The sequence below is a fragment of the Tursiops truncatus genome, chromosome 3 (assembly GCF_011762595.2).
Source record: "Tursiops truncatus isolate mTurTru1 chromosome 3, mTurTru1.mat.Y, whole genome shotgun sequence".
Classification (NCBI taxonomy): Eukaryota; Metazoa; Chordata; class Mammalia; order Artiodactyla; family Delphinidae; genus Tursiops; species Tursiops truncatus.
The window spans coordinates 126,904,703-126,968,810 of record NC_047036.1 but is presented as its reverse complement, the minus strand read 5'-3'; the positions used below and the strand labels follow the sequence as shown (position 1 = coordinate 126,968,810).

The following is a 64,108-nucleotide window of genomic DNA, read 5'->3' as shown; positions in this document are numbered from 1 at the left end:
GACATCAGTCTTAGCAATATCTTTCTAGATATGTCTCTTCAGGCAAGGGAAACAAAAGCAAAAATAAATGGGACTACATAAAACTAAAAAGCTTCTGCACAACAAAGGAAACAATCAATAAAAGGAAAAGACAACCAACTAAATGGGAGAAAATACTTGGAAATGATATATTCATTAAGGGATTAATATCCAAAATATATAAAGAACTCATACAACTCAACAACAAAACCCAAACAACCCATTTAAAAAATAGGCAGAGGAGCTGAATAGACATTTTTCCAAAGAAGACATACAAATGACCAATAGGCACATGGAAAGATGCACAACATCACTAATTATAAGGAAAATACAAATCAAAACCACAAGGAGATATCACCTTACACTGGTAAGAATGACTGTTATCAAAAGGACAAGAAATAACAAGTGTTGGTGAAGAATTAGAGAAAAGGGAACTCCTGTGCACTGTTGGTGGGAATGTAAATTGGTGCAGCCACTATGGAAAACAGTATGCAGATTCTTCAGAATTCTCCAAGATTCTTCAGATTCTACAAGAACAGACCTACCATATGATTCATGTATCCCACTTCTGGGCATTTATCCAAATAACATAAAAACACCAATTTAAAAAGGTAAACGAACCCCTGTGTTCACTGTGTTACTATTTACAAGAGCCAAGATATGGAAACAGTGGATAAAGAATAAGTGGTATATATATATATACAACGGAATACTACCAAGCCACCAAAAAAGAGAAAATCTTGCCATTTGTGACAATATGGATGGAACTTGAGGGTATTACGCTAAGTGAAATAAGTCAGACAGGGACTTCCCTGGTGGCGCAGTGGTTAAGAATCTGCTTGCCGATGCAGGGGACAGGGTTCAAGCCCTGGTCCAGGAAGATCCCACATGCCGTGGAGCAGCTAAGGCTATGAGCCACAACTGCAGTCCAGAGCCTGCGAGCCACAACTATAGAGCCCACGTGCCACAACTACTGAAACCCACATGCCTAGAGCCTGTGCTCCGCAACAAGAGAAGCCACCGCAATGAGAAGCTCATGCACTGCAACAAAGAGTAGCCCCCGCTCGCCGCCAACTAGAGAAAGTCAGCGCACAGCAGCGAAGACCCAACACAGCCAACAATTAATTAATCTGTTAAAAAGAAATAAGTCAAAGACAAATACCCTATGATTTCACTTATATGTGGAATATTAAAAACTAATAAACAAACAAAAACAAAATAAATGAACAAACCAAACTGGACAGAAACAAACACATAGATATAGAGAACAGAGCAGTAGTTTCCAGAGGGGGAGGGATGGGGGAGGGCAAAATGGGTAAAGGGCGTCAACTGTATGGTGATGGATGGAAACTAAACTTATGGTGGTGAGCATACTGTAGTGTATAGAGAAGTAGAAATTTAATATTGTACACATGAAACATATAATGTTATAATATTGTACACATGAAACATATAATGTTATAAATCAGAATTACCTCAATTCAAAAATAGTAATAAAAATAAATAAAAGGGGAGTTATTAGAAATCCTACACGTAACAACAGGAAACAAAAGCACCTAGAAACAAACTTTTAAAATGTGCTATATCTATGTGAAGAAAAAGTCTAGTAAGAGGCATAAATTAAGATTTCCATAAATAGAGTCATAATGCATGCTTTAGATGGGAAAACTCAGATTGTAAATATGACCATTTTGCCCAATATAATCTATCAATCTAACTTAATCTCAATAAAAATACCCAACTAGATTTCAGTGGGGGCTTGAGGGGGTTAGGAGATTCTTAAAGTTATCTAGAAGGATTAATGGAGGGGGGAAATAAAATCATGAAAAAGGTAAAGTGGCCCTTTCTTATCAGATATTAAATATACTACATAATTAAAACAATTTGGTACTAGCATTAGAAAAGACTAACCAATGGAAAAGGAGAATACAAAAAAACATATCCAAGCCTACAGAGAAATTTGATTAATATGAGGGAAACCTTTCAAATAAAATGAGGAAAAGATAGATTATTCAATATATGGTGTTGGGAAAACTAGCTAGCCATTTAGAAAATGTATTAGCAACAGTAATAACTTATTGGTGCTTACCAGATGCTGAGCACTGTTCTAAATGCTGTACACCTGTTAATTCATTTAATCTTCCTAACAATGCTCTGACATTGGTATTACTATCATACTCATTTTACAGATGAGGAATGTAAGGCACAGAAAGGTTAAGTGACTTGGCCATGCCACACAACTAGTAAGTGGCAAACCCAGAATTCTATTAAGAATTAAAAATTAGATATTTAAAGGCAAAAATTAATAGCCATTAAAAATATACATCTTTATTTTTCCAAAGAAGACATACAGATGGCCAGCAGGCACATGAAAAGATGTTCAACATTGCTAATCATCAGAGAAATGCAAGTCAAAACCACAATCAGGGACTTCCCTGGGGGCGCAGTGGATAAGACTCAACACTCCCAATGCAGGGAGCCCAGATTCGATCCTTGGTCAGGGAACTAGATCCCACATGCATGCCACAACTAAGAGTTCGCATGCCACAACTAAGGAGCTCACACACCACAACTAAGGAGCCCACGAGTCACAATTAAGGAGCCCGCCTGCTGCAACTAAGACCCAGCGCAACCAAATAAATAAATGCTTTTTAAAAAAACCACAATGAGGTATCACATCACACCTGTCAGAATGGCTATCATCAATAAGACCAAAAATAACAAGTGTTGGGGGTGTGTGGAGAAAAGGGAACCTTTGTACACTGTTGGTGGGGATGTAAATTGGTGCAGCCACTATAGAAGACAGTACGGAGCTTCCTCAAAAAACTAAAAGCAGAATTACCATATGATCCAGCAATTCCACTCCTGGGTATATATCTGAAGAAAACAAAAACACTAATTTGAAAAAATACATACACCCCAATGTTCATAGCAGCATTATTTACAAATACCAAGAGATGGAAGCAACCTAAGTGCACATCAGCAGATGAATGGACAAAGAAGATTTGGTGTATATACAATGGACTATTAGTCATAAAAGAGAAGGAAAATTTGCAACAGCATGGATCGACCTGGAGGGTATTATGCTTAGTGCAATAAGTCAGACAGAGAAAGACAAATTCTGTATGTTATCACTTATATGTGGAATCTAAAAAATAAAACAAACGAATGACTATAACAAACTGTGAGGAAAGAGACTCCACAGATACAGGGAACAAACTAGTGGATACCAATGGCGAGAGGGGAAGGGGGAGGGATGAGACAGGGATAGGGGATTAAGAGGTACAAACTACTATGTATAAAATAAATAATATACTGTACAGCACAGGGAAATATGGCCATTATTTTATAATAACTTTAGAGGCTAATCTATAGAAATTTTGAATCACTATGTTGTACACCTGGAACTAATATAATATTGTAAATCAACTACACATCAATTTAAAAACAAAGCCACTCGACCCCCACGCAGCGAAGGCGGCAGCCAGATTACCCTCTGTTGAGCCACACCTGCGTCCTGCGAGTCAGCAGCACCTTATTGGCCGGGCAGCCTCCATTGTGAGGTAGTTCTGGTTTCCTCCTTACCAAAGACAGACAAGCCCTGAGCCTGGCCCTACATCCAGGCACCAGAACCTCCAGTCCAATGCTGTCTTCTTCCTCCCAGTCACACAGTTCACTTTGCCCTAAAGCACTAAGGGCTAAACTGGGAGGGGCTGAAAGCCCGGGCGAGTCCCAGCGTGTGGCGGGGGCAATCACAAGGAGCCCTGAGAATCATCCCGAGATGAGACTCTCGTAAGTCCCCAAAGCCAAGTGAGGCATATAATCGACATCAGCGTCCCCCTCTCACCAGCGCCAGGGCCAGGCACCCTTGGGAATTAGGAGCCAGCATCTCCGTGCTGCAGCCTTGGTTCCTCTGGAGAAAAACCCATGGGAGGCTGGTTCAAGGCTGTTACAGTCCTTAACCCTGAGCCACCACCACCTACCCACCATGCAGAAGATCTCATTGCTTGCAAGGGACAACAACAGCGAGCCCAAGTCCTTGGATGATGGGGCCAAGTCACTCTCGGAGAGTAGAAGTAGCATCACTTCAGAGAGTGTCCGTCCTGAAGAGGAAGCCAATGGATTATCGTAAGTGGCTGCACGGCCCTCCTCTATCTGAGGTCAGGCACGGCTGCCTTCACAGAGCTGGGCCACAACTTCCTACGTCTCTCTTCTTAACACATTTATTCCCATTGAACAGGAGACACGAGGATTAAAGACGAAACCTTCAGAATCTAAGAAGTTTGACCCATGTGGCTCTGGGTATTACACCTGTTTCACAGGTTTTGCAAAATCGCAGAGTCATCCCCAACATGAGCTGCTTCTTTTTTTTAAAATTAAGTAATTTATTTATTTAACCTGTGCCAGGTCTTAGTTGCGGCGCTCCGGGATCTTAGTTGTGGCATGCGGACTTCTTAGTTGTGGCATGTAAACTCTTAGTTGCAGCATGTGGGATCTAGTTCCCTGACCAGGGATGAAACCGGGGCCCTCTGCGTTGGGAGAGTGGCGTCTTACCCCTGGGCCACCAGGGAAGTCCCCAACGTGAGCTTCTCAATTCCCACAACAATTTTCTATCTCAGGCTGACTTAGTTTCAAGCTGCTTGCCTCTCTGTCGACTTCTGCTATCATTCATACTCTCTCTCCCTCTCCCTCTCTCCCTCTCTCCCCGCCCACCAGCCTCCCTCTCCCTTCCTCATACAAACCCATCCAGGAAATAGAAGTTCACCTCCTAGACCCATGTCCCTACTTTTACTCCCATAAACTCAGACACGTGGCTCTTTTCCCCAGGGCTGTATTGCCAATCAGACTATTATTTAGTAATCAGATCAGATAATATCCATGGTATAGAGAGATTGTAAATGACAATACCCAGTGTTGAAAGGATGTCAGGAAACGCCCTCTGTCATGTCCTTTTGGGAAGAATTAAGCTAGTACCTTTCTAGATGGCAATGTTGTAATATATGTCGAATCCTAACACATATTTATATAAAACATACAAATACTTATTTGGCCTATGCTTTCTTTTAAAGTACACACACACACACACACAACTGGCCGTAGTGGCTGCTTCTGGCTACGAGAATTGGGAGACTGAGAGGCAGAGATAGAAGAGACATTTATGTTCACTACATAAGGTTTTTTTGGGTTCTTTTTTAGTTTGTTTTGCCTTTTGAATTTCATACTGTGTTACTTAGGGCTTTTTTTTTTTTTTTTTTTTTTTGGCTGCGTTGGGTCTTCGTTGCTGCACGTGGGCTTTCTCTAGTTGCAGCGAGCCGGGGCTACTCTTCGTTGCAGTGCGCGTGCTTCTCATTGCAGTGGCTTCTCTTGTTGCAGAGCACGGGCTCTAGGTGCGTGGGCTTCAGTAGTTGTGGCACGCGGGCTCAGTAGTGGTGGCGCACAGGCTTAGTCGCTCTGTGGCATGTGGAATCTTCCCGGACCAGGGATCAAACCTGTGTCCCCTGCATTGACAGGTGGATTCTTAACCACTGCGCCACCAGGGAAGTCCCCTACTTAGGGCTTTTTAAGCGTAAGTAAATATAAATAAATAAATCCTTTGATCAGTTATACCACTTCCAGGAATTTTTCCTAAGGAGATAATAATGCAGGTATGAATGATAATTTTATTGAAGCCAGATATTAACCTCAGATCTGGTTGTAATACTGACAATTGAGAAACAACGAGAGATTATTTAAAGTATGATACACATAGTATCATATGTGATACACATCACTCCTAATACAGCCATTAGGAGTGATGAAGGAAATCTATGGTTGTGTGAAAATATGTAGGACATACTAGTCATAAAGAAAATTAAAATACAGTATTATAATGGTTCTCCTTGTGTACAATCTGTGTGCATTTGTAGACAAGTAAGGATGCCTAGAGGAATGTTAAAGTGTTAAAAGTAGTCTTTTCCAATTGGTGGAATTTGAGTATTTCCTTTTATAATGACAATGTATCATTTTTCAAGGAAAAAAAAATAGGAACTTTTTTTAAGTCCTTGGGAGCTCCCAACATGTGTTTTACTTCTCATAGCCCTGATCTATGATGCTGTTAACTGAGGTGCAATGTTTTCTCCAAACCCTTATCTCACCCTTCCCAAGAGATTTGATCAGGTTGGGCAAGACGCTGCTGTAGGAAAGAAATGAGAGATGGAGGGATGGAGAACAGGAAGGGGGCACATCTTTTGGAGAAATTACTATCAAAGAATTGACAAAAGATTGTTTTAAATAGGGTGGGTTTTTTTTTTTTGACTTTGACATATTTTTCAAAAATTGCAGTTACCAAGAAATATAAATTTCTGTTGGAAGTGAAGGGACAGCTTGTACCACCACCCCCCCCTTTGCTTAGGTGAAAGGTCTGAACTCACAGAGATGCAGGAAGTCACTGTCTTCTCTCAGCCCCAGCCCTCTCCCTGGGCAATACTGAAATGCCAAAACCTGACCCAGCCCTGACACCCTAACCAACAGGACAAGACCAGGAGGCGTGAGCCCTGACTCGCCATGTGACCTTGGTCAGTTTATTTCCACCCTCCGGGCTGCCTCCAGACAGTCCAAAGGCTGCACAAGGAGGTGCCTCCAATGACCTCCTCCAGGTACCTTTTGTTACAGGAGGAGGGGGCCCCACTACCTGCTTAAACCAGCCCTTGCTTGCCTTTTTTCTATCACCCCAGCTCTGCCTCCTCTTTAGGAAGCCGTTTCAAACAGGTGAGCACCATAAGGCCAAACCAAAGGTGGTGGTGGTGATGAGGATGATGATGATAATGAAGTTGATGGTGATGATGCCTCACATCTGTGAAGCCCTTCACAATTCCAAGATTCATTACGTCATTACCTCTTCTGATTCTTATTATATCCTTGGGAGGTAGGCAGGTCAAGATGAACAAACAGAAGATGTAAGCAGCTGAGGGGCCTTCCCAAAATAGTGATCAAACACAGTCGGTTAATGGCAGAGCTAGGACTCAGAATCCAGTGGTCCTACCGCAGTTCAGTCCTTTGCAGACAACTTTTCATTTCAATTCCTTTTTGATTCTCTTCTCAAGATCCTGTTCCACATTTCCCCTCCCTAGTCGACTGGTGGTGCCTGAGCAGGCGCTGCCAGCACTGGTGTGGAGAACATTTAGAACCCTGATATCTAGCACCCTGCCAGGCACATAGTAAGTGTTCTATATGCACGTTTAGCAACTGTTATTAAATTGTATCCAGTGCATAGCATGGAATAAGTTTGCAGTGAATATTGTTGAGTAAATGGATGAAAGAGTGAACTAGAACCAATAAATACTCCATATGTGGTGGCAGACGGTTGTTTCTCTAGTGAATGAATTAATAAATGACTGGGCAGCGATAATTACCTGTAAATTGAGAAAATTCTTCTTATTTTTTCCATGTCTATCTAAATGCCAAACATCTAGTAGGTCTCAACACATTTTGAGTGCAAGTATCACGAAAGAAATCGTTGAATGCATTGATGAATAAACTGGTACTAGGGAGTTATCCAGAATAGTAGCAATGGTTATTAACTTTTTCTTTAGAGCCTAGTGTGTGTTAAATATTTGTTGAGTCACCTGAACAAGCACCAGCCCTTGATCAGAGGTTCCAGAACAGATCCTGGGAACTGAGAGTTAAACCAGAGTCTCCTTCATCTGGTTTTGTCTTCCCACCACAGGGTGCCTGGAGAGGCTGAAAGAAGCCTGAGCAGTTGCGTCTCCTTTCCCTCCGCTAACATACCCTTTTGTTGCCTTATGCTCCCCCTACAGGATTATGCAAACCTTGATTCACTTATTGAAATGCAACATTGGCACGGGGCTCCTGGGACTTCCTCTGGCCGTGAAAAATGCCGGCTTATTGGTAAGATGGACCTGTGCAATGGGGACCAGGTCTACCCATTTGGGGGAAAGGGTTGGTGGGTCCCTAAGGCCTTAGTACTGTTTATCAATGGGCAATAAGCCTATTGCTTAGGGAGTCACCCTTTGGAATAGGAAATGAGCCTATTGGCATCAGTCCACTGGAGCCAACCCAGAGCTAAGTGGAGCATGCCTGGAGGAGACAAGCCATTCTTTTTTTTTTTTTTTTCCAGTTTTATTGAGATATAATTGACATACAGCTTTGTATAAATTTAAGGTGTACCGCATAATGACTTGACATACGTATACTACAAAATGATTGCCACAATAAATTTAGTTAACATCCATCTCCCCATAGAGTTACAAAAATAGATGTTTTTTCCTTGTGATGAAAACTTTTAGGATCTACTCTCTTTGCAACTCTCAAATATACCATATAGCAGTGTTAACTACAGTCATTGTGTTGTACAATACACCCCCAGTACCTTTTATCTCGTAACTGGAAGTTTGTACCTTTTGACCACCTCCATCCAGTTCCCCTTCCCCACTATTGGTCTTAAAGACTCACCATACTCGCATACTGATGCAGAATCTACTTTGCCACAGTTCTCCCAGCTCCCTAGGATTATATCCTTGTTATTTCATTCATTTATATCAGCAGCCTGGCCCCGCCAGGCATTTGAGTGTGTGACTCCTGTTTGTGATTGATGGTGAGAAAGTGGCTTGGAAGATGAGGATAACGAATTCTCTACCAATCCCCTGACACTTCCTGTGCCCTCCCACCTCTGTCTTCTTGCTTATGCTGTTACCTCCTCCCTTATTTCTGTCTTTTTTTTTTTTTTTTTTTTTTTTTTTTTGCGGTACGCGGGCCTCTCACTGTTGTGGCCTCTCCCGTTGTGGAGCACAGGCTCCGGATGCGCAGGCTCAGCAGCCATGGCTCACGGGCCCAGCCGCTCCGCGGCATGTGGGATCCTCCCAGACCGGGGCACGAACCCGTGTCCCCTGCATCGGCAGGCGGACTCTCAACCACTGCGCCACCAGGGAAGCCCTTATTTCTGTCTTTTGAACTCCACCTCCTCTGTAAAATTTGACTGTTTCCGATTAAAATTCCTTCACCTTGTGTTTTTCTAGAACTTATATCTACCTAACCTGGAATCCTCCCAGCACTTACAAAGATGAAACATGCTTATTTTGAAAAATACCTATCTTCCTCACTTACCTGAAAGCTCTGAGGGCAGGTACTCTCTAATTCATCTTTACACCTCCCCACAATACCTGCTATAGAGACTGGCACACTTGAAGTCCCAGTTTGTGTCCATGGAATTGAATAGATAGATTATTGCCATTTAGTGGAAACGAATTTCTCCTTCTCTCCAGGCCTGCAAAGTGGCCCTCATGTCTAAAAAAGTCACATTGAGACCCTGGCTACTGACATGACTTCCAATCTGAATCAGTTGCAACCCAGAGATGGGAAGTTCCCCTTTAGAATTCTCAGGGTTCTAGAACTTCTGAAGAGCATTATTACCACATGGCCCTCAACCAAATTCTCTTTGCCAGTGTGGTCTTTGCTTTTTAAGATAACTCTTTTATCCTTTGATTTTTGGTTCCAAAGACTTATTAGGTGATTTCTTTACCCTCCATCTCCCATCAGAACCTGTAATCATGATTCATTTGAGAAATATATATTGAGCACCTACTATTCTTAAGCCCTGGGAATATAGATATAAACAAGACAAAAGAGTCTCTGCTATAGGGAGGCTACATCCTGGTGCAATCTAGTGGTGCTCTTCATCTCTCAAATTTCTTTGTGATATTAGCACAGGTCACATCTATAAAGTCACAGGTGTCCAGCACAAAGAGGGTGAGAGAGTCCCTCTTTGCTCTGTGCTGTTGTGATCACATCTGGGAGATAATGATGAATGATGAGCCCTGCTTTTTAATCTCATCACACATAAAAAAAATGGAGACCGTGAGGAGGAGACTTGTTCATTAGCTTGACTCTAGTCATCATTTCTCTGTGTATGTATATCAAATCATGTTGTTCACCTTAAATGCATATAATTTTTAGTTATAAAAATAAAAGGGACATGGAAAGTAGACATACGAGAGCAGTGATTCTCAACTGAGGGTAATTTTGCACCCCCCTTACCCAAAGACATTTACAATGTCTGGAGACATTCTTGGTTGCCACAACTTGGAGAGGAGGGGGAGGGAGTGCTTCTGAAATCCAGTGGGTGGAGGCCAGTGGTGCTGCTAAATATCCCACAATGTATAGGACAGCCCCCTGCAGCAACAAAAATCAGCTGGCCCAAAATATCAGTAGTGCCCCTTTTGATAACTTTGTACTAAAGGAAGGAAGCCGATCCCTAAAAGGAACCTTGGTCTTCAAGAATCTTGGAGGAGGTAAGGGCTGGGATGTGAGAAGGAATGAGAGATCTAGAAGCGGAACTAAAGGCCGATGAGGAAAGGCATGGGCTGTCTGGGAGGTAGTGAGCTCTCTGTTACTGGAAGTATTGTAGCACAGGTTGGGCAGCCACTTTTCAGTGATGCCAAGAAGGGTATTCAGGCCAGAGCATCTGGGGGCACAAGGACATTCAGGCAGGAGCTCTCATCCCTAAATCTCTATTATGAGAGGGACCCTAGCACCCAGGCAGGGAGAGGGCCAGGTATGGGAGCAATCCACCTGTGGCTCACTGTGCCCACATCTCCTTTCCCCTCCAGGTCGGTCCTTTCAGCCTGCTTGCCATCGGGATCCTCACTGTGCACTGCATGGTCATCCTGTTGAACTGTGCTCATTGCCTAAGTCAGAGGTGAGAGTCCTGCTTCTCTGTCACTTGGTGCCGGGTTCCATCTCAGGGTGTGCTAAGTTTCCCTGGATCGCTGACCCAATTAGCTGGCCCCCTCTCCAGGCCACCACCCCTGCTCCTCTAGATACTGCAAAGGCGGTGGAGGGAGTGATTAAAATCCCAGCCGGGAACTCCTAGGTCTGGACCCAACTCTGCTGCTAGCTAGCTGGACAACTTTGCGAATCTCCTGAACTCTCTGAGCCCAAATATCCCTATCTAGAGAAATCAAAAGGGATGAAGGATGCAAATGTGTCATACATATTCATGAATATGCGAGATACTTAAGATGTCTTTCTTTTCCTCTTAATCTCCCCACTCCCATCTCCCCCCAACTCCAATACATACACCTTCGAAGGGGAATTTCTTCCAGGTAAACCCTTCTTGGGACAAGTTAGTAACAGTAAAAAAACATAGTTAAAAAAAAAAAAAAAAAACATAGTTAACAATGAGATGAATAGCTCACAGGGATATTAGGGATATCCCTAATACAGGGGTCATTCACTTCAATCCCTAATAAAGTATACATATAACACTCAACGTTTATATATTTAAAACTGTAATGCAAAACAAAATTCCAGAAGGAAAAGACAAATGCAGTGAAAACAAACAATGCTGAAAATTTCATATTTATAAACTAGCAATTCATGGTGATTAGCAATTCTTTACAGCTGATAGGATTATGGCTTTCTGTCCACAGGGCTCAGCTTCTCCCAAGGCAGGCAAATCTAAATATGTCCTCATAGATGTGGAGAAAGTCCTCATGAGTCAAAGTAGGGATATTAAATGAAGCTCCTCATAAAGTCAAATTATCATAACCCAAATAGGTGCATCTGGAGTATATATCAATCACACCTAACTTGTGTGGTACTTTCCAGCCCACGAAACACTGTTAAGAGCATTTACTCATTCAGCAATTAAATTTATTGCACAATTACATTGTGCCAGGTACATGGCAAGAGCTTTGCAAGTCTTCTTTTATTTATTCCTTACAGTAAAATTTTATGGTAGGCACTATTTTTCCCATTTTATAGATGATTAAACTGAAGCTTAGGTGAGTTAAATGCCTTGCTCAAGGTCACACAGCTAGGAAGAGGCAGAGCCAGTATTCTAAGACCTGTCTGACTCTACCCCTTAACCTATCTGCAAATCTTTTTCTTCCCTCAAGCCTGCCAGGACCATTTTATCACCGTGCAGGTTTCCAACATCTCTGTCATTTATGACAACCTTTTCCTGATTTTTGCTTTTGATTATTTGTTTTTCCTTTTTTTTTTTTTCTCTAACAGAGGTTATAGACCCATGGCCTAAGAGCTGACAATGGTTTTCAGATATATTTGGGAGGACTTCTACTGGGTTTTTAAAATTATTTATTTATTTATTTGGCTGTGCTGGGTCTTAGTTGCAACAGGCGGGCTCCTCAGTTGCGGCCCATGGGCTCCTTAGTTGTGGCATGTGAATTCCCAGTTACAGCATGCATGTGGGACCCAGTTTCCCGATGAGGGATCGAACCCAGGCCCCCTGCATTGGGAGCACAGAGTCCTAACTACTGCACCACCAGGGAAGTCCCTTGGTTTTTTGTTTTTTGCCAGTGTTTAAAAACCTGTAGATTTCACATAAAAAAAATCTGTACCTTCTTGCCAGTCAGACACTCTGCCACCTCTGCGGCTTCATTCCTTCATCATTCAGCTGGAGCCACATCCTGATCAACTCCTTTTGGAGCAAGACCTGTACCAGAGCCTAGGATACTGTCTCCACTATCCCCTATTCTGTCTCATATCCAGCACTTCTCACCACATTACTGATACCTTTCTGATCCCCATTGCTTTTGAATTTGCAATCCTCAGAGTAATGTATTTGCCAGTCCTATGCAATGTGACCTCGTCTATATTTCATATGCCAAGCACACTGAGTAATAATAAAAACAGAAGCATCATGCCGTGTCCTCAGTGCGTCACCATATTCATCTCTTACTGGCTCCTCCCCAAAACCCAGACTGTATGTAAAAAAACTGAAGCCTGGAAGTATCAAGAGACTTGCTCAAGGTCTCCCAGCCATCTAAGGGGGTGTGTTGGGACTTAAACCCTAGTCCCTGACAAGCCTGGGGCCCTTTCCCTCTCCAAGCTACTCCCCTGAGTCATGCAATTAACTCCAGGAACCTGGGCAACTTGCTCCCACTTGCTCTGTTGACAGTCCTCAGCAGGGCCTTCCTGTCCCTTAGGAAGGGCCACCTAGGGAAGGAGGGATGAAGGAAGAGGGATAGGCTGGAACTGGGGTGTCACATCCTATAGGGGTGCTGGGCAGGAGGCTAAAGATTACCTTTGCATGGTGTCTGGTCCAGGGCAAGCATCCCAAATGTTCCAACACCCTCAACAGTGGGAAGAAGGGAATGTAAGTCCAGAAAAGACAGAACCACTGTCTTGGCCATACTCATACCCCGTCCCCCTCCCTTCTCCTCCCTCTAACCAGGTGTGCACACCTCACAACTTTCGTATCCTCTCTGCCCTTGTTTGCAGACCTAATCAATTCACAGCTACTGTCTACCTAAATAATAATAATAATATCCACTTAAATATTAGTGTTAAAAAAGAGAACTACACAAAAAAGGCAGAATTCTGAAACTTTTAAAAGTATACCATTATAAAAATAGTATAAAAATTATACTAGTATAATTTGCTAGAAAATTACCAGAATGTCCCATATTAATACATGAATATATAATAATTACTCACTTTAGAAGTACATTGTACTTTAAAAAAAAATGTTTTAAGTTATTCATTGCTTGTCCTTTCCCTAGACTGCAAAAGACTTTTGTGAACTATGGAGAGGCCATGATGTACAGCCTCGAAACCTGCCCAAGTGCCTGGCTGAGGACCCACTCAGTGTGGGGAAGGTAGTAGTCATAGATGTCACAGTAGTAGTAGTAATAACAACAACAATAATAATAATCCTCACCTGTTTTTTCTTTATTTCTAGTAACACAAGTTTTAAATGAATATGTTCTTGTTGAAAACTATTGAACAATATAGAGAATCTCCCCTGGTAGCTCCATCCCCCATCCCACTCTTCACCCAAGAAGTAATCACTGATATCTAGTTAGTTAACATTCCTCTAGACTTTTTCTCTGCATGTACTTTTTCTCTGTATATATGTGTACAAATGGAAATATATATTTTGTTTTGTATTTTCTTGTATATTAATTGGAATATTTTTTGCAAATTTGCTCTTTCATCTAATAATATGATTAATTTCTTTCCACATTGGGACATAGAGATTGACCTCATTATTTTGCAAGGCTCACGATGTTTCCCCAGTATAGATGGATCCTGTGGTTTTTTTTTTTTTTTTTTTGGTACGCGGGCCTCTCACTGTCGTGGCCCCTCCCATTGCAGAGCGCAGGTCCCGGACGCGCAGGCTCAGTGGCCACGGCCCACGGGCCCAGCCGCTCCGCGGCATGGGGGTTCCCCCCGGACCAGGGCACGAACCCGTGCCCCCCACATCGGCAGGCGGACCCCCAACCACTGCGCCACCAGGGAAGCCCGATCCTGTGGTTTTATTTAGTCCTTCCCTTAATGGTGAACATTTAGGTTGTAACCCTCGCTGGATAAAAAGTTTATGGTGTACAGAATGCTCTTCTCTGTCTGATCTCCTCTGATCATCTCTATGACCTTGTGAGGTAGGCAGGTATATCTTTATTGGGAGGAAATATGGTGATAAAGGCTCACAGAGACAGAATAATGTGTCCAAGGTCACAGGTATAGATACTGGTGAAGCAGAGTTTTGACCAAGCACCTAACATGTTAGGCTTTCCCAGCAGAGCCCCTCAGGAGTTAGTCCCTCACCTGCCAAGATCCTTCCTGCAGCTCCTCTCTTGGGAATGTCAGTAGGTCACTGATCTCCCAATCAGGAGTCACTCTGATTGTCAGACAGGAAAGGCACGGGGCAGTAATAATAGAGATCTCGCAATTGTCCATCCTTTCTCACGAAGATTTATCAGCTTCTGATGACACCCTGAATAAAACTTTCAGGCAGGAAGGCTCCTTGGAGATCACTATATCCATGCCTATTCAAGTAGAGGAAAATGAAGACAGATAGAATAGTAAGGCTGCTCAAGTTACCCAGGGATCAGAGCAAGGACTGAAATCCAGAACATTCAGCTCTCATCCACAATACTGTGCCATTTCTCTGGAGACCCAGCAGCTGAGAAAGAATTGGGAAACTATTTTATTTAAACGAATGATTTGTAATTTTTAGTATGCTAAGAAATACCTGGGGAGTTTGATTAAAAATTACCTATTCCACATAAGCAACAGTCATCAATTGATGCTCATTGTGAAAGGTCATTGGAAAACTATAAAGCAAGAATACAGTGGCATCACCTGACCCCATGTAGTCATCGACTCATGTCTAGACATGGGACAAGTGGACATGATGTGTCTTATAATAGGATACAGTAGGGAGTACAGAGAACCACCTCTGAAATACCCTTGCCAGAAAGATAAATGAAGAACCTCAGTCTTATCAAACCACTAGATCTAATATCAGTTTACAGGAAACACAGGGGATAGAAGAACAAGATAAATGACATTATGAATTCATCATCTGAATCTAGAAAGTGAAACATACTACAGGGCAATTTTCTGGTATCTTCAACACCAACAAAAAAAATTAAAGTTGCAAGAGAAAAAATAAATAAGGCAAGGAGAATATAGCAGATTAAAAAACTTGAGACTTAATTACAAAATGCAATGAATAGACTTGTTTAGAAACCAACTGTGAAATAGACATTTTTGAAAAAATTGGAAAAATCTGACTATGGATGGAATATTAAGTGATATAAGAAATTATAGTTAGTTTTGTAAGGGGTGATTAAGGACATGATGGTTATATTTTATTTAAATTCTTGCCCATTAAAGCTGCATACTGAATTATTTACGGGTGGAATGACTTGACATCTCCAGTTCGCTTCAAATACACCAACAAAATAAGTTGTGTGCAGTGGGGGTGAAGGAATAGATGGAAGAGGATTGGCAAAAAGTTAATTGTTGAACCTGGGATGAGCACACGAGGAGTCATGGAATTATTATCATTGTTTTCATGTATGTTTGAAAATCTCAACAATAAAGAGAAAAAACATCCCTATTCTGAAGTCTCACATGACACTGCCAAGCTTCTGACTCAATAGGCTGATATGAGAGCCAGGACTCTGTATTCTTACCATAAACCTCAGATGATTCTGATGCAATGGTTACTACAACCCAGTCTTGAAAAACATGGATCTAAACCTTAGAACCTAAGCAGAGGAACATATTTTTGTTCTCTTAAAAAATAAATGCAGGGCTTCCCTGGTGGCGCAGTGTTTAAGAATCTGCCTGCCAATGCAGGGGACATGGGTTCAAGCCCTGGTCCGGGAGAATCCCACATGCCGCGGAGCAACTAAGCCCATGCACCACAACTACTGAGCCCACACGCCTAGAGCCCATGCTCCAGAACAAGAGAAGCCACCGCAATGAGAAGCCTGCGCACCGCAACTAGAGAAAGCCCGCTCACAGCAAGGAAGACCTAACGCAGTGAAAACTAAATAAAATTAATAAATTTATTAAAGTAAATAAATAAATGCATCTCCAAATACGGGACAATTTAAGAATCCAAAAGAATAACGACAATAACAGAGTTTAATATATTAAATAGAGAATAATTAGTTGAATTTCCTATGATAAAAAAAGAGGAAAGGAGAATATATCTTTCTTAGACGTTAGCTAATAAACTTAGATGAAATGACAGAACTAGAAAATCACCACCTTGCGACCACCAGTGAAATAACTGATTCAGCAAGGATCGTCAATGAATGTTAAAACCCTTGGGTTGAGGAGGATAGGCTATTCGTGGCATCTCAAAGTTCTTACCTCCAGGTTGCAATGTAGGAAATGTACACTTTCAATAGAGAGGCTTAGCATTCGCCATCACAGTGGACATCCTGTGCCTCCCAATGTGATGACACACAAGTACACAGTATCACCTGTGTGTGTGCTTGCTTCTCTGACTCATGAGGAAACAGTCACTTAAGTCCACGATGTGGGACATTCTACAAGACAGATGGCTTAGACTCTTCCCAAAAAGCCAATGCCATGGGAAACAAAAAAGGTGTATATGTACAGGGCAGCTCTACCTGAAAAAAAATACTAAACAAACATAGCCGAATGCCATATATGAAGCATGATTAGATTCTGAATCAAAAAAAGTTTTAAAACAGCTATAAAAGATACTTTGGAGAGAATTGGGTTATTTAAAATATAGACTATATATCTGAGTATATTGAAGTTGATTTTCTGGACATCATAGTCCTAAGGGAGGACTATGTTATGGTCTTTAGGGTTGACGTGTTATAATATCTGCAATTAATTTTCAAGTAGTCCTGAAAAAATGCACGTGTGTGTGTGTGTGTGTGTGTGTGTGTGTGTGTGTGTGGATAAACACATTCATCCATACATATTTAATGCAGTTAGGGCTAAATTTTAGCAATCAGTATATCTAGTTAAAGAGTATATGGATGTTAATTATACTAGTCTTTCAACTTTTACTGTGGACTTCAAATTTTTCAAAATTAAAAAATGAGGAAATACTAAAAATAGTAAAAGAAATAATTGTCTCAAAAAATGCATTTAAAAATAATTTGTTTCTCCCTCTGTCTGCCTCTTGTTTTCCTTCTCAGGTACACTGTCAGCTTTTTATTAATCATCACCCAATTGGGCTTCTGCAGTGTTTATTTTATGTTTATGGCAGACAATTTACAACAGGTAAAGAGGCCCCTTCTGGGCAGAGGGGGGGGAAAGCAGACCTCCTGCTGCTAGGGTTGCATTGCAAAATTATAGTTTTTGGATCATGGGAAGAGAGGGCTTCATTTCTACTCCCTAGTCAGACTACACTTGGGAGTTCTTTCAGTCCTGGGAATCACTCTTTAAACGGATCATAGGGAAGCCGAAGCAACATCTGAGGAGTGTAACCAGGACGGAAAGAGAGGCTTGCAATCCTGTCCAACCAGAAATAATTGAGAATTTTTAGCCTGAAAAGTGTTGGTGAGCTTTTCTTTAGGCAGCTCAAGGTTGTCATGTAGACGACTTAAATTAAGGCAAACAAGTTGCAACATTGCCTTCATTGCATTCCCAACAGGCATTATAAATCAATCACAGCATTCTTTCTTGGTTTCATGGAATAAAGGAAGCATACTTGTTTTTGTGCACTCAAACAGCCAGAACTATGAAAGGCATTATAGATGGAATATTCAAGCAGACAGATTTTGCTCACTATTCAGAACTTTCTAACTTTTAGGGCTATCTAAAGTTGAAGAAGATATTCCTGTGTAATCAATTCCTATTCTCTGGATGTTTAAAAGAAAACCATTTGGTACGGAAGAAGAGCTTGACTAGATAACAAAAGGACCCTTCAGGCTTGAGATTTGATGATTCTAAGGGTTTCTGGTTGTCACAGTCATGGGTACTACGGTTTAGGGTTACCAGATTTGGCAAATAAAAATATATGACACCCAGTTAAATTGGAATTTCAGATAAGCAGCATATTTTTTTTTTACTACAGTACAGGTATGTCCTTATGTAATATTTAGGACATACTTTTACTAAAATGTTACCTGTTAATTATCTGAAATTGAAACTTAATGGCATCTTGTGTTAATGTGGCACCTCTAACTACACTGCCCTTCCTTGTGTTCCACATCAGATGGTGGAAGAAGCCTACGTGACCTCCAACACCTGCCAACCCAGGAAGATCCTGGTGCTGACCCCCACCCTGGACATTCGTTTCTACATGCTGGCAATCCTGCCCTTTCTGATCCTACTGGTGTTTATCCAGAACCTCAGGGTGCTGTCCGTCTTCTCAACACTGGCCAGTATCACCACCCTGTGGAGCATGGCTCTGATCTTTGAGTATATCGTGCAGGTCTGTGCCCAAAACTACCACAGAAGGGGGTCAGTGTCCAGGGCTTCTGAGACCCTTGGGGAGGGTCACTGTTGTCATGGGCAGATGAGACTGAGGAAGGTAACCTCCTGCTCTGAGCAGCCCCTGCCAAAATGATGTCCGTGAACACCTGCCCGTCAAGCTATAAAAGCTAGTCACCATCATCATCATTATCGTCACACTGGACAATGGGTCTTCAACAAATAGTTATTGATAGCTTCTATGACCCAGGCATTGTGCAAGGGGTGGGGATTCAGTAGTAAGTAAAATTGATGAGGTGTCTGCTTTCATGGAGGTTACAATCACTTGGGGTAATAAATCTCAATCAAATAACCAACCAAAATTGTAGCAGTGATAGGTTGACAAGGGATACATGGATGATAAAGGAATTCGATTTACTTTGTGCCAAATTCTTTACATAGATTAAATCTTCACAATGATGCTATTTTGGAAGTAATACTACTTTATCCTCAGTCCACAGACAAGAAAACTGATAAACAGAAAGTAATTTTTCCACTAATTACAGTCATTTTGCCTCCCAAGCCCATGCTTTGCTATCATTACAGGCCCTGAAATGTCACCATTATAGTTTCATTTCTTTGAAAGTCTCTGGGGTTGTATTAGTTTCCTGCTGTGACAAATTACCATAAATCTGGTGACTTCAAACAGCACAAAATTATCTCAGAGTTCTGGAAGTCTCACTGGGCAGGACTGCATTTCTTTCTGGAGGCTTGTGGGGAGAATCTGTTTCTTTGCTTTTTCTGGCTTCTAGAAGCTGCCCTCATGCCTTGGCTCATGGCCCACTTCCCTCTTCAAAACCAGCAATGTCAGGCCAAGTCTTTCTCATGCTGCCATCTCTGGTTCTCTCTTCCGATTCTCTCTTCCACTTTTAAAGTCCCTTGTGATTACATTGAATCTACCCAGGTAATCCAGGAGAATCTCGTTATTTTAAAATTAGCTTCAGCGGAAGTATAAAGCATTATCCACCTGTGCATCTCACCTCTCAGTTGTCTCCTTATTTTATTGTACAGGCATAGGAGTGTACAGTAGCTCTGCTGCTGCTCACGGCTCACATTCAAGTGCAGTAGCCTCAGTGATGTACGCTGTGATCACACCCATGCTGAACTCCTCCATCTAGTCTGAGAGATAAAGACTTAAAGAGGGGCCTGAAATTGCTCTTTGGAAAAGAAACTATAAAAGGTCCTATTGTCCTAAGGGCTTAAGAAGTGCCTGTGATAGCAGAGCTCAAAGCCTGAGCCCAGTGTTGCCAGTCTTTGGTCAGATTGTGGAAGTAGAACATGCCTCTTCTATTTTTCTTGGAATTTCTACTTTGATTTTGACTCTACACAATTCACGTAACTCACCTTTAAGTTTTGTGATAACTCTGATGTCCAAGAGTTTTTTTCCCTTTATCATTTTCGTACTCTCCCAATTGTATTCCCAAACTTGGATTTGAAATATCTGGAAATTCCCATTTATCTCAAGGGACGACATGAATCTCTTAGGAATAATTTCTTCTCAAATATATAATACTGTGAACTAAATAAATAAATAAATAAATAAAATTAGCTTGATTAGCTACCTTAATTCAGTCTGAAAACTTAATTCTCCTTTGCCATGTAATGTAACATATTCAAGGTTCCAGGGATTAGGAAGTAGACATTATTCTTCCCACAGGAGTCTATTAAAATAATCATTCCCTCTAGATCTGTGATAGCTACTGTGCCAGCCAGAAGACTTCACGGCTCCGAGAGAAGTGATGGGAAAGAGGTATTAGAGAACTGGGAAACAGAAGACCTGAATTCTTATCTGGGCTGTGCCACTCACTTGCAGAGTGGCCTTGGGCAGTTCCCTTCTTCTCCCCGGGTTCCATTTTCACCACATGTAAAGATGTGGTAAATCAAAATGTAAATATATACAATGTATTCCTTAAGAAGGAATGAAATTCTGATTTATGCTACAACATGATGAACCTTGAGGACATTATGCTTAGTGAAATAAGCCAGCCACAAAAAGACAAATATTATATGATTTCACTTGTAAGAGGTACCTAGAATAGTCAAATTCGTAAAGACAGAAAGTCGAATAGGGATTACCAGTGGGCTGGGTAATAGGGAGTTATTATTTAATGGGTGCAGAGTTTCGGCTGGGGATGATGATAAAGTTCTGGAGATGGAATGTGGTGATGGTTGTACAACAATGTGAAGGCTCTTAATGCCACTGAATTATACACTTAAAAGTGTTTAAAATGGTAACTTTTATGCCATGTATATTTTACCACAATAAAAATAAGTAACTTGTTTAAAAAATGAGAAGGCTGACTCAGCTGTAGATACCTCATGGGTGCTTCTAACACTGTCTCTGTTGACGTCGGGCAAGCCCAGCTCTCTACCAGATGTGGGGAGACTTCTCCGCCTTGGCAAAATGAATGCCCTTCTTCTACTTCCTTTCAGGAGATTCCAGATCCCAGGAACCTACCCTTGATGGCAAGCTGGAAGACTTTCTTGCTGTTCTTCGGTACAGCCATCTTCACGTTTGAAGGCGTCGGTATGGTAAGATGGGTGTAGGGTTTGAGGGAATGGTCCCCAGTGCTCTCTATGAAAGCCAGTCATTGGTCTAGGTGTCTAAATAGTAGTATTTATGAAAAGTGCAGAATATGATCTTCTCCTGGTGGAAGGGAAAGTCAGTACCCATTTACAGGGTGCCACCTGCCCCATACACCACACCAAACCTTGAAGACTGAGTGAGAATTTACCATCAGGCCAGATGGAGTGGGGCACTCCTGGCTGTAGAAAATGTGGGAGAAGATGAAAGGGGGTGTGGCCCCTTCCTGACTCTGGGCTGCCTGGTGAAGGATGTCTGTGCTTGTGGGGGAACCTGCTAGCTTTCTTTCTACCTTTTCTTTCTCAACCTCCTTTCATTTCTAGGTTCTGTCTCTCAAAAACCAGATGAAGCATCCACAACAGTTTTCTTTTGTTCTGTACTTCGGGATGTCCCTTGTCATCGTCCTCTACATCTGCCTGGGGACACTGGGCTACATGAAGTTTGGGTCGAACACCCAGGCCAGCATCACCCGCAACTTGCCCAATTGCTGGTACGTCCCTGCCCATCTGGGGTTGGGGGGAAGGGGAGGGGAGTCACAGGGTCTGAATCTTGGCAACAGAATGTGGCATCCCTGAGTTACCATTAGCAACAAATGTTAACTGCTAGTATTAGTATTATAATAACAGGTACGTTTAATAACCCAGGCATTGTGTATTATCTCATTTAATTCTCTCAACAGCTCTATGAGTTAGCATTATTACTATCAACTCCATTGAATGGATAAGGAAGTTGATATGTGGAGAGGCTGTAAGTAACTTGCCCAGCTCACACTGCTCATGAGAAGTTGAAACTTGAAACTCAATCTCCTGACTCTATGGTTCACAGGCTGTCAAACAGGAATGATCTGAGAGTGTCTATGAAACAGAAATAGCAACAACAAAAAGTATAACTCCAGAGTAATGATTGAGGGGCCTGCAAGTGGACTGCTACTCAGGACCCCAATTCCAGAAAGGGGCCTAAGCTGCCACTGCTATGCCCCACTTGGTTCTTGGACTGGAGTTCTTGCATTCAGTCGTTGATTCACTTATTCATTCATTCATCCAGGAAGTGTTTTGGGGACTGGCACATAGCATTCATCTAGTATTAGCTATTGTCATTATTCTGGCAGTATTGGGGGCAGAATGACTAAGCAGTCAGTAGAACCAAGTGTTTAAGAGCACAGATTCTACACCTGAGCAATGGGATTTGATCCTGGTTCTCACGTGACCTTGGATAAGCTAACCTAATCTTGCAGACCTCATTTCCATCCTCCATAAAATAAGGATAATACTCTCGCCTATTTGTATCAGTCAGGATAGGTTGTGCTCTGGTAATAAAATAAACCACTCCAAAGTCTCAATGGCTGAACACACAAATGCTTAATTGTATGTTCATGCTACATGTCCGTTACGGGATGGCTGGGGCTCAGCTCTGCACCATCCCCACTCCAAGACCTAGACTGATGGAATAGCCACTCCCTGAAACATTGGTGGTTTCCATGGCAAAGGGCACATTGAATCATACCCTTTACCATGAAGCTGCTAAAGCTTCTCTAGGAAGTGACATATGTCTCTTCTGCTCACACTTCGTCCGTCAAAGCAAGTGGCCACGCCTCACTCCAAGGGGCAGGGAAGTGAAATTCTACCATGTGTCTGGAAGACTGGGAGGTATTTGGTGAGCAGCGCAAATGACTGCCATGCTATCTCAGGGAGTAACTGTGAGGGTGAATTGGCTTAATATACATAAAATGCTTAGAAAAATGTCTGGCACGCAGTAAATGCTCATTGCATGTTAGCTATTATCACTGCTATGTCTCCGCGCAGCCTTGGTCTTTTGGAAGTGAGTAGGATGGTGGGGCGTTCATTTCCCATAAGGCCAAAGCTGTAAAATGAGAAAAATGTCACCAGTCCCACCCACTTCACTGTGTTGTGGTAATGACTAGATGAGATAATAAACGTGGAATTTCTTTGAAGTGGTGACTTATTTTACACGAGTAAGATATCAGCCTAATATGCTGTTCTTATTCTGGGTAATTTGGGCTGCCACTAGTTACCTTGGGCAGGGCGGGTGCTTTCCTTCTGGTATATCAGCTGGAAAAAAACGGGCATCGGGTGCTGTGAGAACCTCACAGCTTCTCTGAACCTGGCTGGTGATGAGATTCTCCAGAACAGCCTTAAAGAAGGAATGAACAAATATCCCCTCCCAATGAGCGAAAGACCAACAACCCAAAGAGAAATGGGCCTGAGCAAACAGTTCACAGGCAACTCAGAAAGTGACATTTTATATATTTGAAAAGCTACTCTGTCTCCCTCATAATCATAGCAATGCCAATTTTACAAAACACAACGGCACAAACCAGCATGTGTTCACACACTGTGTTTTGCCAAGGATGGAGGGAAGCAAGCACTCCATTATGCTGGGACAACAAATGTGCAATATGTCAAGAGCTATCAAAAAAAAAATTTTAACATCTTTATTGGAGTATAATTGCTTTACAATGGTATGCTAGTTTCTGCTTTACAACAAAATGAATCAGTTTTATATATATACATATGGTCCCATATCTCTTCCATCTTGAGTCTCCCTCCCTCCCACCCGCCCTATCCCACCCCTCCAGGTGATCACAAAGCACCGAGCTGATCTCCCTGTGCTATGCTGCTGCTTCCCACTAGCTATCTACCTTACGTTTGGTAGTGTATATATGTCCATGCCTCTCTCTTGCTTTGTCACAACTTACCCTTCCCCCTCCCCATATCCTCAAGTCCATTCTCTAGTAGGTCTGTGTCTTTATTCCTATCTTACCCCTAGGTTCTTCATGACATTTTTTTCCTTAAATTCCATATATATGTGTTAGCATACGGTATTTGTCTTTCTCTTTCTGACTTACTTCACTCTGTATGACAGACTCTAGGTCTATCCACCTCATTACAAATAGCTCAATTTCGTTTCTTTCTATGGCTGAGTAATATTCCATTGTATATATGTGCCACATCTTCTTTTTTTTTTTTTTTTTTGCCACATCTTCTTTATCCATTCATCTGATGATGGACACTTAGGTTGTTTCCATCTCCGGGCTATTGTAAATAGAGCTGCAATGAACATTTTGGTACATAACTCTCTTTGAATTATGGTTTTCTCAGGGTATATGCCCAGTAGTGGGATTGCTGGGTCATATGGTAGTTCTATTTGCAGTTTTTTAAGGAACCTCCATACTGTTCTCCACAGTGGCTGTATCAATTTACATTCCCACCAACAGTGCAAGAGGGTTCCCTTTTCTCCACACCCTCTCCAGCATTTATTGTTTCTAGATTTTTTGATGATGGCCATTCTGACTGGTGTGAGATGATATCTCATTGTAGTTTTGATTTGCATTTCTCTAATGATTAGTGATGTTGAGCATTCTTTCATGTGTTTGTTGGCAGTCTGTATATCTTCTTTGGAGAAGTGTCTATTTAGGTCTTCTGCCCATTTTTGGATTGGGTTTTTTGTTTTTTGTTATTAAGCTGCATGAGCTGCTTATAAATTTTGGAGATTAATCCTTTGTCAGTTGCTTCAGTTGCAAATATTTTCTTCCATTCTGAGGGTTGGCTTTTGGTCTTGTTTATGGTTTCCTTTGCTGTGTAAAAGCTTTGAAGTTTCATTAGGTTCCATTTGTTTATTTTTGTTTTTATTTCCATTTCTCTAGGAGGTGGGTCAAAAAGGATCTTGCTGTGATTTATGTCACAGAGTGTCCTGCCTATGTTTTCCTCCAAGAGTTTGATAGTGTCTGGCCTTACATTTAGGTCTTTAATCCATTTTGAGCTTATTTTTGTGTATGGTGTTAGGGAGTGATCTAATCTCATACTTTTACATGTACCTGTCCAGTTTTCCCAGCACCACTTATTGAAGAGTCTGTCCTTTCTCCACTGTACATTCCTGCCTCCTTTATCAAAGATAAGGTGATCATATGTGCGTCGGTTTATCTCTGGGATTTCTATCCTGTTCCATTGATCTATCTTTCTGTTTTTGTGCCAGTATCATACTGTCTTGATTACTGTAGCTTTGTAGTATAGTCTGAAGTCAGGGAGCCTGATTCCTCCAGCTCCGTTTTTCATTCTCAAGATTGCTTTGGCTATTCAGGGTCTTTTGTGTTTCCATACAAATTGTGAAATTTTCTGTTCTAGTTCTGTGAAAAATACCAGTGGTAGTTTGATAGGGATTGCATTGAATCTGTAGATTGCTCTGGGTAGTAGAGTCATTTTCACAATGTTGATTCTTCCAATCCAAGAACATGGTATATCGCTCCATCTATTTGTATCATCTTTAATTTCTTTCATCAGTGTCTTATAATTTTCTGCATACAGGTCTGTTGTCTCCTTAGGTAGGTTTATTCCTAGATATTTTATTCTTTTTGTTGCAATGGTAAATGGGAGTGTTTTCTTGATTTCACTTTCAGATTTTTCATCATTAGTGTATAGGAATGCCAGAGATTTCTGTGCATTAATTTTGTATCCTGCTACTTTACCAAATTCATTGATTAGCTCTAGTAGTTTTCTGATAGCATCTTTAGGATTCTCTATGTATAGTATCATGTCATCTGCAAACAGTGACAGCTTTACTTCTTTTCTGATTTGGATTCCTTTTATTTCCTTTTCATCTCTGATTGCTGTGGCTAAAACTTCCAAAACTATGTTGAATAAGAGTGGTGAGAGTGGGCAACCTTGTCTTGTTCCTGATCTTAGTGGAAATGCTTTCAGTTTTTCACCATTGAGGATGATGTTGGCTGTGGGTTTGTCATATATGGCCATTATTATGTTGAGGGAAGTTCCCTCTATGCCTACTTTCTGCAGGGTTTTTATCATAAATGGGTGTTGAATTTTATCGAAAGCTTTCTCTGCATCTATTGAGATGATCATATGGTTTTTCTCCTTCAATTTGTTAATATGGTATATCACGTTGATTGATTTGCGTATATTGAAGGATCCTTGCATTCCGGGAATAAACCCCACTTGATCATGGTGTATGATCCGCTTAATGTGCTGTTGGATTCTGTTTGCTAGTATTTTGTTGAGGATTTTTGCATCAATGTTCATCAGTGATATTGGCCTGTAGTTTTCTTTCTTTGTGACATCCTTGTCTGGTTTTGGTATCAGGGTGATGGTGGCCTCGTAGAATGAGTTAGGGAATATTCCTCCCTCTGCTATATTTTGGAAGAGTTTGAGAAGGATAGGTGTTAGCTCTTCTCTAAATGTTTGATAGAATTCACCTGTGAAGCCATCTGGTCCTGGCCTTTTGTTTGTTGGAAGATTTTTAATCACAGTTTCAATTTCAGTGCTTGTGATTGGTCTCTCCATATTTTCTATTTCTTCCTGATTCAGTCTTGGCAGGTTGTGCATTTCTAAGAATTTGTCTATTTCTTCCAGGTTGTCCATTTTATTGGCATAGAGTTTCTTGTAGTAATCTCTCATGATCTTTTGTATTTCTGCGGTGTCAGTTGTTACTTCTCCTTTTTCATTTCTAATTCTATTGATTTCAGTCTTCTCCTTTTTTTTCTTGATGAGTCTGGCTAATGGCTTATCAATTTTGTTTATCTTCTCAAAGAACCAGCTTTTACTTTTATTGATCTTTGCTATTGTTTCCTTCTTTTCTTTTTCATTTATTTCTGATAAAGATTTTTATGATTTCTTTCCTTCTGCTAACTTTGGGTTTTTTTTGTTCTTCTTTCTCTAATTGCTTTAGGTGCAAGGTTAGGTTGTTTATGCGAGATGTTTCCTGTTTCTTAAGGTAGGACTGTATTGCTATAAACTTCCCTCTTAGAACTGCTTTTGCTGCATCCCATAGATTTAGGGTCGTCGTGTCTCCATTGTCATTTGTTTCTAGGTATTTTTTAATTTCCTCTTTGATTTCTTCAGTGATCACTTCGTTATTAACAGTGTATTGTTTAGCCTCCATGTGTTTGTATTTTTTACAGATCTTTTCCTTTAATTGATACCTAGTCTCATAGCATTGTGGTCGGAAAAGATACTTGATACAATTTCAATTTCCTTAAATTTACCAAGGTTTGATTTGTGACCCAAGATATGATCTATCCTGGAGAATGTTCCATGAGCACTAGAGAAAGATGTGTATTCTGTTGTTTTTGGATGGAATGTCCTATAAATATCAGTTAAGTCCATCTTGTTTAATGTATCATTTAAAGCTTGTGTTTCCTTAATTATTTTCATTTTGGATGATCTGTCCATTGGTGAAAGTGGGGTGTTAAAGTCCCCTACTATGAATGTGTTACTGTCGATTTCCCCTTTTATGGCTGTTAGTATTTGCCTTATGTATTGAGGTGCTCCTATGTAGGGTGCATAAATATTTACAACTGTTATATCTTCTTCTTGGATCGATCCCTTGATCATGATGTAGTGTCCTTCTTTGTCTCTTGTAATAGTCTTTATTTTAAAGTCTATTTTGTCTGATATAAGAATTGCTACTCCAGCTTTCTTTTGGTTTCCATTTGCATGAAATGTCTTTTTCCATCCCCTTACTTTCAGTCTGTATGTGTCTCTAGGTCTGAAGTGGGTCTCTTGTAGACAGCAAATATATAGGTCTTGTTTTTGTATCCATTCAGCCAGTCTGTGTCTTTTGGAGGGAGCACTTAGTCCATTTACATTTAAGGTAATTATCGATATGTATGTTCCTATTCCCATTTCCTTAATTGTTTTGGGTTCGTTATTGTAGGTCTTTTCCTTCTCTTGTGTTTCTTGCCTAGAGAAAGATCCTTTAGCAGTTGTTGTAAAGCTGGTTTGGTGGTGCTGAACTCTCTCAGCTTTTGCTTGTCTGTAAAGGTTTTAATTTCTCCATCAAATCTGAATGAGATCCTTGCTGGGCAGAGTAATCTTGGTTGCAGGTTTTTCTCTGTCATCACTTTAAATATGTCCTGCCAGTCCCTTCTGGCTTGCAGAGTTTCTGCTGAAAGATCAGCTGTTAACCTTATGCGGATTCCCTTGTGTGTTATTTGTTGTTTTTCCCTTGCTGCTTTTAATATGTTTTCTTTGTATTTAATTTTTGACAGTTTGATTAATATGTGTCTTGGTGTATTTCTTCTTGGATTTCTCCTCTATGGGACTCTCTGTGCTTCCTGGACTTGATTAACTACTTCCTTTCCCATATTAGGGAAGTTTTCAACTATAATCTCTTCAAATATTTTCTCAGTCCCTTTCTTTTTCTCTTATTCTTCTGGAACCCCTATAATTCGAATGTTGGTGTGTTTAATGTTGTCCCAGAGGTCTCTGAGACTGTCCTCAGTTCTTTTCATTCTTTTTTCTTTATTCTGCTCTGCAGTAGTTATTTCCAGTATTTTATCTTCCAGGTCACTTATCGGTTCTTCTGCCTCAGTTATTCTGCTATTGATCCCATCTAGAGTATTTTTCATTTCATTTATTGTGTTGTTCATCATTGTTTGTTTCCTCGTTAGTTCTTCTAGGTCCTTGTTAAATATTTCTTGCATTTTGTCTATTCTGTTTCCAAGATTTTGGATCATCTTTACTATCATTATTCTGAATTCTTTTCCAGGTAGACTGCCTCTTTCCTCTTCATTTGTTATATCTGGTGGGTTTTTATCTGGCTCCTTCATCTGCTGTGTGTTTTTCTGTCTTCTCATTTTGCTTATCTTACTGTGTTTGGGGTCTCCTTTTTGCAGGCTGCAGGTTCGTAGTTCCCATTTTTTAGTGTCTGTCCCCAGTGGCTACAGTTAGTTCAGTGGGTTGTGTAGGCTTCCTGGTGGAGGGGACTAGTGCCTGTGTTCTGGTGGATGAGGCTGGATCTTGTCTTTCTAGTGGGCAGGTCCATGTCTGGTGGTGTGTTTTGGGGTGTCTGTGGACTTATTATGATTTTAGGCAGCCTCTCTGCTAATGGGTGGGGTTGTGTTCCTGTCTTGCTAGTTGTTTGGCATAGGATGTTCAGCACTGTAGCTTGCTGGTCGTTGAGTGAAGCTGGGTGCTGGTGTTGAGATGAAGATCTCTGGGAGATTTTCGCCGTTTGATATTATGTGGAGCTGGGAGGTCTCTTGTGGACCAGTGTCCTGAAGTTGGCTCTCCCACCTCAGAGGCACAGCACTGACTCCTGGCTGCAGCACCAAGAGCCTTTCATCCACACGGCTCAGAATAAAAGGGAGAAAAAGTAGAAAGAAAGAATTAGTAGAAGTAGAAAGAAAGAAAGAAAGAAAGGAAGGAAGGAGGGAGGGAGGCAGTAAGGAAGGAAGGAGGGAAGGAAGGAAAAAAGAAAGAAGGTAAAGTAAATAAAATAAAGTAAGATAAAATATAATAAAGTTATTAAAATAAAAAAATTATTATTAAGAGAAAAACAAAAACAACAACAAAAAACAATGGAATAGAGCCGTAGGACAAATGGTGGAAGCAAAGCTATACAGACAAAATCTCACACAGAAGCATACACATACACACTCACAAAAAAAGGAAAAGGGGAAAAAATCATAAATCTTGCTCTCAAAGTCCACCTCCTTAATTTGGGATGATTCGTTGTCTATTCATGTATTCCACAGATGCAGGGTACATCAAATTGATTGTGGAGCTTTAATCCGCTGCTTCTGAGGCTGCTGGGAGAGATTTCCTTTTCTCTTCTTTGTTCTCACAGCTCCCAGGGGCTCAGTTTTGGATTGAGCCCCGCCTCTGCGTGTAGGTAGCCGGAGGGCGTCTGTTCTTCGCTCAGACAGGACGGGGTTAAAGGAGCCGCTGCTTTGGGGGCTCTGGCTCACTCAGGCCGGGGGGAGGGAGGGGCACGGAGTGCAGGGCGAGCCTGCGGCGGCAGAGGCCGGCCTGACGTTGCACCAGCCTGAGGCGCACCGTGCGTTCTCCCGGGGAAGTTGTCCCTGGATCCCGGGACCCTGGCAGTGGCGGGCTGCACAGGCTCCCGGGAGGGGAGGTGTGGATAGTGACCTGTGCTCGCACACAGACTTCTTGGTGGCGGCAGCAGCAGCCTTAGCGTCTCATGCCTGTCTCTGGGGTCCGCGCTTTTAGCCACGGCTTGCGCCAGTCTCTGGAGCTCCTTTAAGCAGCGCTCTTAATCCCCTCTCCTCGCGCACCAGGAAACAAAGAGGGAAGGAAAAGTCTCTTGCCTCTTCTGCAGGTCCAGACTTTTCACCGTACTACCTCCCGGCCAGCCGTGGCGCACTAACCCCCTGCAGGTTGTGTTCAAGCCGCCAGTCCTCTCCCGGCGCTCCTTCTGAAGACGGAACCTCAGCTCCCAGTCCCGCCCAACCCGGCGGGTGAGCAGACAAGCCTCTCGGGCTGGTAAGTGCCGGTCGGCCCCGATCCTCTGTGCGGGAATCTCTCCGCTTTTCCCTCCACACCCCTGTTGCTGCGCTCTCCTCCGTGGCTCCGAAGCTTTCCTCCTCCGTGGCTCCGAAGCTTTCCCCCTCCGCCACCCGCAGTCTCCGTCCGCGAAGGGGCTCCTAGTGTGTGGGAACGTTTCCTCCTTCACAGCTCCCTCCCACTGGTGCAGGGCCCGTCCCTATCCTTTTGTCTCTGTTTATTCTTTTTTCTTTTGCCCTACCCAGGTACGTGGGGGGTTTCTTGCCTTTTGGGAGGTCTGAGGTCTTCTGCCAGCGTTCAGTAGGTGTTCTGTAGGAGTTGTTCCACGTGTAGATGTATTTCTGGTGTATCTGTGGGGAGGAAGGTTATCTCCGCATCTTACTCTTCCGCCATCTTCCCGGAAGCCTCCCAAACTTTTATTTTTTATTTTATTTCTTTTTATTGAGGTATAGTTGATGCATAATGTTATATAAGTTTCAAGTGTACAACATAGTGATTCACAATTTTCAAAGATTATATTCCATTTATAGTTATTATAAAATATTGGCTATATTCTCTGTGTTGTACAATATATCCTGTAGCTCATTTATTTTATACACAGTAGTTTGTATCTCTTAATCCCCTACCCCTATCTTGCCCCTCCCCCATCCCTCTCCCCACTGGTAATCACTAGTTGGTTCTCTATATCTGTGAATGTGCTTCTTTTTTGTTATATTCATTAGTTTGTTTTATTTTTTAGATTCCACATATAAGTGACATCATACAGTATTTATCTTTCTCTGTCTGACTTATTTCACTTAACATAATACCCTCCAAGTCCATCCATGTTTCTGCAAATGGCAAATTTTCATTCTTGTTTAGGGCTGAGTAGTATTCCATTGTGTGTATCTGTGTGTGTGTGTGTGTAACATACATATATATATATGTATATACACACTGGATTGAACATGGGGGTATATGTATCTTTTTGAATTAGTGTTTTAATTTTTTTTTTCAGTTATATACCCAGGAGTAGAACTGCTGGGTCATATGGTAGTTTTGTTTTTAGTTTTTTGAGGAACGTCCATACTGTTTTCCACAGTGGCTGCACTAATTTACAGCACTGTATGACAGTACCCTTTTCTGAGAGCTATCAAAATGTTAAATCACATACTTTTACCCAACATTTTTACTTCTGGGGTCGTATACTGTATGTGCATAGGTATATGTACAAGCATATTCTTTACTGCATTGTTTACTGGCAAAAGACTAGGAATAATCTAAATATCCATTCATTGGAGACTGGTTAAAAAATTATAGTATATCCGTGCAATTGGAATATCAAGCAGCTATTAAATAGAAGAGCCAGATCTATGTATCTGTGTGTACTGATAGGGAACAATCTCTAAGAAATATTTAATGACTAAAAACAGATCAGTGGTGTGTAGATGATGCTTCTGTGTGTGTGTGTGTGTGTGTGTGTGTGTGTGTGTGTATACACCTACATTCTGTGTAAGTTTGTATCTACACTATTTCTGGAAGGGCTTCAAGAAAATTGTTTGAAGAATTGCCTATGGAGAGAGGAACTGGAGACTGGGAATCAAAGGTGGGAGGGAGTCCTGGTATGACCTTTGTACTGTGAATTTTACTCCATACAGGTATACCTTTCTTAAAAAGTAAAAGAAAAAAAAAAAAAGAAAGGCACAGATTCCTGAGCCACAGGCCTATTGAACGAGAATCTCCAAGAATGTACACTTTTAATAAGCTTCCCAGGTGGCTCTGGTGGCGGGTCAGGCTGAGTCAGTGGAAGTTAGGCAATTCTATAACTCAACTAGTCCCAGCTTCCAAGCAGTGGATGAGTCCTGTGCGGCCCTGCCCAGGAGCCACGTCGAATTTCACGTGCTGTCCCTCTCTCTGCAGGTTGTACCAGTCGGTCAAGCTGATGTACTCCATCGGCATCTTCTTCACTTATGCCCTCCAGTTCCACGTGCCAGCTGAGATCATCATCCCCGTCGTCATCTCCCAAGCGTCAGAGAGCTGGGTGCTGTTTGCAGACCTGTCTGTCCGCACGGCCTTGGTCTGTCTGACCTGTGAGTAAGATAAAAGGGCTCTCTTTGCCCAAAGCTGTGGCCGGGAGCCACATTGACAGCTACCCCCATCACTGGCTTGGCCACTAGCCAAGCAAGATATTTCACTTTCTGGAACCGCAACTTTCCAACTGAAAAATGGGCTTAACAGAACTGTCACATAGTAAATGTTACAGTAATCTCTACTGTCTACACATAGAAAGAATACATTGACTGGTTTGAGGGAGAAAGAAGCGTCATTTATTCATTCCTATATGCCTCCTATATGTCAGGCACAGCACTGACATTATCTAAGACTCATGACAGCCTAACTATGTAATATGACCAATTGAAGGGACTATGACCCAGGAAATTAAGTAACATGCTAACATCATAAACAGGTGCTAAGTGACAGAGCTGGGATTTGAATGCAGGTTGTGTAGCACCAAAGTCTGTGTTTTCCATTGTGCCACATTCCTTCCTATCATGAATTAAGGTCAAGTCTCCTTAAAGTGGCGTTTAACTATAGAGAAAAACCCCAAGGGGCTGATTTGTTACAGTCTTGGAAGTCATTTTGTCCTCCCTTCCTCCATCCCTCCCTTTCTTCCTTCCTTCCTGCTTCCTTCCATTCATTCATCCATTCATTACCTCATTCATTCTACATCAGGTGCCATTGTAGATGTTTGGGAAACATTGTGAACAGGGCTGGGAAACTCTTTCTCTGAAGCATGTTCAGAGAAAGAAGATCAAAACAGGTGTCCCATGAAGAATGAGGGAAAGAACTATGGAGGTTTTGCCTGGAGAAGCAAAGGCTTGGGGAAATTCTATATCTGTTCTCAAACACCTGTGGGATTATTGTGCAAGAGAGAGAGCAGATTTCATCTTAAAGTCTCCAGGAGTCAGTGTTTACAGTTGAGGGAATCCCATCTCAGTTCAGGGTCAGGAGAAAGTGTGTAAATCTTGGAGCAGACCAGCAGAACAATATACTACCAGATGCTATACTCCACATAACTGGAGTTCTATAAGCAGAAACAGCTTGGCCTAAGGTGTTGTTAGGCCAACTTGTTGTTACAGAGAGTTCCTAGTCTGTACCAAGACATCAGGAACCTGTAAATACATTGTTTTGAGATCATTCCCAATAGGAAGGGTGTACATTGAAGAGAAACACTGAGTAGTTCAGGCCACTTGGTATCAGGGAAAGGGCATCGCTAGAGACAGCTGACTTTCAATGACATGTCCTGCTTCTGTTCTGTGCTGAATGACCACTTCTTCCTCTTTTATTCATCTGTCAATTCTGTTATCCTTCATTCAGTAATCATTTGTTGAACACCTACTATGTGCCTGACATTGTGCTAGGTGCTACGGATACAATAATGAATCATGAAAAAGACATGGCTCCTGCCCCCATGAGGCTTATAGTTTGAGTGGGAAATATACGCAGGCAAATAATTATAGCACACTGTGATGAATGTTAAGATGGTACACAGTGATGTACCAGAGGATAGTTAAGACTGTAAGAAGAGGCTACCCTAAGAGCACCTGAGAAGGTCCTATAACTTAGCCTGGGCCAGGTCAGGAAGTCCTCGCCACTGGAGTGATATTTCAGTTAAGACCTAAAAGGAGGCAGGTGGAAGCAGTGGAGAATGTACCACATGCAGTGAGCAGGCTCTGCACAGATTGGAGGCAAGTACTTACATACAGCCTCTCTGGAGAACTGAAAGCATAAGGAGTGATAAGATGCGAAGCCAGAGGATTTGGCAGGGCCCAAGTCCTAAGGGACCTTGTGCTAAGGAGATCAGGCAGTGGGGAAGGGCCCACAGCAATGGGTTAGCATGACCAGATCTGACCCTTCTAGAGCACTCCTCCAGTCCACCGTGCATTGTAGCTTTCCTTGAGCATATCTTCTCTCTGCCCTGCCTGCATGAGCTCTCCTAAAGAACAGACACTGAATTTTCTCTGTACTTCCTCCAGTAAGCAATTTATTAAATATCTGATAAAGGAAAGCTGTGGACGAGGATCATCCCATCAGAGAGGTGATGGATTCTCAACCGTGAGAGTCTATGAGTCTCTCTTGTTCTCTGATTAGATGTGCTGGAGCAATTTCAGAAAGAGGTGATGTTTTCTTCAAGACCCAGAAAGCTAGTCTGAGTGCTTTCCAGAGCTGGTTTTCCCTAATTTATTCATAGGAAAATCATATGGCTGTATAAAGTTAAGTCACATAATTTATATGTTTATTCATTCAAATATTATCAAAATTGGACTCCCCTCGAAAATCCATGATATATGTTCATTGTATGTATAAAAGGTGGATATCTAAGAGTGTCTATGGAAGAGAAGAGATGGTGAGTCAGCCGCCTAATGCTGTCTGCATGTTTTATATCCTCCTTAATTACCAGTTTCCTTCTAAGAGTAGGAAAACCAGTGGTTGAGAGTCTGGGAGCAGCAGAGCCACCTCTCATTGTTTATCTATCCTTGCTTCTAGACAGCGACTATATTGTGTAGATTAGTACAAATTCACTGTAGATGCAGTGCCTGGGCAAGAGTCAAGCGTTTATCAAGCACCTACTGTATATCAAGTTCTTTCACGTACATTAGAGGCAACCTAGTAGGGTGGAAAGGGCCTTAGATTGGACATTTCAGTGGCTTCTCATCTCAGCTCTGTGTGACCTTGGGCACAACCCATTCCCTCTAGAGCTCTAGATTTCCCCAGCTCTGTGATGACAAGGTTATAATAGATAGGTGGTAGAGGATCCTTTTCAATAAATATTATATGTGAAAAACCCAATAGATAAAACATAAAAGGAGAGCATGTTTTGGCAGCTAAAACAGAGGTGGGAGTCCAGAGCCACAGTGCCTGTTCTGCTCCAGTTCACAATGGGCTCCTTTCCCACCTCTTCAATGGTCTGTCAGGCACCTGTAGAATTACACAAGTCTCCAAAGAAATGATTTGTTTCTGGGCTCCCTTTCTGCAGGAACGTTCAGCAATTCTAAACTTCTTTTTTCCCCGCAAGTGTCTCAGCCATCCTCATCCCCCGCCTGGACCTGGTCATCTCCCTGGTGGGCTCTGTGAGCAGCAGTGCCCTGGCCCTCATCATCCCGCCCCTCCTGGAGCTCATCACCTTTTACCCTGAAGACATGAGCTGTGTCACCATTGCAAAGGACATCATGATCAGCATCCTGGGCCTTTTGGGGTGTGTATTTGGAACATACCAAGCCCTCTGTGAGTTGATCCAACCCATCAACTATTCCATAGCCAACTCCACAGCTGTCTATGCATAATTATCTATTTTTATTCTGATAGTTCTCCCTTACTCCCATCCCCAATTTGACTTCTATTGTGGATGTTATGTACATTCATCAAACCCCCACATCTCTATATTAATTAGTGGCTTCTTTATCTTTCCAAGAGAAATGTAGGTGACACAAATCAGTACTGATACCTCTCAGGCTATGTCTTTTCTGGTTTTTGGATTTCTCTGGAGGCCTTTTGTACCTCCGAACCAAAACCACATTCAACCGTTTGTATTATCAGCCTCATTTAATGGGAAAAAGGATGCCATTTGCCCATGATATCCCTGGAAACAGAGACCAAGCAAAAATATAAATGCAAAAGGAGTTGTTTTCTCTATTCTGCAGTAACTACCCTTAAAGCATCAGGTTTAGAAAAGTGTATATTGGAGAAAGAGGAGTTTCTATTTAGGTATGGTTCTAAGTGGAAGAGTCACAGAACAAAAATAGTACTTAGCAGTAATTTTTGTAACCAATAGCTCTGACACTGATTTCCTATGGCATCTTTTTTTTTTTTTTTTAAATTTTTATCCTATGGGATCTTCGGCAAGTTTCTCTCCCTGTCCATCTCACTTTCCCATTCTATGAACTGAAGGATTGGATTAATTGGCTGTTACAGACTCTTCCAGCTCTGACATTCTGAAAGTGAAAAAAAAAGAAAAAAAGAAAAGAAAAGAAATGAATTTATCCTTTAACACATGTGTGAAAGTCGAAGTGTTTTCTGTCAGCAAGTTACCCTGTTGCCCTGGAGACACAGGCATACCAGAAGTAGGTTAAGGGATAAAAAAATATTTCTTAGCAATCTTTCATTATGGTGACCTCCCTACTGAGAAGGACATCACCTCTCTGTCTCTTTCTTCTTCTCTCTCCCCCCACCCGACCCCCACCTTCTCGGATATCTTAAGGCCACTTAGAGCTGGTTTAGGCTAAAGGGGATGAGCAGTGTGTGTGAGGGAAAGGATTTCATCATGTGCAAGGACTACTGACCTTTTTAAAAATAATACTTAGTTTTGGTAAGGGTTTGGAAAAACAATCTTATACTCTGCAGATGGCAGAATACATTTTTATGGCTTTTCTGAAGGACAATTTTTATAATACATAAGTTTTAAAATGCATAGCCCTCTGACCCAATTTCACTTCTGGGAGTTTATCCTAAGAATCTTTTATGTTTGCAAAAATTTATGCATTATTTATGTTGGAAACAAATATCCAACATTAAGTTAAATTATGATTCATCCAGAATAGAATTCTGTGATGACCCCAAACACTGCAAAAATGCACCTATTTATATGCAAATATATTTGTGATTTATCAGTGGGAAAAAAAAACTGGTTTAAAACACTCTGTGAACCAAAATTAGGCAAAGACATTACAAGAAAATAGAGCTACAGACCAAAATCCTTCATGGACATAGATGTAAAAATTCTAAACACAATTTTAGCAAATCAGTATAATCAATGTAATTTACCATATTAACAAACTAAAAAGAGAAAAATATATGATCATCTCAATATATACAGAAAAGCATTTGGCAAAATCTAATGCCTATTCCTAGAATAAAACTCTTGGCAACTAAGGATAGTAGGGAACTTTTACAACTGGTAAAAAGCATCTGTGAAAAATCTATAGCTAACATCATACTTGATAAGGAAAGACTGAAGATCAAAAACAAAATACAGATGTGCATTCTCACCACTTCTATTCAACATTGTACCAGATGTCTATAAACAGTGAAATTAGGCAACAAAAAGAAATAAAGTCATCCAGAATGGAAAGGAAAAAGTAAAACTGTCTTTATATGAAGTTGATATGATCATCAGTGTAGAAAATCCAATGGAATCTACAAAAAAGCTACTATTAGTTGATTTTACAAAGTTTCAGGATATAAGGTCGATGTATAAAATCCAGTTGTGTTTCTCTGTACTAGCTGGGAACAATCAGAAATTGCACTTACAATAGCACCAAAAATATGCAATAATTTGGGATAAATCTGATGAAAGATATGAAACATATGTACAATAAAGACTATAATATATTGCTAAAAGAAATTAAGATGTAAATAAATGGAGAGATACACCTTCTTCATGGCTCAGAAGACACATTATAGTTAAGATGTCAATCCTCATCAAATTCAGCAAGGTTTTTTTTTTTTTTTAAATAAATTGACCAGCTGATTCTAAAATTCATATGGAAATGCAAAGGACCTAGAATGCCAAAATATTCTTTGGAAAAGAACAAAGTTGAGGAGCTAACACTATCTGATTTCAAGAACTGTAACAAAGCTACCATAATCAAACTGCATGGTATTGGTGCCAAATTGACACATGATTCAATGGACAGAATAGAGAGTCCAGAAATAACTCTACACACATATGAGCAACTTATTTTTGTCAAAGGTGCGGAGGCAAAGGCAAGGTAGTGGAGAAAGAATCACCTTTTCAAGGCAGTTGTGCTGCAAAAATTGGAAATCCTTATGCTCTCCCCACCCCCCCATCCGAAAAAGAACTTGGATCCATATTTTACATCATATACAAAAAAAAATCAATTTAAAATGTATCTTAGGCCTAAATGTAAAATCTAAAACTATAAAACTGTTACAAGAAAATATAGGAGAGAAAAATGTTGTGACCCTTGGACTAGGCAAAGATTTCTTAGATATAACACCTAAAGCACAATCCATAAAAGAAGAAATTGCTAAAATGGACTCCATTAAAATTAAAACCTTTATTCTTCAAAAGGCACTGTTAAGAGGATGGAAGGAAAAGCCACCAAGTGGGAGAAAATCTTTGTGAAGTTTGTGTCTAATGAGATACTCATATCCAGAATACATAAAGAACTCTCAAAGTCCAGCAATTAGAAAACAACTTATTTTTTTTAATGGGCAAAAAAATATGAATGCAGCTCTTCACCAAAGAAGATATATGGATGGTAAATAAGCATATGAAGAGATGTCCCAACATCATTAGTATTTAGGGAAATTCAAATTAAAACCACGATGTGATATTACTCTATAACTATTAGAATGACTAAAATTTTAAAGACTGACCATACTGGTGTTGGCAAGGATGTGGAGAAACTGGAACTCCCATATGCTGCTACTGTGTATGGATATGGTGAAACCACTTTGATGAACAGTTTGGTAGTTTCTTTAAAAGTTCAACACACACCTGTCATATGATCCACCTATCCTACCTCAAGATATTTACCTGAAAGAAAAGGAATTTTCTACCTATAAAAAGACTTGTACAGGGAATTCCCTGGTGGTCCAGTGGTTAGGACTCCAAGCTTTCACTGCCGAGGGCATGGGTTCATTCCCTCGTTGATGAACTAAGATCCCACAAGCTGTGTGGTACGGCCAAAAAAAAAAAGACTTGTACATACATGTTTATGGTAACTTTATTTACAGTAGCAAAAAGTGGGAAACAACCAAAATGCCCATCAACAGGTGAATGGATAAACAAACTGTGGTATATCCAAGCAGTGGAATACAACTCAGTGATAAATAGGATCAAACTGTTGGTGCACACAGTAACATGGATGAATCTTAAAATAATTATACTGAGTGACAGAATACAGATTTAAAAATAAAACAGGTACAAATTGTATCATTCTATTCATATAAAAGTTTAGAAAATACTACCTAGTCTGTAGGGACAGAAAGCAAATCTGGTTGCTTGAAGGTGAGAGAGGTGAGAAGGGGCATGAGGAAACTTTCATAAGTGATGGATAATATGTTCACTATTTTGATTGTGAGGATGGTTTCCCAGGTGTGTATATATATGTCAAATTTTATTCAATTGTACAGTATGTACAGTTTTATTGTATAACAATTATAACTCAAAGCTGTGAAAAATAGAATGTGAAGCATGATGCCATTTTGGTTCCTTTTAAAAAAGCAGTCATATGCATATAGCCAAACAGTTTTGAAGGATATGCACAACATAAAATGTTACAGGAATTTTCTCCAAGTGGGTTCAGTTATGAGTGAAATTTTATGGGTTTTTTTTTTTTTTTTTTTTTTTGCTTACCTGTGTTGTTGCAATTTTAACAGTAATGTGTTGATTTTATTATTTATTTATTTTTGGCTGTGTTGGGTCTTTGCTGCTGCATGCGGGCTTTCTCTAGTTGCGATGAGTGGGGGCTACTCTTTGTTGTGGTGTGCAGGCTTCTCACTGCAGTGGCTTCTCTTGTTGTGGAGCACGGGCTCTAGGCATGCGGACTTCAGTAGTTGTGGCATGTGGGCTCAGTAGTTGCAGCACACAGGCTTCAGTAGTGTGGCGCACAGGCTTAGTTGCTCCACCGTGTGTGGGATCTTCTCAGACCAGGGATCGAACACATGTCCCCTGCATTGGCCGGCAGATTCTCAACCACTGCACCACCAGGGAAGTCCCTGTGTTGATTTTATAACTAAAGAAACTTCATGTGAGGGAAAATTTTAATGATCTGTTTCACTCTAATGGAAGTACCACTTTTTTTTTTCGGTACGTGGGCCTCTCACTGCTGTGGCCTCTCCCGCTGCGGAGCACAGGTTCCAGACGCAAAGCCTCAGCAGCCATGGCTCACGGGCCCAGCCGCCCTGCGGCTTGTGGGATCCTCCCAGACACGAACCCGTGTCCCCTGCATCAGCAGGTGGACTCTCAACCACTGCGCCACCAGGGAAGCCCCAAAGCACCACTTTTTAAAAACATTTTATAGTGAACTATAATTCCCATACAGGAAAGTATGCAAAGCATAAATTTACAGTATAATGAGTATTTCTAGGTAACATCACTTTTCAACCTCACCTTCTATTTGATGATTGGTTCTATGGCCTAAATAACAGGAATCCCAGCTGGGGTTAGCAGAGTTCTCATCCTGCAATGCGTCTTCATTCATTTACCGATGGTCAGGTGTCAAGCAACAACCTCTCAGAGGACATGTGAAGTAGCCATGGCATCATGAAGGAAAGGGCGGTGGGGAGGAGCATCTTATCACTACATAAGAAAGCTATATGCCAATAAGATCTTTGCTCTTTGGGGACCCAGACCATGAGCCTGGAGCAGGTGAGGCTTTAGGGAATATATGGAAGCCTTACTATAGAATATATAACAATAAAATGCATATAAGACAGTGGTTTATAACTTTTGGAGGGGTCATACACCTTGTTGATTCTAATGAAATCCATGGATCCTCCTTCCATAAAATTCACATTTATGCATACATACTAAATTTTGCATGCAACTTTAGGAGCAATCACAAACCCAATGAAACAAATAGACCCTGGGTTGCAAAAGAACCTCTGGAAAAAGGAAGGCAAGAATATTTGCTTCTTGTGGCATTGAACCATCTGCAGATGGTGGATAGCCAACCCTGGCACTAAGGTTTGAATGCAGAATGGGGCAATATGCAAAATCAGATGAGGGAGGTAAGCTACCAGACAAGGAAACCCAGGCCACCATATGACTGGTACAGAACACACTTACTGACTGCAGCCAGCACTGACAGGACCCAAATTGGCCCTTCCAGTTTCATCAGTGTATACTGGATTTTCTGCTGCCATGTGCTTCTTTGGCAAAAACTGGGACCTGGTAGCTGGAATAGAGATGTCTGGGAGGATACAGAGGCTGTAGGGGGATTCCTGACCCCCAGAACCTTCAGAATCATCTCCCACTGCATTTCTTGGCTCCACGAGCATGATCTGTCTCAACATGACTGAGATGGACTGTGGTTGGGGCATTGAGGGGAATGATATACAAAATCACTTTAAGGAGAGGCTGAATTCGGATCTTCAACAACTCATCGAAAGAAAGAGGAACGAGAAAGTTGAGATTGCTAAGCAACACAAGCCCTGCGTGGGGGTGGCAGCAGAAGTTGCCCGTGAGAAACTGAGGCATTAAGAGTTGGCTACCAAGTGGACACAAGTGACATGAGTGGCGTATAAGCCACCATGACCCTGAGAATGAAACTGACAGAGAACTCTATAAAGATTCACAAGATTTGTGACTAGCAAACAATGTCCAGACAGTGCCTGACTCAAACCCACGAAGGAGCGCCTCAAGCAATTCCCTGAGCTCTGAGCTCTAATGTTATAAAAAGGGGACCGGGGGAGCACAGAACCTCTCCCTGGCATCTGACACCACTTGGAAGTGAAATTGCACTGCTATGATATTGCACTGAAAATTTTCTTAAGGGAAAAGTTTCAGGTGGACCATAACTTAGGAAGTTGGACTTGCCGGTCAGGGAGATTCACACGTGAACGACAGGCCCTGTGATCTGGTCCTTCCCCACCTCTCTTGCTTCTTCTGGCACGAATAGCACCTTTTCTCTCCATCCGCACCAGCCTTTGTCCAGTTTCCAAAAAGCAGCTCCTCCTTCCTGCAGGGCCTCGGCATATGCTATTCCCTCCACTTTGAACTCTTTTCCCCCCTCTCTACCTACTTAATTCCTACTCATTTGTCAGATCTCAGTTATCACTTCCTCAGGAAAACCCTCCCTGACTTCACCCACTGACCCAGGCTCTGCCATTCCCGATAAGCTTCTATTTCGTAACACTCCTCAGCTGTCATAGAAAAACTTTAGCAGTATATTTTTACAACTTTTTATTTATTTTATTTTTTATTTTTTTGGGGGGGTCGTTTGTGTCTCCATTATAGATTTTAAGATTTTTTTGTTCTAGTTCCATAAAAAATGCCATTGGTAATTTGATAGGGATTGCATTGAATCTGTAGATTGCTTTGGGTAGTATAGTCATTTTCACAATATTGATTCTTCCAATCCAAGAACATGGTATATCTCTCCATCTGTTGGTATCATCTTTAATTTCCTTCATTAGTGTCTTATAGTTTTCTGCATACAGGTCTTTTGTCTCCCTAGGTAGGTTTATTCCTAGGTATTTTATTCTTTTTGTTGCAGTGGTAAATGGGAGTGTTTCCTTAATTTCTCTTTCAGATTTTTCATCATTAGTGTATAGGAATGCAAGAGATTTCTGTGCATTAATTTTGTATCCTGCAACTTTACCAAATTCATTGATTAGCTCTAGTAGTTTTCTGGTGGCATTTTTAGGATTCTCTTTGTTTAGTATCATGTCATCTGCAAACAGTGACAGTTTTGGCTAGGAATTCCAAAACTATGTTGAATAGTAGTGGTGAGAGTGGACATCCTTGTCTTGTTCCTGATCTTAGAGGAAATGCTTTCAGTTTTTCACCATTGAGAATGATGTTTGCTGTGGATTTGTCGTATATGGCCTTTATTATGTTGAGGTAGATTCCCTCTATGCCCACTTTCTGGAGAGTTTTTATCATAAATGGGTGTTGAATTTTGTCAAAAGCTTTTTCTGCATCTATTGAGATGATCATATAGTTTTGTTTTGTTTTGTTTTTGCGTTATGTGGGCCTCTCACTGTTGTGGCCTCTCTTGTTGCGGAGCACAGGCTCCAGATGCGCAGGCTCAGTGGCCATGGCTCACGGGCCCAGCCGCTCCGCGGCACGTGGGATCTTACCGGACCAGGGCGTGAACCCGTGTCCCCTGCATCGGCAGGCAGACTCCCAACCACTGCACCACCAGGGAAGCCCAATCATATAGTTTTTATTCTTCAGGTTGTTAATATGGTGTATCACATTGACTGATTTGTGTATATTGAAGAATCCTTGCATCCCTGGGATAAATCCCACTTGATCATGGTGTATGATCCTTTTAATGTGTTGTTGGATTCTGTTTGCTAGTATTTTGTTGAGGATTTTTGCATCTATATTCATCGGTGATATTGGTCTGTAATTTTCTTTTTTTGTAGTATCTTTGTCTGGTTTTGATATCAGGGTAATGTTGGCCTCATAGAATGAGTTTGGGAGTGTTCCTTCCTCTGCAATTTTTTGGAAGAGTTTGAGAAGGATGGGTGTTAGCTCTTCTCTAAATGTTTGATTGAATTCACTTGTGAAGCCATCTGGTCCTGGACTTTTGTTTGTTGGAAGATTTTTAATCACAGTTTCAATTACATTACTTGTGATTGGTCTGTTCATATTTTCTATTTCTTCCTGGTTCAGTCTTGGAAGGTTATACCTTTCTAAGAATTTGTCCATTTCTTCCAGGTTGTCCATTTTATTGGCATAGAGTTGCTTGTAGTAGTCTCTTAGGATGCTTTGTATTTCTGCAGTGTCTGTTGTAACTTCTCCTTTTTCATTTCTAATTTTATTGAATTGAGTCCTCTCCCTCTTTTTCTTGATGAGTCTGGCTAAAGGTGTATCAATTTTGTTTATCTTCTCAGAGAACCAGCTTTTAGTTTTATTGATCTTTGCTATTGTTTTCTTTGTTTCTATTTCATTTATTTCTGCTCTGATCTTTATGATTTCTTTCCTTCTGCTAACTTTGGGTTTTGTTTGTTCTTCTTTCTCTAGTTCCTTTAGGTGTAAGGCTAGATTGTTTATTTGAGATTTTTCTTGTTTCATGAGGTAGGCTTGTATAGCTATAAACTTCCCTCTTAGAGCTGCTTTTGCTGCATCCCATAGGTTTTGGATCATCGTGTTTTCATTGTCATTTGTCTCTAGATATTTTTTTATTTCCTCTTTGATTTCTTCAGTGATCTCTTGGTTATTTAGTAACGTATTGTTTAGCTTCCATGTGTTTGTGTTTTTTACGTTTTTTTCCCTGTAATTCATTTCTAATCTCATAGCGTTGTGGTCAGAAAAGACGCTTGATATAATTTCAGTTTTCTTAAATTTACTGAGGCTTGATTTGTGACCCAAGATGTGATCTATCCTGGAGAATGTTCTGTGCGCACTTGACAAGAAAGTGTAATCTGCTGTTTTTGGATGGAATGTCCTATAAATATCAATTAAATCTATCTGGTCTATTGTGTCATTTAAAGCTTCTGTTTCCTTATTTATTTTCATTTTGGATGATCTGTCCATTGGTGTAAGTAAGGGGTTAAAGTCTCCCACTATTATTGTGTTACTGTCAATTTCCTCTTTTATAGCTGTTAGCAGTTGCCTTATGTATTGAGGTACTTCTATGTTGGGTGCATATATATTTATAGTTGTTATATCTTCTTCTTGGATTGATCCCTTGATCATTATGTAGTGTTCTTCCTTGTCTCTTGTAACCTTCTTTATTTTAAAGTCTATTTTGTCTGATATGAGTATAGCTACTCCAGCTTTCTTTTGATTTCCATTTGCATGGAATATCTATTTTCATCCCCTCACTTTCAGTCTGTATGTGTCCCTAGGCCTGAAGTGGGTCTCTTGTAGACAGCATATAGATGGGTCTTGTTTTTGTATCCATTCAGCCAGTCTGTGTCTTTTGGTTGGAGCATTTAATCCATTCACATTTAAGGTAATTATCAATATGTATGTTCCTATGACCATTTTCTTAATTGTTTTGGGTTTGTTTTTATAGGTCCTTTTCTTCTCTTGTGTTTCCCACTTAGAGAAGTTTGTTTAGCATTTGTTGTAGAGCTGGTTTGGTGGTGCTGAATTCTCTTAGCTTTTGCTTGTCTGTAAAGCTTTTGATTTCTCCATGGAATCTGAATGAGATCCTTGCCGGGTAGAGTAATCTTGGTTGTAGATTCTTCCCTTTCATCACTTTAAGTATATCATGCCACTCCCTTCTGGCTTGTAGAGTTTCTGCTGAGAAATCAGCTGTTAACCTTATGGGAGTTCCCTTGTATGTTATTTGTCATTTTTCCCTTGCTGCTTTCAATAATTTTTCTTTGCCTTTAATTTTTGCCAATTTGATTACTATGTGTCTCGGCGTGTTTCTCCTTGGGTTTATCCTGTATGGGACTCTCTGCACTTCCTGGACTTGGGTGGCTATTTCCTTTCCCATGTTAAGGAAGTTTTTGACTATAATCTCTTCAAATATTTTCTCTGGTCCTTTCTCTCTCTCTTCTCCTTCTGGGACCCCTGTAATGCGAATGTTGTTGTGTTTAATATTGTCCCAGAGGTCTCTTAGGCTGTCTTCATTTCTTTTCGTTCTTTTTTCTTTATTCTGTTCCGCAGCAGTGAATTCCACCATTCTGTCTTCCCGGTCACTTATGTGTTTTTCTGCCTCAGTTATTCTGCTATTGATTCCTTGTAGTGTATTTTTCATTTCCGTTATTGTATTGTTCATCTCTGTTTGTTTGTTCTTTAATTCTTCTAGGTCTTTGTTAAACATTTCTTGCATCTTCTCGATCTTTGCCTCCATTCCTTTTCCGAGGTCCTGGATCATCTTCACTATCATTATTCTGAATTCTTTTTCTGGAAGGTTGCCTATCTCTACTTCATGTAGTTGTTTTTCTGGGGTTTTATCTTGTTCCTTCATCTGGTACATAGCCCTCTGCCTTTTCATCTTGTCTACCTTTCTGTGAATGTGGTTTTTGTTCCACAGTCTGCAGGATTGTAGTTCTTCTTGCTTCCCTACAACTTTTTATTTTGAAAAAACTTTGAAGTGGCAAAAATAATAGAGTCCCCATATACCCTTCACCTAGCTTTCAATAATGTTAACATCTTACCCAAACAGAGCACAGTGATCAAAACTAAGTAATTAACACTGGTGAAATCCTATTTCTGGTCCTTTTTCTAATCCAGCATCCAATCCAAGTTCTCACAATTTCTATATTCTCTTCTAATCTATGACTGTTCCTCAGTCTTCCCTTACTGTTCATGGCCCTGATGCTTTTGAAGACAACTATCCAGTTATTTTGTATTGTTTCTCAATTTAGGTTTGTGTGATCTTTCTTTTTTTTTTTTACATCTTTATTGGAGTATAATTGCTTTACAATGGTGTGTTAGTTTCTGCTTTATAACAAAGTGAATCAGTTATACATATACATATGTTCCCATATCTCTTCCCTCTTGTGTCTCCCTCCCTCCCACCCTCCCTATCCCACCCCTCTAGGTGGTCACAAAGCACTGAGCGGATCTCCCTGTGCTATGCGACTGCTTCCCACTAGCTAGCTATTTTACGTTTGGTAGTGTATATATGTCCATGCCTCTCTCTTGCTTTGTCACAGCTTACCCTTCCCCCTCCCCATATCCTCAAGTCCATTCTCTAGTAGGTCTGTGGCTTTATTCCTGTCTTACCCCTAGGTTCTTCATGACATTTTTTTTCTTAAATTCCATATATATGTGTTAGCATACGGTATTTGTCTTTCTCTTTCTGACTTACTTCACTCTGTATGACAGACTCTAGGTCTATCCACCTCACTACAAAAAGCTCAATTGCGTTTCTTTTTATGGCTGAGTAATATTCCATTGTATATATGTGCCACATCTTCTTTATCCATTCATCCGATGATGGACACTTAGGTTGTTTCCATCTCCGGGCTATTGTAAATAGAGCTGCAATGAACATTTTGGTACATGACTCTTTTTGAATTATGGTTTTCTCAGGGTATATGCCCAGTGGTGGGATTGCTGGGTCATATGGTAGTTCTATTTGTAGTTCTTTAAGGAACCTCCATACTGTTCTCCATGTGTGATCTTTCTTGTGATGAAATTGAGATTATACGTTTTGGACAATACCAGAGAAGTGTCACTGTCCTTTATCAGTGCACCATATTGGGAAGTGCACGATGTCAGTATGTCTTACTGGTGATGTTAAATTTGATCAGTTGGTTAAATGGTGTCTGCCAGGTTTCTCCACTATATTTTTCCCCTTTGTAATTGTATCCTGTAAGGAGATATCTTGAGACCATGCAAAATCCTGTTTCTCATCATACGTTTATCCAATAATTTTAGCACACATAGATGTTTCTTGTCTGCAACAATTCTTACAATGGCATTTGCCTAATGACGTTTTTTTCCCCATTTTTGCCATTTCTTCTACATTTAATTGGGATTCTGTTGTGTATGGATGCAAGGATGTTTATTCAATGGATTATAACCCATTACTGTCAATATTTCTTTTCTTGCTCAAGTTGTCCAAGATTTGGCCACTGAGAGCTCAGGTTGGTTCCTGTGTCCTTTCAATATGCCCCTATGCTCTCAGTGTCCATAATATACTTATTCATTTTCTCAATGCTAATATATACATGAAATACTTTCAAAATTGCTAACTGCTACTCCTGTGAAAAAACGAATTGACTAATAGAGTACATTCAGTATTTGTGTGCAGTTCCTTTTTTCTGTTGCTTTATAGTACCCCATCAAAATACTGTAATTTTATTTTTTCCCCACCCATTTCAGTGTGGTTGTATTATTTGAAATGGGTTTTCATTTGAAATAGGTTTTGTTAGTTTGTATTCCATGTTAAATTTCCCTTATCTCCTGGTTGATTTTAATCATGATTTGGGAATCAGAAACATTATATGGTTCTAAGAGTCAGATACACAAAAAGATATACTCAGAAGCATCCCATCCTCTTCATCCTTTATAAACTGTTATCATTTCCCTCTTCTTTCCACTCTCTGTAAATAAGCAGTTCATTAGTTCCTGGCTCATTTTTCCTTATGTACAAATGAGCAGACACACGTCTATTTTTCTTACACTCTTTTCTTACATGACAAGTAACACTGACAAATTCCCCTCAAGGACTGAATCAGTTTGCATTCCTACCAGCTGTGTATGAGAGGACCTGTTTCCACACAGCCTTGCCTGGTGGGTTGTGGTGGTGTACTTATTTTTTACCAACCCAAGAAATGACAAATGTTATGTCAATATTGTTTCAATTTACATTTTTCTGATCTTGAAGTGAGTTTCAACATTTGTTTTCATGTTTAAGGGTCATTTTTATACCTTTGTGTGAGAGTTTGTCTGTTCAATTCTTTTCCCGGTTTTTCTATCAGGTTTTTGATCCCTTGACAATTCTGTTTTTGGGAGGGGGGTAGGAGTTTATTTATTTATTTTTGCTGTGTTGGGTCTTCGTTTCTGTGCGAGGGCTTTCTCTAGTTGTGGCAAGCAGGGGCCACTCTTCATCGTGGCGTGCGGGCCTCTCACTATCGCGGCCTCTCCTGTTGCGGAGCACAGGCTCCATCCAGATGCACAGGCTCAGTAGTTGTGGCTCACGGGCCTAGTTGTTCCGCGGCACGTGGGATCTTCCCAGACCAGGGCTTGAACCTGTGTCCCCTGCATTAGCAGGCAGATTCTCAACCACTGCACCACCAGGGAAGCCCCGACAATTCTTTATAGTAGGAATATTATTAACCTTTTGTCTATGGTACGTGCTGTAAATATTTTCTTCCAGTCTTTTGACTGGTGTTTCTTGCCAAGCAATTTTTTTCATATGTAGTCAAATGTATCAGTCTTTATTGCCTCTGGATGTTTCACCCATGTTTCCTTTTAGTATTTGTATGGTTTCATTTTTAACACTTAGACCCTGGATTCACTTGGAGTTTATTCTTGCATATGGCATTAAGTATAGATCTAATTTCAACTTTCTCCAAATGGCTTTCCGTTTGGCTCAGCACCATTTATTAAAAAGTTCACTTTTCCCTGTGATTTGAGATTCTCACCATCTCCCCACACAACCTCTCACTGCCCCCCACCAAGACTTGGAGGAGCATCTGAGCCGACAGCATGGCATGGCACACAAAGACTAACCGAACTATCGAGCTTCCTTCCGTGCAAGGATGCAACTGGGAGAATAATGCTCAACTCAAAGATCCAGGAGGGGGAAGAAAGGGCTGGAGAGGTCACAGTGCGATGGGAAGGCAAAAAAACAACCAAGGAAGCTGGATGGTGATGAGACAGAATGAAGCTGAGATAACAAGCAGCACAGGAGACAGAAACAGAAGAGTCAGTCCCTGGCATCACCTCAGCTCACCTGTCCCACTGCCACAAACTCTTCTGGGAGAAACAGCCCAGAAAACAAGCTCCAGAAATCCCGAGATGTCACTCCAGTCAGAATGGGCATCATCAAAAAATCTACAAACAATAAATGCTGGAGAGGGTGTGGAGAAAAGGGAACCCTCTTGCACTGTTGGTGAGAATGTAAATTGACACAGCCACTATGGAGAACAGTAAGGAAGTTCCTTTAAAAACTAAAAATAGGGCTTCCCTGGTGGCGCAGTGGTTGGGAGTCCGCCTGCCGATGCAGGGGACACGGGTTCGTGCCCCGGTCCGGGAGGATCCCACATGCCGCGGAGCGGCTGGGCCCGTGAGCCATGGCCGCTGGGCCTGCGCGTCCGGAGCCTGTGCTTTGCAACGGGAGAGGCCACAACCGTGAGAGGCCCGCATACAGCAAAAAAAAAAAAAAAAAAAAAAAAAAAAACAAAACTAAAAATAGAACTACCATACAACACAGCAATCCCACTACTGGGCATATACCCTGAGAAAACCAAAATTCAAAAACAGACATGTACCACAATGTTCATTGCAGCTCTATTTACAATCGCCAGGACATGGAAGCAACCTAAGTGTCCATCAACAGATGAATGGATAAAGAAGATGTGGCACATATATACAATGGAATATTACTCAGCCATAAAAAGAAACGAAATTGAGTTATTTGTAGTGAGGTGGATGGACCTAGAATCTGTCATACAGAGTGAAGTAAGTCAGAAAGAGGAAAACAAATACCATATGCTAACACATATATATGGAATCTAAAAAAAAAAAAAGGTTCTGAAGAACCTAGGGGCAGGACAGGAATAAAGACGCAGACGTAGAGAATGGACTTGAGGACACAGGGAGGGGGAAGGGTAAGCTGGGATGAAGTGAGAGAGAGGCATGGACATATATACTCTACCAAATGTAAAACAGATAGATAGTGGGAAGCAGCTGCACAGCACAGGGAGATCAGCTCGGTGCTTTGTGACCACCTAGAGGGGTGGGATAGGGAGGGTGGGAGGGAGGGAGACGCAAGAGGGAAGAGATATGGGAACATATGTATAATTGATTCACTTTGTTATAAAGCAGAAACTAACACACCATTGTAAAGCAATTATACTCCAATAGAGATGTTTAAAAAAAAAAAAAGAAAGAAATCCTGAAATGTGATCAATGAGAAAATATGCAGCCACAACAAAGGAGGAATTCTCCTCAAGTTAAAAAGATTTATTACAATTCTAGCCTTCATGTGAGCCCAGAACCCGGGGCTGGTCATGGGTGATTAAGTTGTCATGAGAGGACAGGACAGTGAACAAAGCCAGGCACGTGACATGAGTCCACCTCTCTTCGCTGGATCCCTGCTCCACAGAGTGGCTGCTGGCGGGTCCGCCTGTTCAGCTTCTGCCCCACTCACCCTGACAGTGCTCCAAGGCCAGGGCAGGCAGCCTCGTGACCCCTGAGCTCACAGCTCTGAGGCCGCCTCCACTCCCCCAGCACTGGAGGAGCATTCTAGGGTCAGGCACTATGGCTTTGACCCGATGGAGGGAGACACAGTGGTGGAGGAGTTGTCTCAAGGTTAAAAGGACAAGGCATGCATGTTCTTATATCCAAGGCCACGAACTGGCCACCCATGAGCCAACCAGATTTCCCCAGTGACAAGTCTGTTCGGCCCCTTCTGCCTGCTCAGTATTTAAAAAAATAATTCGTTGCCAATATTTAAAAATTGATTTCATATAAAAGTCTGGATTTCTGGCTTCTCGAGTGAAAAAGAAATTGAGAATATTTGGCAATGCTGGGCCATACTCTCCTGTGGTACTCACTAGCTATAGCTAGATAGCAGCTGTCCCTACGGACCAGATGTGCCCTTCCCAACTCACCCCACTCCCCACATCCCTGATTATACCCCCAGCTCGTGACTGGGCAGCAGCTGCCTCAGATCAGTTATGTTATACAAAGGAAAAAATGGAAGATGTGCCGGCAAACAACATGTTCCTCGTGGTCTCATCACGTACTGATGTCTTGCGCTTTGCCCTGCAGGTACCTGAGTTCACAGACTATCTTAAACACAGAGCATTCTCAGATATCTCTCCCATCACATGCCCTGCCTCTCCAGGATACACTGTGCCCCACTGTTAACTGGGCAAGTCTAGAAAAGAATACTAAATCATAGACGTTAATGGAGGAACAGACTGAGATCGACTCCTTCAGACCCTTCGTTGTAAGAGGGGGGTGGGAGTAAAATGAAAACTGTTAGTACTCTCACTCTGCTTTTAGGTCAGCGATGCACACAAAAAATCAATGAGAAAAATCATAAAGGTACTTCAGGAGACCAAGACTGGGTCAGCCTGAACGTGGGGTCACAAAACGTGTTAGCCCCCTTCCTTGACCATTTAGAAAATGAGTTGAGCTCTTAGAGAGAAAGCCATGGGGGTGAGGAGGAAAATGCAGTGGCCAGCCCAGTAGATGTCCTGGGCTGTCAAAAACCACCAGGCTTGGGGCTTTCCTGGTGGCGCAATGGTTGAGAGTCCGCCTGCCAATGCAGGGGACACGGGTTCGTGCCCCAGTCCGGGAAGATCCCACATGCAGAGCGGCTGGGCCCGTGAGCCATGGCCGCTGAGCCTGCGCGTCCGGAGCCTGTGCTCCGCAACGGGAGAGGCCACAACAGTGAGAGGCCTGTGTACCGCAAAACAAAAAAACAAAAAAACAACAAAAAAAAAACCATGAGGCTCATTCTCCTTTAGGTTAGGGCTGCTGGCCCACACCTAAAAATTTTGTAGGTGGCATAAAATGACTTTCAGCGGGGGAGTGTCATCATTGTAGAAAGGGGCTTGAGAAAGGACAGAGAGTAGAATCTGGCCTTGGCCAACATAAGACAGAAGAAGAGGATGCCTTCCTACATCCCCTTCATTCTGCTGTGGCAGGTGCCACCTTATTTGCTCTTTAGGGAGGCGGAGATTTTGACACAGCCCAGATGCTCCCCGTTGATGCTTAGGGTGATCTTCGAGCGGTAGTTCCCACTGCTGAGCCAGCTGGGCAGCTCCAGTTCAGGCAGGAAGAAGTCAGACTTGGGAAGTGAGTAGGTACCCTGTGGGAAAGGCAGTGGACCACAGGTCAGTGAGAGCCTACAGATGGGACTCTCTCCTGGAGTGACCTCTAGGAATGCAGCTGCAAACCGCCCCTCCTCCCACCCTCCTAAGAGCCAGGTAGAGCACAGAATGTGACAGCAAAAGGACACAAGAGGTCAGATCGAGCTTCAGGTCTCCCATTCACAGTTGGATAAACCGAGGCCCCCAAAAGATAAGTGATTCAGGATAGATCATATCAATTTACACCCACAGACATCCAGGTCTGCAAGAGAATGTCTCCAAACCCCATGTCTCTACTCTAGTCACGGTGGGAATGCTCTCCCCTCTCTATACTTACTCGTTTGAAGGGACAGTGACAGGGAAGCCCATAGGTGTGCAGGGGTTCTGGGCAGGGATTCTCATCGGGAGTTAACACTTCAAGCACATTACAGAAGTTCTCGTAGGTGCAGCTGCCAAGTTGCTCCACACATGGGACTTTGACCCAAAAGCCAGCCACTTCCTTCTCCAGAGTTAGTACCACCTGGTGAGAGAGTTGGAGAAAGTGTAAAATTCCAAGGCAAACATACCAGTTCCTCCGCCTCTTTAAAAGGTCAGCCTTTTATTTTAACAGAGTCTTTAATTGGATGGGATCTGGGAGATATTCTGATCGAGAAATGACAGTATTGTGGCACATGCTCCAACACTATCCTTTCCTGTGCCCGTGGCTGACATTAATAATCAAATGTAACATTTTTCCCCCTGCACTGAACCACAGTCTTATAATTCTTTAGGGAGTCACTACCCATTGGTTGAAGTTGAAATGCACTTGTCATCTAACTGCTAATTGGCTAACTGTGGCACTGCTTCTAGACTTTCCTTCTCAGCCCAATCTTGGCTTCAGAACCTTTTCCTTCAGAGGACTTCAGGCAGCTACCACCAACTGATTGGAGTTGGTTACCAAGATGAAACCCATCTGCTATTCTTGGATCCTATTTTCTCTGTACAGCCATAGAAGACAGAACTGAAAACAATAGGAATTTACAGAGGGATCATTCTGGGATTGCTATTAGGAAGATCTTAACAATCATAGTGAAGTTACAACAGATGGAACTACCTGAAGAAGAGATGGGCTGCCTGGACCCTGTTGCGGAAGCTACAAAAGGACTCCTGCACCCAGAGAGAAGCTGGATGGGGAGACCTGTGAGTACTTCACACCTCTATGCTGCCACGATTCTGCTCCTGTTCTGGAGGTGGGGGCTGACCAGTTGTGCATGGCACGGGCTAAGCATTCACTAAGTATTAGCTGCCTGAGAGCCAAATGAGTGGTGTCTTAGGGACCATGATCGTATCCCCCCAGAGGTGTCAGGGAAGAGTGTCGGGAAAGGGCAGGAGGAAGTCTGATTCTCTGTGGGTGTAATGGCAGGAAACCACTCTCGGCTGTAACATCACAGCATTCTGTGAATCCCAGCCCCCAAGCTCACTTGATTCAGGGCTTTTGTTTCTAAGAGACAAATCCTGGATGGGCACTATTCCCCTTGAGCCTGCTGGGCTCAGACTGGCTCCCCGGGCTGTGGACTCAGTCTTCCAACTGCCCCAGGTGTCAGGATCCAGGTCCAGGAGGAAGGGATAAGTCCGCGCAGCCTGTATCCTGAGTGGACAAACTCAAATTTGCCTCATCCCACTCTGCTGACCCACATGTTATTCCCCACCCCGAGTCATGCACGGTCCCCTCCCAGCCCTCCTGTCTCCTCTCCTGCCAAGCCTGCTTCAACCCCTTTGCCTAGAAAGAGCTGAGGGCCTGGAGTAGAATGCTACTTCGGCCACTTCCTACTCTTGTGCCCTTGGGGAATTTCTTCTGTCTCCATTCCCTTATCTCCAAAATGGGATATTTTAAGAGTGTCTGCCTCTCTCACAAGGTCCCACTGAGTGAGACAATGCCTGTCAAACACTTAGCATAGTGCCTGAAATCCAAAAATTACTTCCTGCTGGACTTCTCCCCTCTATACCCCTCCTTGTTTTGCTAACACCCCAATGAAAATGGTTGAGCCAGTTCTGCCCTGAACAAGAAAGAACACCCAGCTGAGGGGACCAGCGGGGACCAAGTCCTGCCTGGGCTCCTCCCACCACACTGGAAGCCTGTGGGGCTGCATCCACCAGGAGCCAGGCCTCTCCCAGCCAGGACAAGCACAGCACAGGAGGTACTCAGCGGGGGCACCCCGAACTTAAGGCAACAGCCATGCCTGCCGTTTGGGGATTACAAACCATGGCTGATTTTCCAGTCCTTGTTCTCAGTCTACTTGTTCATAGGGCTCAGAAGAGCAAGCAGGGGGAGTTCCCTGGGCGGTCCAGTGGTTAGGACTTGGTGCTTTCACTGCCATGGGCCCGAGTTCAAGCCCTGGTTGGGGAACTAAGATCCCACAAGACGTGCGGCGTGGGCAAAAAAAAAAAAAAAAAAAAAAAATTCAAGCAAAGCTGAGTAATAAAGGACCATCAATCCCTCTACTCCAGGACTACCTTAGCACCTCCACAGCTCAACCTAAATAAACCTCTGTGTCATGGGACCTGGTTCCACAAGACAGACAGAGGCACTGACGGGTAATGGAATCACGATCCCTGTACCCACCAGGGTGCTTGGGCAAGTCCCTTCCCCCCTCAGGCCTCTGCTCCTCCATCTTGACCATGGAGTATTTGGATCTCATGATCTTGAAGAGACCTACCAGTTCTGACATCCTAAGAGTCCAAGTTTCTTGCAAGTTGAAAACAATGACTTTTCTCTTGGCCTCTAGCTCAGGGCTAGGCACACAAGGCTCTAGATAAAGACCCACTGATAGGGGCTTCCTTGGTGGTGTAGTGGTTAAGAATCCACCTGCCAGTGCAGGGGACACGGGTTCGAGCCCTGGTCCAGGAAGATCCCACATGCCGTGGGGCAAATAAGCCTGTGCGCCACAACTACTGAGCCTGCGCTGTAGAGCCCACGAGCCACAACTACTGAGCCTGTATGCCACAACTATTGAAGCCCACGTTCCTAGAGCCTGTGCTCCACAACAAGAGAAGCCACTGCAATGAGAAGCACATGCACCGCAAGGAAGAGTAGCCCCCGCTCGCCGCAACTAGAGAAAGCCCACACACAGCAACAAAGACCCAATGCAGCCAAAAATAAAATAAATTAATTAAAAAAAAAAAAAGACCCACTGTTGGCAACTGACTTGAAGGGGAGACATTTTGATGAGATCAGGGAAGGGGCAGTTATATCTCAATCACAGGGCTCAGGCAGGGGCATTGCAGGTACAGGACTTTAGAGGGGAAGAAAAAGGTAAACCATCAGGGCTGAAAGCTACATGTCTAAAAGCCTGAAATAAGTGTACATGCCAAATGTGGTAGCAATTTACGATTCCTGAGGATGGGGAAACCAAGGTCTCAGAGGCTGGAACTTGAGAGCTCAAAGAAGGGAGTTCTAAATTATGCCAAATCCTGTGGAACACATCAAAAGAAAAAGGCGTTCCTGGACAGACTCTAACCTTGCCCATGGCTCACAGAATCTGGCGAATCCAACTTCTAAAAATTGTAGCTGGCATCAAGTCCATCCAGGTTCCAAATGGGACTTTTTTTTCCCTCTTAATTTTTTGTTATTTAATTTATTTATTTTTGGCTGCGTTGAGTCTTCATTGCTGCGCGTGGGCTTTCTCTAGTTGCGGCGAGCGGGGGCTACTCTTCGTTGCAGTGCCTGGGCTTCTCACTGCGGTGGCTTCTCTTGTTGCAGAGCTCGGGCTCCAGGGAAGCCCCAGATGGGACTTTTGATTGAAGAAATTTCACTTCAACAAGGTCAGAAGAGGAGGAGGTTTCTCTCTTGCCACTAACAGGTGCGTGGCCTGGACCAGTCACTCCTCTCTGGGCCCCAGTAACAAGGAGAGAAGCCATTAACCTTAAGAGCCCTTCAGGCTCATACAGTGCTTGCATCCTAGCAGCTCTCCTGGGGGGCGGGGTTCTTTGCTGTCAAGGGGAAAGTCCTGGCATACTCCCCTGCTAAAACTCCAAGCACTAATTCCACCTGCCTGCCAGAAAGAGCTCAGGAATAGGAAACATTAGACAGATAAGGACACCAGCCTTGAATGCTGACCTGGGGCAAGTTGCATCCTTCTCTGAGCTTCAGTGTCCCTTATCTGTAAAAGGAGACTCATCATCTTTTCTCCTACCCAAGTGGTGAGAGGCTTTCATTTAATAGCTAGTATGCACATACCCTAAAGAGATAAAGGAACCAAATCAAAACTATATACATAAGAGAAATGCAGGAGGAAAGGAAGGGGCAGTGGGAATCTGAGTCCAGTTTTAAAAAGCTCAACGGCCCAAATTTAGGACAGGTAATAAAGTACAGACTGACGATGGTTCAACTTACAATTTTTCAACTTTACGATGGTACAGAAGCAATACACATTCAGTAGAAACTGTACTTCCTGTTATGAACTGTGATCATTTTCAGGGCTAGCAATATGCAGTTCCATTCTCTCTGGTGATGCTGGGCAGTGACAGGAAGCCACAGCTCGCAATCAGCCATGCGATCACGAGGGTAAACAACTTAAACCGTCCTGTACCCAGACAACCATTCTGGTTTTCACTTTCAGTACAGTATTCAATATTCAACACCTTATCATAAAATAGGCTTTGTGTTAAATGATTCTGCCCAACTGTAGGCTAATGTACATGTTTTGAGTGTGGTTAAGGTAGGTGAGGCTAAGCTGTGATGTGTCGTAGGTTAGGTGTATTAAATGCATTTTCGACTTAACGAGATTTTTCAACTTATGCTAGGTTCACTGGGACGTAAGTTGAGGAAGATCTATAATAGAAGATGGGTGGGGGGGAACCCATCTTAATGGCCTACAAAGAAGCCAGAAAAAGGCTGGGGGGAGAAAAACGAGTTTACCAGCTTTTTCCTTCCAAGTCAGTTGTACTGCATCAGTGTTCCTGGAAACTGATTTGCATGGCAGTGGCAGAAGAGCAAGCATGATGGCCAGCTCGCTAAAGAGCTCTTTGCTCCAGACTCAGTGGAGGTAGTGTAGAAATGTGACCCTGGTAGAAAATCACTTGAAGAACAGCGAAAGAAAATGCAGTGACCTAGCCTGGAGAAGACTCAGGAAGAGGTGCTGGGCAAAGCAAAGCCTGAGAGCTGTTTGCACGTACAGGACTCTGTCTGGGTCAAAGAAGCCACAGGAAGAGATTGATACTAACGGAAATATTAACAAGGGCTAACATGTACCGAGCTGGTCTTGTGTGCCAGGCCCTGTGCAAGGAACTATCCATGTTATTAACTCAGTAATCGCTCAGAGAAATGTATGAGGTAGGGGCTGTGATTAACCAAGTCAAAGGGTAGTTTCAGGTACACAGATTCCAAATCAGAAATCCTTTTAAAGAGTCAAAAGGAAACTGGTGCCAGAAGAGATCTGCACCAGGACAGGCTGAAGGCATACAAGAATACAGTGTATGTCACAACTACTAAGCCCACATGTTCCGGAGCCTGCGTGCCACAACTAGAGAGAAGCCCCGTGCCCTGCAATGAAGAGCCCGCGTGCCGCAACTAAGACCTGATGCAGCCAAATAAACAAATAAATATTAAAAAAATAATAATATGGTATAAAGGTAGCAATGCAAACCAGTGAGGAAAGGACTACAATATATGGAGTTGCAATGGATACACAGAAAGTTTCTATTGTTCTGTATGAAAACATGCAAATATCCACCCCCAAAGCAGGCAACAGGCATGAATGAACTGGTTATTCCTAAACAAAAACACAAAAGGCAAATAAACTTATGAAAGGACATTTAACAAATCTATGCTTCTTTTGCTGCTCTGGGATTCCAGGATTCCAAAATTATTCAGTTCCCTGAGCATACATGCCTCAGGGCCCTCCCTCTGGCCCATAGCACCTTCCCTCCAGCACCTCCCTGAACCTGCCCACCCCTGGGCTCACCTTCAGAGGATCTTTGAGGTACGCAGTGGTCCTGACCTCAGCACTGACGGTCATGTTCCCAGGAATGACAATGGGGTCAGGTTCCACAGTCAGGCTGTTGATCACCACAGGGTCCTTCCCCTCATCGCAGTTATCCCAGGAAAAGCTACTGAGCTGGGAGAGCTAAGTACAATAAGGCAGCAAGAAAAGAAGAGAAAAGAAAAGTTGACAAAAGGAACTGTCACAGGTTAGAAGGATTAACAGAGCAGTTTACTGACAGTGTGCCCATCGGCGAGGTACCTGCCCTCTATGAGCTTCATCTGCAACTCCACATCTGTAAACCCGGAATAACATCGGTCCTACCCATTTCATAGGCAGGACTAAACTAAAAGACAATCTCCCAAAAGTGTGCCGTGAACTATAGAGCACAGAATCACAGACCTTGAACTTCAAAATAGGAGACTAACCATATCCACCTTTGGTAGATACCTTCTCTGATCTCTCACCTCCCTGCTCTCCACTCCTCTCCAGCTAGTCTTGGCATCTCCTTAGAGGGAGGCTTTTGGAGGATTCGGCTTTGCAGCCCATGCCCAGAACCTTATTCACGTCACAGTCCAGGCCCAATCCAGGGCCAGGAACAATAGGGAACACAAAACACAGTGGGAAACATAACAACATCTAACACCCTACCCTCAAGGAGGCACAATTAGCCCAGGGAGGGACTAGGACACACCTGAAAAGATCCCCAGTGGGCCCTCTGTTGATGAACAATCCCTAGTGAACAAACTTGCACAATCCTAACCAGTGCTTTCTTTTTCTTTTCCTCTTTTTTTTTTTTTTGCGGTATGCAGGCCTCTCACTGTTGTGGCCTCTCCCGTTGCGGAGCACAGGCTCTGGACGCGCAGGCTCAGCGGCCATGGCTCACGGGCCCAGCCGCTCCGCGGCATGTGGGATCTTCCCGGACCGGGGCACGAACCCGTGTCCCCTGCATCGGCAGGCAGACTCTCAACCACTGCGCCACCAGGGAAGTCCTAACCAGTGCTTTCTTAACTCCCATTGCGCATGCCCTGCCCTGTCCCACACCCCACGTCCTTCCCCTCCCCTCTGCTGAGCCATATCTCCTCCTCTTCCTCCACATCCCCCAAGAGGTCTCCTGATTCCTCATTCCACCATCGCGTCCAACTACACATGACCACTGACTCCCCACTCCCACAGAACCCTGTCTATGATCTTTAACACTTCCTATACCATGCAGACTCTGCCCACCCACTCACACCTTTCCCAGCCCCCTGAAGGCCACCTGCAAGAGACTTCCAGCATTCCCACCACACACATCCCATCTTAGAAGGAAAACCTGCCAGTACCAAGTCCCCAAGTTGACCCCCATCATCAACACAGCCACGGGTAGGTGGGCCAAAAGAGAATACTTAACCCAGGCCAGGTGGACAGATTCTCTCTGCCTCCAATTTGGGAAGTGAGACAGAGGCAAAATCATTCAGAGGACTTTGGGCTTTGAGCTGTCCTGGGGTCATAAGCTTTAAGTCAGAGCCAGAACACCCAGACTCATGACCAAGCCAAAGGGACAAGAACTAAGGGCTCTGCTGGTCTGTGGAAAAGAGAACAGAGTCGCCCCCTGCCTCCGGCCCCCTATCTAAATAGGCAGTGAGGGGGGACAGCCAGGGGCATGGTTTTAGACTAAGATATAGGTAAATCAAGGCTTTAGTTAGACATGGCTTGAAATCATAGCTCGACCACCATATCATGTGACTCTACAGGCCAGTTTCCCCTTTGGAGCTGCAACTTCCACATCTTTTAAGTGCAGTCATTTCTGCTTTCCTCCCAGATCTGTTGCGAGGGTGAGAGCATGTACGTAAAGCTCATAACACAATGCCAGGCACAAAGCATGAGCTGGCTCCCTAAATGATAGCCATTAGACATCCCAGCCGCCACTTCCTGCCATTAGTTCCACGAGATTCCTTGTATACCTGGAATAAACTTCCCTTTACTTGAGCTTCTTGAAATGGGCTTCTGTCCCTTGGAATGAAGCATTGGGCCATGACTAAGAAAGGCCTGATTCATCCCTGCATTGCCCACAGCCCCTTAGACAGGGTAGGTACCAACAAATGTTTCCTTCAACATTCATTGCGCAGATATTTATGAAACAGTGATCACAGGACTGGGGCCAAGGGCTGTTCACAGAGGTAAACCATTAGAAATGTGCCTGCCCTTCGGTGAGGGGCTTACAGTCCAATGTAAATAACTATTACCCACTATGATCTCTGGGTGCCATAAAAGAAACAAACAGAGGGTCGTGTTGAGAGTAACAAGACTCACTTAAATAGGGTGATGAGGAAGTTATAATCCTGCAGGATGAGGAGTCAGCCACGCAAGTACTGAAGGAATGTCCAGGCAGAGGGAACATGGGCAAAGGCCCCGCACTGGGAAGATGCTCAGCTGCTCTGGGCCCTGCAAGGCCGGTGGGCTAGATGTAGTGGATGAGGCACCCAAGTAAGCTTAGAGGGGTGGCAGGGTCATTTAATTCCTGCCAGACCTCATAGGTCATCCTCAGGAGGCTGGATTTCCTATAAGTGCAATGGAACGCCATTGCAGGAGAGGGCCACGCTCTGGTTCATGGTTGAGAATGGACTGCAGAGGGTTAAGTTTAGAACACGGGAGATCAATTAGAAGGCCACTATCAAATGAAAGCATGCCTGGGATTAAGAGTTGGGCTGGAGGGTGGGTAGGAGGACTAGCCATCTTCTAGAGCTGCTTTCACAAATTCCAAGGCAGCCTGATTCACAGCGAGGATTGATTCCAGGCTGGAGGAAGTGTCCAGAGTACCCCGCTCCTCCCGCCCTCAGGCTCTGGGGAGACTTAACAAGGTGGTTTCTCGATGGCTGACTAGAGGCTTCTGTCGCAGTGAATTCTGCAGCTGAGTCCAGTCTCATCCGGAAAAGGAAGCATGATGGGTTAGCAATGCCCACTAAGGGCAGGCCTGGCACCAGATATCTGTCATCCCAGCCTAGGCTAACATGTGGGAAGAGGCAACGTATAGCAGAGGGCAAAGGCACAGCTGTGGAGGCAGAAATATGCGTCCAAATCACAGACCTGGATTAAAACCACACCTCAGCCGCTCTCACTAGCTGAGAACATGCGTCAGTTGACCCCTCTTGAGGCTCAATTTCCTCATATATTAAATGGGCATAACTATATCTTCTCACAGGGCTACTGTAAGAGTGAGAAGTTTGTATACAGAAAGTACAGGTCACAGCTCCTCAACACTGTCACGGCCATGAAAACACAAGTCTGAGAAACTGTCACAGACCAGAGGAGACTGGGGAGACAGGACAACGCATGCAATGTAGTGCCCGAGACTGGATCCTGGAACAGAAAGAGGATGTTAATGGGAAAACTGGTAGAATTCAAATAAAGTCTAGAGTTTAGCTAGTGGTCATGTACCTAAGCTGGTTTCTCAGTCTTGACAAATGTACCATGGTAATACAAAATGTTAACATTAGGGGAAACCGAGTGAGGAGTGTGTGGGAACTCTGTACTGTCTTTGCAACTTTTCTGTAAGTCTAAAATTACTCCCCTAAAAAGGTTTATTAGGGAAATAAAGAGCAAAGCACCTGGCTCAACACATAGCACACAGTATGTGCACAATAAATGACATTAGACAGTTATCAGAGAGTCTATTAGACAGTTATCAGAGAGTCTATTAGACAGTTATCAGAGAGTCTATTAAGTACCTATTTTGCACCCAGCCTGGGGCTACACATTGTCCCCTTTTATCTAAGGATCACCACAGCCCAGGGGCATGAGACTGGGTTAATGCTTTTGGAGGAACTGGAACTCCCCTTTTCCTGATGCTCAAACACTATCACCCCACAGCCTTCATGTGGCCCAGGGTTTCAGGGTAAGGTTCCGAATCACATGAGCCCAGAGAAGACCCGGTGATAGCAGATAAGAATGGAAAGTGCCCCTTGCTGTGTAACCTCAGATGAGTCCCCCATCCTCTATGGGGCTGGGTAAGGTGGGTGAACTCCCTGATGTCTCATGGCCTCTCTAAAACTGCCAACGTAAGACCCTCTGGTCTGGGACGGCATCCAGAGCCAAGACGTGTAGGAGAGCGAGAGCGGGGATGTAGGGCTGGTTCCAGATGTAGCCACACCACTTCATAGTGGTCAGACCTGGAGCCAAGAGAAACGTTCTCAACCTATACTCAGGAACTAACTGTGAACCCTCCGGGCCAATAAGGCCAAGAGTTCTTTGCTCCTCCATTCAATAGGCAAAATAGACTCCTTGCCCCTGGGGCAGGGTGAGGCCGAGCCCACTGGCTTCTATCACTTTATGAGTTTAAGATATAAGAGCTTTTCCATCCACGGAAGCATTTCCCTTCACCCACAACCATCAAAGAAAGGCAGGTTGGCACTATCCAGCCCATTGTACAGATAAGGAGACCAAGGCTTAAGGAACCCAAATGCCACTCCCATGGATTAGAGACAGAGGAGGAATCAGAAGCCAAGCCTCCTAGTCCTATCCCACTTTCCCTCACACCGCCCTGTTCCTGGCTCTGACAAATATTTCCAAAGAGGTTAGCAGGAGGGGACCTAGGCTGGGCCTCTCTCTTTGACTGCTGCCAGAGATACCAAGTGTCTGGCCCCCAGGTATGCAGCAAAGAGGAACTAGGCTTCTCTACTTCTCAGAATGACAGAACTTCCCCTTTCCCAGGGTCTGGAGCACAGGGTGCATGAGAAGATAAGGGAGAAGCTTGTAGGCTGTTGCCTCTGCATGCCTCACACCCAGGAGCAGGGCTGCACCTTTGTCGCCAGAGGAGCAAGTATGGACCTTCTGGCCTGAAAAGCCTCTCAAACCCACCCACCCACGAGGAGGAGCAGCGCCTCAGAGCAGTACAGAGGGGAGGGAAAAGGTTCCAGGCATTTTCATGGCGGAAAAGAGAGGGCACGTAAACGGGGCTGCGTCTCTGGGCCTGGGATTAGAGCCTTGGTCTTGCAGTTCCGTAAAATTTCACTCAGACGTTTGGAAAGAGGACAGGAGTACAGACGGGACTGAGATTAACCCTTCCAAAACAGTCTGGAGCAGAGCAAAGCCTTACAGCCCACCCCTCTGTACAGATGGGGAAACTGAAACCCGCAGAGAGCAAAGGACCCACTCAGAATCCCACAGTTAGTGACTTTGGGAGGCTCTGCTGAAAAGAAGTAATTCTAGAGACCGGAAAGGCCACCCCCATATCCCACCCCAGCCCGCACATCCCGAGCTGGGCTGGGATGCTGGAAGCAGCCTCCTAAAGGATAGGATGCTCACCCGGTTCGAGAAGACGCGTGCAGCAGCCGCTGGGCCGGCGAGAAGCAAGCCTAGGGAGATGAGGAGAGGAGCCTGCATCAGAGGGTTCATCGCAAAGGGTGAGTCCTCACCGGGTTAACTACAAGGTTCGTGGA

At 42.8% G+C, this 64,108-nt stretch overlaps 2 protein-coding genes and 1 long non-coding RNA gene across 3 annotated transcripts in view; 2 read left to right on the top strand and 1 right to left on the bottom strand.

The window, feature by feature from the left end:
• Positions 1-3,960: 3,960 nt before the first annotated feature.
• Positions 3,961-39,160, top strand: SLC36A3 (solute carrier family 36 member 3). The gene is made up of 10 exons (XM_019924764.3): positions 3,961-4,146; positions 7,815-7,905; positions 10,623-10,711; positions 13,539-13,634; positions 17,454-17,538; positions 18,476-18,694; positions 21,166-21,264; positions 21,640-21,806; positions 32,491-32,664; positions 35,648-39,160. The coding sequence occupies exons 1-10, from the start codon at positions 4,007-4,009 to the stop codon at positions 35,913-35,915; spliced, it is 1,428 nt and encodes a 475-aa protein (XP_019780323.1). The 5' UTR covers positions 3,961-4,006; the 3' UTR covers positions 35,916-39,160.
• An 11,688-nt stretch (positions 39,161-50,848) lies between these two features.
• The window catches only part of GM2A (ganglioside GM2 activator), a 13,341-nt gene continuing 81 nt past the window's right edge, over positions 50,849-64,108 (bottom strand). Inside the window, exons 1-4 of the mRNA XM_019924763.3 lie at positions 63,975-64,108; positions 58,671-58,832; positions 53,066-53,248; positions 50,849-52,727 (exon numbers count right to left, since the gene is read on the bottom strand). The exon at positions 63,975-64,108 is cut by the window's right edge and continues 81 nt beyond it. Coding sequence (XP_019780322.1) covers positions 52,572-52,727; positions 53,066-53,248; positions 58,671-58,832; positions 63,975-64,064 — 591 coding nt within the window. The 5' untranslated portion in view covers positions 64,065-64,108 and the 3' untranslated portion in view covers positions 50,849-52,571. The remainder of the gene's footprint in view (positions 52,728-53,065; positions 53,249-58,670; positions 58,833-63,974) is intronic.
• Positions 53,244-64,108, top strand: part of LOC141278345 (uncharacterized) — a 10,940-nt gene continuing 75 nt past the window's right edge. Inside the window, exons 1-2 of the long non-coding RNA XR_012330921.1 lie at positions 53,244-53,907; positions 56,468-64,108. The exon at positions 56,468-64,108 is cut by the window's right edge and continues 75 nt beyond it. This is a non-coding gene — a long non-coding RNA (uncharacterized lncRNA). The remainder of the gene's footprint in view (positions 53,908-56,467) is intronic.

Bases quoted from the DNA above. Each gene is read 5' to 3' on its own strand.
- SLC36A3 (XM_019924764.3), top strand. From the start codon at position 4,007: ATGCAGAAGATCTCATTGCTTGCAAGGGACAACAACAGCGAGCCCAAG. The intron at 17,539-18,475 runs GTAAAGAGGCCC...GTTCCACATCAG, and splicing joins TGGCAGACAATTTACAACAG to ATGGTGGAAGAAGCCTACGT. The intron at 21,807-32,490 runs GTACGTCCCTGC...CTCTCTCTGCAG, and splicing joins CGCAACTTGCCCAATTGCTG to GTTGTACCAGTCGGTCAAGC.